Source organism: Oryctolagus cuniculus, chromosome X (genome assembly GCF_964237555.1).
Source record: "Oryctolagus cuniculus chromosome X, mOryCun1.1, whole genome shotgun sequence".
NCBI lineage: Eukaryota > Metazoa > Chordata > Mammalia > Lagomorpha > Leporidae > Oryctolagus > Oryctolagus cuniculus.
This window is the reverse complement of record NC_091453.1, coordinates 32,914,114-32,986,202: the sequence shown is the minus strand read 5'-3', so window position 1 is coordinate 32,986,202 and position 72,089 is coordinate 32,914,114. Positions and strand designations below refer to the sequence as shown.

At 43.0% G+C, this 72,089-nt stretch overlaps 1 protein-coding gene across 4 annotated transcripts; it reads left to right on the top strand.

Annotated features, from left to right (window-relative positions):
- Positions 1-16,166: 16,166 nt before the first annotated feature.
- Positions 16,167-61,202, top strand: ZNF41 (zinc finger protein 41). Of its 4 annotated transcripts, none has more exons than XM_070066986.1 (5): positions 16,167-16,297; positions 34,330-34,552; positions 54,815-54,941; positions 55,195-55,290; positions 58,788-61,202. In XM_070066986.1, the coding sequence occupies exons 2-5, from the start codon at positions 34,490-34,492 to the stop codon at positions 60,830-60,832; spliced, it is 2,331 nt and encodes a 776-aa protein (XP_069923087.1). In that variant the 5' UTR covers positions 16,167-16,297; positions 34,330-34,489; the 3' UTR covers positions 60,833-61,202. The 4 variants fall into 4 exon arrangements, with proteins under 4 accessions (XP_069923087.1, XP_051683012.1, XP_051683013.2 ...); XM_051827052.2 differs by having other exon boundaries at positions 54,799-54,941; XM_051827053.2 differs by having other exon boundaries at positions 16,196-16,373.
- Positions 61,203-72,089: the final 10,887 nt, after the last annotated feature.

The window sequence follows — 72,089 nt, the reverse complement described above, 5'->3', positions numbered from 1 at the left end:
GTTTCATTTTCAATTACCTTCATATACTGAAGATCAACTTAGTATATACTAAGCAAGGATTTCAACAGGCTGCACTCACACAACCGAACCAGGTATAGGGTATTGTTAGACTAGTAGTGTTGTTTTTAAGTTTCATAGTTAAACACATTAAGGGCAGAGATCCTACGTGGGAAGCATGTACCCAGTGACTCCCGTTGTTGATTTAACAATTGGCACTCTTATTTATGATGTCAGCAATCACCCGAGACTCTTGTTATGAGCTGTCTAGGCTATGGAAGCCCCTTGAGTTCAGCAACTCTGAACTTGTTTAGTCAAGGCCTTATCACAGTGGAGGTTCCTTCCTCCCTTCAGAGAAAGGCGCCTCTTTCCTTGATGGCCTGTTCCTTCTGCTGGGGTCTTGTTCACCAGGATCTTGCATTTAGATTGTTTTTTGCCACTGTGTCATGGTTTTCCATGCCTGTGAGACAAGAGAATGCATTTTGAGTGTTTTTTTACTGAAAATAATATGTGTTGGGGCCCAGAACTGTGGCATAGCAGGTAAAGCCTGTGCCTGCAGTGCCGACATCCCATATGGGCGCTGGTTCAACTCCCAGCAGCTCTACTTCCAATCCAGCACTCTGCTGTGGCCTGGAAAAGCAGTAGAAGATGGCCCAAGTCCTTGGGCCCCTGCACCCATGTGGGAGACCTGGAAGAAGCTCCTGGCTCCTGGCTTCAGATCGGCACAGCTCCAGCCATTGCAGACAATTGGGGAATGAAACAGCGGATGGAAGACCTCTCTCTCTCTCTCTCTCTCTCTCTCTCTCTGCCTCTCCTTCTCTCTGTGTGTAACTCTGACTTGCAAATAATTAAATAAATCTTTTAAAAAAGAAAATATATATGTGAGGTAATACAAATGTTAATGAGCTTGATTTAGTCAATCCACAACATATACCTATTTCAAAACATCGTGTTATTCACCTGCTATATGGTGATTTATAAGATATGAATGTGTGTGTGTGTGTGTGTTGACATCATTTTCTGACACAGAGCTCTTAAAATTGTAGGAATCGCCAGAATTACAAGACTGTCTTTTGTGACAAGTAGCTGCTGACCCCTTCATATCTTCACAATGAGGCCTGGTCACCTGAAAGACCAAGGAGTGATTAAAGACTTGGGATTTGCAGTCTCATCCCCCAACCTCTAGGAAAGGGAAAGAGCTCAAGGTTGAGTTGATCACAGCCTTAGTTCATTTTCTGTTGCTATAACCAAATACTACAGATGGGATAAGTTACAAAGAAATTTATTTCTTACAGTTTTGGAAGCTGGAGAGTCCAAGTTGAGGGGCTGTATGTATTAAGAACCTTCTTGCTGGTGGGGACTTTGCAGAGTCCCAACGTGGTACAGGGTATCCCATGGCAAGAGATAGCCAAGGCATCTTTTATTTTGTATTATTTTTAAAATGTATTTATTCATTTTTATTTATAAACAGCTTTATTTATAAAATTATTTATTTGAAAGGCAGAGAGAGAGAGAGAGAGAAACAGAGGGCCCCATCTTCTAGTCCACTTTCTAAATGACTGCAATAGTCAGGGCTGGGTTAAGTCAATGACAAGTGCCTGGAACTCAATCAAGGTCTCCCACATGGGTGACAGGGACCCATCCACTTGAACCATCACATGCTGTCTCCAGGGTACATATCAGCAGGAAGCTGGGATTGGGAACAGAGCCAGGACTCAACGCCAGGCACTCCAATATGGGATACAGATGCTCCAAGTGGTGTTTTAACAATTACACCACATGTCCACCTCTCATCTATCTTTTATTTATGTTTAAAAAGTATTTACTTATATGAAAATTATCAATTATCTAAATGTAATAAATATTAACCTCTTTGTATCTTATGAGAAAACAATGTAATCTCTACTGCTATGTCCTCCCAACAAAAAATATTCACTTGTCTTACTACTTCAAAGAAGTGATCAACACATTTTTTAAAAATTTATTTTATTTATTTGAAAGACAGAGTTACAAAGAAAGGTAGAGACAGAAAGAGAGGTCTTGCATCCGCTGGTTCACTCCCCAAATGGCCACAATGGCTGGAGCTAGGCTGATCCGAAGCCAGGACCAGGAGTTTCTTCCTGGTCTCCCACACCGGTGCAGGGGCCCAAGGACTTGGGCCATCTTCTACTGCTTTCCCAGGCCATAGCAGAGAGCTGGATCGGAAGTGGAGCAGCCAGGACTTGAACTGGCACCCATGTGGGATGCCGGTGCTTCAGACCAGGGCTTTAACATGCTGTGCCACAGCATCGACCCCTCAATACCTTTTTTTAAACTTTCATTTAATAAATATAAATTTCCAAAGTACAACTTTTGGATTATAGCGGCTTTTCCCCCCATAACCTCCCTCCCACCCGCAACCATCCCATCTCCCCCTCCCTCTTCCATCCCATTCTTCATCAAGATTAATTTTCAATTATCTTCATATACAGAAGATCAACTTGGTATATACTAAGATTTCAACAGTTTGCACCCACACAGATACACAAAGTATAAAGTACTGTTTGAGTAGTAGTTTTACCATTAATTCTCATAGTAAAACACATTAAGGACAGAGATCCTACATGGGGAGTAAGTGTACAGTGACTCCTGTTGTTGATTTAACAATTGACACTCTTGTTTATGGCGTCAGTAATCACCCTAGGCTCTTGTCATGAGTTGCCAAGGCTGTGGAAGCCTTTTGAGTTCTCCAACTCCAATCTTATTTAGACAAGGCCATAGTCAAAGTGGAAGTTCTCTCCTCCCTTCAGAGAAAGGTACCTCCTTCTTTGATGGCCCGTTCTTTCCACTGGGATCTCACTCACAGAGATCTTTCATTTGGGTCTTTTTTTCTTTTGGCCACAGTATCTTGGCTTTCCATGCCTGAGAAACTCTCATGGGCTTTTTAACTGGATCTGAATGCCTTAAAGGCTGATTCTGAGGCCAGAGTGCTGTTTAGGGCATCTGCCATTCTAAAAGTCTGCTGTGTATCCTGCTTCCCATGTTGGATCGTTCTCTCCTTTTTAATTCTATCAGTTATTATTAGCAGACACTAGTCTTGTTTATGTGATCCCTTTGACACTTAATTCTATCTTTATGATCAATTATGAACTGAAACTGATCACTTTGACTAGTAAGATGGCATTGGTACATGCCACCTTGATGGGATTGATTTGGAATCCCCTGGCACATTTCTAACTCTACCATAGGGGTAAGTCCGATTGAGCATGTGCCGAACTGTACATCTCCTCCTTCTCTTATTCCCACTCTTATGTTTAACAGGAATCACTTTTCAGTTAAATTTAAATACCTAAGAATAATTGTGTGTTAATTAAAGAGTTCAACCAATGGCATTAAATAGAACAAAAAAATGCTAAAGGGAATAAAATAGTAAGTTGTTCCTCGACAGTCAGGACAAGGGCTGATCAAGTCATTGTTTCTCATAGTATCCATTTCACTTCTACAGGTTTCCTTTTAGGCACTCAGTTAGTTGTCACAGATCGGGGAGAACATATATTTGTCCCTTTGGGACTGGCTTATTTCACTCAGCATGATGTTTTACAGATTCCTCCATTTTGTTGTAAATGGCAGGATTTCATTTTTTTTACTGCTGTATAGTATTCTATAGAGTACATATCCCATAATTTCTTTATCCAGTCTTCTGTTGATGGGCATTTAGGTTGATTCCATGTTTTAGCTATTGTGAATTGAGCTGCAATAAACATTGAGGTGCAGACAGTTCTTTTATTTGCCAATTTCCTTTGGGTAAATTCCAAGGAGTGGGATGCTGTCTTCCATGGTGGCTTTACCAGTTTGCATTCCCACCAACAGTGGGTTAGTGTGCCTTTTCTCCCACATCCTCTCCAGCATCTGTTGTTAGTTGATTTCTGTATGTAAGCCATTCTAACCGGGGTGAGGTGAAACCTCATTGTGGTTTTGATTTGCATTTCCCTAATGGCTAGTGATGCTGAACATTTTTTCATGTGTCTGTTGGCTGTTTGGATTTCCTCTTTTTTTTTTTTTTTTGACAGGCAGAGTTAGAGAGAGAGAGAGAGACAGAGAGAAAGGTCTTCCTTTTTCTGTTGGTTCACCCCCAAAATGGCCACTACAACTGGCGCGCAGTGCCAATCCGAAGCCAGGAGCCAGGTGCTTCCTCCTGGTCTCCCATGCGGGTGCAGGGCCTAAGCACTTGGGCCATCCTCCACTGCCTTCCCGGGCCACATCAGAGAGCTGGACCGGAAGAGGAGCAACTGGGACAGAATCCGGCGCCCCAACCAGGACTAGGACCTGGGGTGCCGGTGCAACAGGAGGAAGATTAGCCAAGTGAACTGTGGTGCTGGCCTGGATTTCCTCTTTTGAAAATTGTCTATTTAGGTCCTTGGCCCATCTCTTAAGTGGGTTGTTTGTTTTGCTGTTGTGGAGTTTCTTAATCTTTTTGTAGATTCTGGTTATTAATCCTTTATCAGTTATATAATTTCAAATATTTTCTCCCATTCTGTTGGTTGCCTCTTCATTTTCCTGACTGTTTCTTTTGCAGTACAGAAGCTTCTCAATTTGATGTAATTCCAATTGCTAATTCTGCTTTTGACTGCCTGTGCCTCTGGGGTCTTTTCCAAGAAATCTTTGCCTGTGCTTATATCTTGCAGGGTTTCTCCAATATTCTCTAATAATTTGAGGGTGTTGGGTCATAGATTTAGGTCTTTAATCTATGTTGAGTGGATTTTTGTGTAAGTTGTAAGGTAGGGGTCTCGCTTCATGCTTCTGCACGTGGAAATCCAGTTTTCCGAGCACCATGTATTGAATAGACTGTCCTTACTACAGGAATTGGTTTTAGATCCTTGATAGAATATAAGTTGGCTGTAGATGTTTGGATTGATTTCTGGTGTCTCTATTCTGTTCCATTGGTCTATCCATCTGTTTCTGTACCAATACCATGCTGTTCTGATTATAAATGCCCTGCAGTAAGTCTTGAAATCTTGTATTGTGATGCCTCCAGCTTTGTTTTTGTTGTACAAGATTGCTTTAGCTATTCGAGGTCTCCTGTGTCTCCATATGAATTTCAGTATCATTTTTTCCAGATCTGAGAAGAATGTCTTTGGTATTTTGATTGTTGTCACATTGAATCTATAAATTACTTTTGGGAGAATGGACATTTTGATGATATTGATTCTTCCAATCCACGAGCATGGAAGATTTTTCCATTTTTTGGTATCCTCTTCTATTTCTTCATTTAAGATTTTGTAATTCTCATCGTAGAGATCTTTAACATCCTTGGTTAAGTTTATTCCAAGGTATTTGATTGTTTTTGTAGCTATTGTGAATGGGATTGATCTTAGCAGTTCTTTCTCAGCCGTGGCATTGCTTGTGTATACAAAGGCTGTTGATTTTTGTGCATTGATTTTATATCCTGCTACTTTTCCAAACTCTTCTATGAGTTCCAATAGTCTCTTAGTAGAGTTCTTCGGATCCCCTTGAGAAAGAATCATATCATCTGCAAAGAGGGATAGTTTGACTTCTTCCTTCCCAATTTGTATCCTTTAATTTCTTTTTCTTGCCTAATGGCTCTGGCTAAAACTTCTAGTACTATCTTGAATAGCAATGGTGAGAGTGGGCATCCCTGTCTGGTACCTGATCTCAGTGGAAATGCTTCCAACTTTTCCCCATTCAATAGGATGCTGGCCATGGTTTTTTCATAAATTGCCTTGATTGTGTTGAGGAATATTCCTTCTATACCCAATTTGATTAGAGTTTTCATCATGAAAGGGTGTTGTATTTTATCAAATGCTTTCTCTGCATCTATTGAGATAATCATATGGTTTTTCTTCTGCAGTCTGTTAATGTGGTGAATCACATTGATTCATTTGCGAATGTTGAACCATTCCTGCATACCAGGGATAAATCCCACTTGGTCTGGGTGGATGATCCTTCTGATGTGTTGTTGCATTCTATTGGCCAGAATTTTATTGAGGATTTTTGCGTCTATGTTCATCAGGGAAATTGGTCTGTAATTCTCTTTCTCTGCTGCATCTTTTTCAGGCTTAGGAATTAAAGTGATGCTGGCTTCATAGAAAGAATTTGGTAGGATTCCCTCTCTTTCAATTGTTTTGAATAGTTTGATAAGAATTAGAGTTAGTTCTTCTTTCAATGTCTGCTAGAATTCAGCAGTGAATCCATCCAGTCCTGGGCTTTTCTTTGTTGGGAGGGCCTTTATTACTGATTCAATTTCTGACTCGGTTATGGATCTGTTTAGGTTTTCTATGTCTTCATGGTTCAATTTAGGTAGGTTGTATGTGTTTAGGAATCTATTCATTTCTAATAGATTTCCCAGTTTGCTGCCATACAACTCTTTGTAGTAATTTCTGATGACTCTTTTTATTTCTGTAGTGGCTGTTGGTACATTCCCTTTTTCATCTATGATTTTATTTTTTTTATTTTTTTTTTTTACAGGCAGAGTGGACAGTGAGAGAGAGAGACAGAGAGAAAGGTCTTCCTTTTGCCATTGGTTCACCCTCCAATGGCCGCCGCGGCTGGCGCGCTGCGGCCGGCACACCGCGCTGATCCGATGGCAGGATCCAGGAGCCAGGTGCTTTTCCTGGTCTCCCATGGGGTGCAGGGCCCAAGCACCTGGGCCATCCTCCACTGCACTCCCTGGCCACAGCAGAGAGCTGGCCTGGAAGAGGGGCAACCGGGACAGAATCCGGCACCCCGACCGGGACTAGAACCCAGTGTGCCGGTGCCGCTAGGCAGAGGATTAGCCTAGTGAGCCGCGGCGCCAGCCTCATCTATGATTTTATTGATTTGGGTCTTCTCTCTCCTTTTTTTAGTTAGTTGGGCCAACAGTATGTCAATTTTGTTTATTTTTTCAAAAAACCAGCTCTTTGTTTTATTGCTCTTTTGTAATTTTTTATTCAATTCTGTTTTAATTTTAATTATTTCTCTTCTACTAGTTTTGGGTTTGGTTTGCTGTCATTTTTCTGGATCCTTGAGATGCATTGATAGCTCATTTATTTGGTGCCTTTCCAATTTCCTGATGTAGGCACCTATTGCTATAAACTTTCCTCTTAACACTGCTTTTGCTGTATCCCATAAGTTTTGATATGTTGTGTTGCTATCTTCATTTGCTTCCAGAAAGTTTTTGATTTCTCTTTTGATTTCTTCCATGACCCACTGTTCATTCAGGAGCATGCTGTTTAGTTTCCATGTGTTCGCATATGCTCTAGGGATTCCTGAGTTGCTAATTTCTACCTTCATTCCATTGTGGTCTAAGAAGATGCATGATATGATTTCGATTCTTTTGAATTTGCTGAGACTTGCCTTATGGCCTAGTATGTGGTCAATCCTAGAGTAGGTTCCATGTACTGCTGAGAAGAATGTGTATTCTTCAAGTGTAGGATGAAAAGTTCTGTAGATATCTGTTAGATCCATTTGGGCTATAGTGTCGATTAAATGTGCTGTTTCCTTGTTGACTTTCTGTCTGGTTGATCTGTCTATTGCTGAAAGTAGAGTATTGAAGTCCCCCAATACTATTGTATTGGAGTCTAAGTCTCCCTTTTAGTTCCTTAACATATCTTTTAAATAACCCGGTGCCCTGTAATTAAGTGCATATATGTTTATAATAGTCACATCTTCTTGTTGAATTGATCCCTTAATCATTATATAGTGCCCCTCTTTTTCTCTCTTAACAGTTCTTGTGTTAAAGTTTATTTTGTCTGATATTAAGATGGCTACGCCAGCTCTTTTTTGGTTTCTGTTGGCATGGAATATCTTTTTCCAACCTTTCACTTTCAGCCTGCATGCATCTTTGTTGGAAAGATGTGTTTCTTGTAAGCAGCAAATAGATGGGTTTTGTTTTTTAATCCATTCAGCCAGTCTGTGTCTTTTAACTGGAGAGTTGAGGCCATTTACATTCAAAGTGACTATTGATAAGTAGTGACTTTACCCTGCCATTTTTCCAAAGATATTTCTAATATATACTTTGAACTTCTTGTGATCTTTTACTGGGAGATTTTCTTCCTTTACCTTCTTTCATATTGATGATCGTGTTTCTGTGTTTCTGTGTGTAACACATCTTTAAGCATCTTTTGCAGGGCTGGATGAGTGGTGACAAATTCTTTCAATTTCTGTTTGCTATGAAAGGTCTTTATTTCACCTTCATTCACAAATGAGAGCTTTGCAGGATATCATATTCTGGGATGGCAGTTTTTTCTCTTAGCACTTGGGCTATATCTCACCATTCCCTCCTAGCCTGTAGTGTCTGCTGTGAGTCTAATTGGAGATCCTCTGAGAATAATCTGGAATTTCTCTCTTGCACATTTTAGAATCTTTTCTTTATGTTTCACTGTGGTGAGTTTCATTACAATGTGTCATGGTGAGGATCTCTTCTGGTCATGTTTATTTGGTGTTCTGTGTGCTTCCTGTACTTGGATGTCTCTTTCTTTCTCCAAAACCTGGGAAGTTTTCTGCTAGTATCTCACCAAAAAGGCCTTCTAATCCTTTCTCTCTCTCCATGTCTTCAGAAACTCCTAGAACTTGAATGTTAGTTTTTTTTTTTAATAATATACTGTAGATTCCCAACAGTATTTATTAGATTTGTAATTTCCTCTTCTTGTCTTTGGTTTGACTGTATACTTTCCTGTGCTCTAAGTCTGATATTCTCTCTTCTGCCTCACTGATTCTGTTTTTAAGGCTGTCAACTGTGTTTTTATTTGTTCTATTAAATTCTTCATTTCATTTTTATTTCTCTTCAATATCTCAATTTCATGTTCTACTAAATTCTTCATTTCATTTTAATTCCTCCTTAAGATTTAATTTTCATGAGAGAGATTTTATTTGATGTCCTGCATGGATTTCAGTAGTTCATGCATTTGTTTTTTGGTTACTTCTAAATATTCTTATTACCCCTCAATACATTTTTAAAAGTTGGGTCTTTTGATATGGTGTAACTAGTTAAAAACGTATGTCAGCTGGAACCCTTCTATCCCTGCACAGTGATGCTCTCTCTTTAACTGTTAGTTTGATACACCCACCTCCCCAGGATGCAGTGGTTGCATCCAGGACCAAAGCATATGCTCAGAACCCATCCCAGTTGTATTTCTGATTGGGGTGCCACCTCCTGCCTTATAAAAAGAGGTGAAGGATGAGGAAGGATGGGAAAGAGCTTTTTTTTTTTTTAACAGCAGAATGCACTCAGGGCTACCACTCTTGTTTTTCTCTGCCATGGACTAGTCTCAGATGGACTGCTCCCATATTTGCTTGGAGGTACCATTTTTGGTACCACTTTCTTTTTCATTTACGGGTAACTCTTTGACCCACTCATGTTGAGTACTTCACTGTGTAGGGCTGCCCACATTTTCATGTGAATGTGTGTTTATTCCCTCACTGTTAAATAAATTCGGTTCCTGTTTTTACACAATACTAGTCCAGGCAGGAACCTGTATTGGAAATGAATATATTCATTGCTCACATCACTTTGACAGATTGCATTCTGTAGGATTCAATAAGTTAAAGTATTAACAAAATATCTGAACCAGTCGGAAATTAAGAAACGCTACCCTAAATAAATCTGGACTAAATGGGTTTATGGTATATAAACTATTCTCAATTTATTTGATAAAGAAAAACTTTAAGTGGCTGGCATTGTGGCATAGCAGGTTACGCCACTGTGTACATTGCAGACACCCCATATCAGAGTGCAAGCTCAAGCCTTGGCTGTTCCACTTCTGATCTAGCATAGATGATGGCTCAAGTGTTTGGGCCTCCGCCATCCATATAAGAGGTCAGGATGGAGTTCCACATTCCCGGCTTTGGCCTGGCCCAGATCTGGCTGTTGCAAGCCATTTGAGGTATGAGCCAGTTGATGGAAGAGATTATTCTATGTTTCTCCCTCTCTCCTCTGTCACTGTGCCTTTCAAAAAAATACTTTTTAAAAAGAATAACCTTAAAATCAAACTGAAAAACATTGCTTGAAAAATCAGATAACAATCATACACAAATATGAATTAAAAATTATAAATAAAATATTAGCAAATCAAACCTAGATGTAACTCAATCTAGCTCTCTGCTATGGCCTGGGAAAGCAGTAGAACATGGCCCAAGTCCTTGGACCCCTGCCCCTTGCATGGGAGACCCAGAAGAAGCTCCTGGCTCCAGGCTTCAAATGGGCCCAGCTCCAGCTGTTGCGGCCATTTGGGGAGTGAACCAGTGGATGGAAGATCTTTATCTCTCTATCTGCCTCTGCCTTTCTGCTACTCTGCCTTTTAAATAAATAAATAAATAAGTAGGAAACTTATTATTAAAGTTGACAACATTTAAAAAAAATGGCACAAAACCTGATACTAATGTGTACAATGTTTAAATCCTCCCCATTAACATTGACAACCAGAAAGGGATGTTTTCTGCTACATCTATTACTTGATGTTATGTCAAAGGCTCAATCTTTGCAATGTCCAATGCAAATTTCTGCAATGATGGAAATATTTTATATTTAGTACCAACCAATACAGTAACTACTAGGCATATGCAGCTTTTGAGCACTTGAAATATAACTAGGCAACTCAGAAAATGAATTTTAAATCTTATTTAGCTTAAATTTAAGCAGCATATAAGCCTAGAGGCTGCCATATTAAATGGCTAAGACAGTGAGAAAAGATGAACAAATAATCATATCAAATATCAGCTAAAGGGGCACCCATTTGGCCTAGCAGTTAAGATGTCAGTTAAAATGCCTGTTTCCCTAGGGGCCAGTGCTGTGGCTCACTTGGTTAATCCTCCGCCTGTGGTGCTAGCATCCCATATGGACACCAGTTCTAGTCCCGGTTGCTCCTCTTCCAGTCCAGCTCTCTGCTGTGGCCCGGGAATGCAGTGGAGGATGGCTCAAGTGCTTGGGCCCTGTACCCATGTGCCATAGCGGCCATTTGGGGAGTGAACCAGCGGAAGGAACACCTTTCTCTCTGTCTGTCTCTCTCACTGTCTATAAATGTCAAAAAAAATTTTTAATAAATACCTGTATCCCACAACAGAATATCTAGGTTCAATACCTGGCTCTGGCTCCTAATTCCAGCTTCCTGCTAATGCACAACCTGGATGCATCAGTGATTGTTCAAGTACATGGGTTCCTACCATTCATGTGGGATACCTGGATTGAGTTCCTGGCTCCTGGCTCCTGGCTTCTTGCTCCTGGTTCCTCGTCCCTGGATGCAGGCTCCTGGCTTCTGCCTTATGCCATCTCCGGCCATTGTGAACATTTCAGTGAACCAGTAGATGGGAGCTCTCTCTTTCTGTCTCTCTCTCTCTCAAATAAATACATTAAAAATTTTTTAAATATCAGATAAATACAGAATATTATCTATATCTAATATAATTGTATAATCAGAAAAATAATTAAGAAATATAACTAAGAAATATACTAAATAAGAAAAATATTATATAACTACAGTTATTTAGCACGATATATAGTATGAAAAATACTAAGTAGAATTGATAAAATGTTGATAAGGAGCTGAACACCAGATAAAATTATAAAATGAGTACTTGTTCCTATACTAGCAGTAAGCAGATGAGATTGGCAAAAATAAATCATAAGAAGCACAACAATATGTTAGCAATACCTAAAAAAATAGCCAAAATGTTGATTCATCCGGTTCTCCCATGTGGCTGCAGAGGCCTAAGGACTTGGGCCATCTTCTGCTGCTTTCCCAGGCGCATTAGTGGAGAGCTGGATCCGAAGTGGAGCAGCCAGGACGTGAACCGGCACTCATATTGGATGCCAGTATTGTAGGTGGCAACTTTACCCATTATGCCACAACACCAGCCTCAGTTTCGGCATTCTAGTAAACAGATAGATTTGGAAGGAAGGAAGGAAGGAAGGAAGGAAGGAAGGAAGGAAGGAAGGAAGGAAGGAAGGAAGGAAGGAAGGGGGAGGGAAGGAAGGAAGGAAGGAAGGAAGGAAGGAAGGAAGGAAGGAAGGAAGGAAGAGGGAAGGAAGGAAGGAAGGAAGGAAGGAAGGAAGGAAGAGGGAAGGAAGGAAGGAAGGAAGGAAGGAAGGAAGGAAGGAAGGAAGGAAGGAAGAGAGGGAGGGATTGAGGGAGGAATCGAGAGAGGAATGAATCCCCTTACTCTTTTTGTTCTGGAAAATGGCTTATTGAAAATAACTTATGGATGCCCCTCTTGTTTGCCAATGAGGCAGCCAGACAAACCCTCCAAATTCCCAGGTTTTGCCTCAAAAATTACTAGACGAGGTAGTTGTCCCCACTGATGAATTGGAACAAGATAACTGTTAGCCAAACTTGAGTCAGGCTTCTTTCTTTCCTGCAGGCTCCTGAACTCTGCTTGCCCCAAGCCCCAGCAAGCACCAAAAACAAACATGGTACAACAGCTTCTCGTGGGAATGCGCACTGGCAATCAGCTCCCACTGCTCATTTCCCCTTTCATGTGCAGCTTCCTCTCCACAGATTCTGCTTATCACCACTTGCTTCCTTCTCACTCTATAAAAGAAAAAGCCTTTTTCTGTTTGCTTTTGAGATGCCTGCAGACTTCTGAGATGCAAGAGGTCTCCCTGTAGCAACAATCTTTCCTCCTAAGGAAAGTCTCTCCCTAAGTCCAAAAACAAACTTGATCTGGATCTCACGCCATACACCAGGGTAAATTCCAAACAGGTTAAAGGTTTAAATAGAAACAATTAAAACAATAAAACATTGAAATAAATGTTAAGACTATCTTTCTGGAACTATCTGGAATAGGGCTGGGGAATCATGCAAGACAGGAAATACATAAATCATAAAAGATAGCTTAGACATTCCTGATCAGAGATTATATTTTTCTAACTATATTAAAGGACATCTATAATATGCAAAGGACAAATAGAGTTAGGGAAAAATATTACAATGTAACTGACAGCTAATATCCCTAATTACAAATAGCTTCTACAAATTGATTTTAAAAAGTCACCCAAAAGAAAACTGGACAAAGGATATGAAAACCTGGAGAAGATGAAATCTAAATGGCCAAAAATGGAAGAAAATGTTCCATTGCATAAGCATTCAGGAAAATGCAAATTAAATCAATTAAACAGTATTAGTTCTCAGAATGGCAAAAATTAAAGACAGCATCAATTTTAATGAACTCATATTTTGCTGGTGGGATTAGCAAATGTTACAGTCTTTTGCAGGAAGGACTTTGGCTGAATCTACTTACCAACCACAAATACTCTTACCTTAATTTAATACTACAACCTCAAAATACACAAAAAAATTGACTGGCACAATTAAAACTTGACTTGCAGAGAAGGAGAACATCCTCTCTTTAATTCCTCTCAGTAACTCATGGTTGATAGCAGGAGAAATTCATCAGGAAAGATATAAACAATTTAAATGGCCCAACTAAGAAGTTTGAACGAATAGATACACAGAACACAGTAAACCCAATGTTGTAATGTGTGTTTTGCCATCTCACGAGTCTTGTGATTTTTTAAAAAAGATTTTTTAATTTATTTGAAAGGCAAAGTTACAGAGAGAGAGAGAGTGAAAGAGAGAGAGAGAGAGAGGTTTTCCATCCACTGGTTCACTCTCCAAATGGCCACAACAGCCAGAGCTGTGCCGGTCCAAAGCCAGGAGTCAGGAGCTTCTTGCGGGTCTCCCACGTGGGTATAGGGGTCCAAGGACATGGGCCATCTTCCACTGTTTTCCCAGGCACATGAGCAGAGAGCTTGATGGGAACTGGAGCAGCTGGGATATGAACTGGCGCCCATATGTGATGGTAGCACTGCAGGCAGCACCTGAACCCATTACACCACAGCACTGGCCCCAGTATATTGATACTTTAATTATTATTAGTGTGTCCCTGCTTTGACAGCACTAATTCCATTTTGAGCTTTCTCTTGTAACACAAGCTATAACTGAGTCAAATGGCTGGCTGATAGTCATTTTGATGACTGGCATGACTGATGACCACAATGACAAATGTGTGGTGATATGCAAATGAGATAGTTGATGCCTGGGACTCTTCCTTTCCAAATTCACATCTGGGAGCTGAGACAATGCAACTTTTGAAACCATAAATACCAGTACCTTCAGACTGCCATTTTGAGACACATCCCATTGTGAGTCCATGGTCTTGGGGTATTCACTCTGACAAGGCATCAGCTGCTGGAGGGTTTGCACAAGTCAGTAGTCTTTTGACTTCATGATTGGCGGCACTCCAGACCAGTGTGAGCATGATCTTGAAAGACTGCTCTCCTAGACCATTCAGACAACTTCTTCCAATGCTATAAGATGGGTTCAAGTTGTGGTGCTGTGGGTTAAGTGCCGGCATCCCAAATGAGCAACAGCTTCCCATCCAGATCCTTGCTAACACATCTGTGAAAGCAGCAGAAGATGGCCTGCCCCTGCCACTCACGTGGGAGACCTGGATATAGATCCTGATGGAGCTCATGGCTTCTGCCAGAACTAGCCCTGGCCATTGTGCCTATTTGGGTAATGAACCATGGAACATTCTCTCTCTCTCTCTCTCTCTCTCTCTCTCTGTCTCTGTCACTCTGCCTTTTTTATAAATTGTTTATGTGAAAGAATGACAGACAGAGACAGACAGAGAGAGATCTTCCATCTGCTGGTTCACTCCCCAAATGGCTGCAATGGCTGGAGCTGAGCCAGGTTGAAGCCAGGAGCCTGGAACTCCATCCAGATCTCTCATGTGGGTAGCAGGGGCCGAAGTACTTGAGTTGTTTTCCACTACTTTCCCAGGTGGATTAGCAGCAAACTGCATCAGAGGTGAAGCAGCCAGGACTCAAACCACTGTTCATATTGGATGCCAGCACCACAGACAGCAGCCTAACCCGAGAACACCAGCCCTGCCTTTCAAATAAAAAATAAATAAATTTTCATTAAAAAGATGTTTGGGGCCTGAGGTATGGCAGTTAAGCTGCCACCTGCAGTGCCAACATCCCAAATGGGGGCTGGTTGATTCTGGCATGCTCCACTTCTGATCCAACTACCTGCTAATGCACCTGGGAAAATCAGCAAAAGATGGACTAAGTGCTTGGGCCCTGCACCCAGAGGGGAGACCTGGAAGAGGCTCCTGGCTTTGGCCTGGGACAGCTGTTGCAGCCAGCTGCAGAGTGAACCAACAGATAGATCTCTCTCTCTCTGCCTTTCTGTAACTTTGCCTTTCAAATAAAAAATAAATATTTTTTGAAAAAAAGATGTTCTGTTGGTTACTTGCACCATGTGCTTGAATATTTTTTGCTTACCTATTTTTGCCTAAATTTTTATATATTCCTTTTGCTTATTCTGTTGTTAAGCACATTGCAATAAATGGATTCAATCAGAATCTACCTCACTTAGTTTGTCATTTGATCAAAGAATAAAAAGACTTTGCCAGGGTAGTCCATGTTCCCAACGCCTGGTCCAGCGTGACACCCAATAACTGGAAGCTACATACAATCTTTGCAATCAAAACCTGCAACAGTTTTGAAAACTACCTCTGAACTTGAACCTCAAGGCAAATTTCTCCAAATTTGGACTGAACATCATTCAAAAAGCATTATCAGGCCACAATAGAACTAGTTTAAAAATCACTGATACCTGGATTAACTTTTTGTTTGTGTGGGTAGTACAAAATGGTGTCAGAGACTGACATATTTTCTACTCTCCCTCCAGATAGATACCTTCTTTGATTGGGAGAAGAGCGTTTCCACCCCTGCTGACCAGAGTCCAGCAAAGGGGCAACTGACAGTTCTAGAACAAAGCTGTTCAGCCCCAAGCGCCGGGAGACACCGCGTTTGGGTGCCCTCTCTAGTTCAACAGCCAAAAGTAGAAACGCACCCATTACCTGGCACTCAGTGCCCCAGAGGATTTTTGCAAGTCCAACAATGGACCTCCAAAGAACTTGAGTGTGAGCAGGGTGTGTGTATGTGGAAGTGAGGGATTGAGGAAGGCTGTTACAGGCTAGCACTTGAAACTGAAATGCTGACACTAAAACCAATCCAAAGAATTACAACTTGAAGCTTCAGAAACTTTAGCCTTCATGCTCATACCGGGAAATCCGAAAGGTGAAACGCTGGACTTTGAAAGTTGAGCTAAGATACCCCCACCGCAGTCACCACCACCCCTCAACCCCTACCCATGACTCCCCACCCCTACTCCCACCCCACCCCGCCCCAGAACTTCAGTCCCTGGCGCCGCATCCCTTCAGCCCCCTCCGCGCACAGAGGTTAAACTCTCGCTGCTGGCGACTTCCGCTTCCTGGCCTAAACCTGACGCGCGCGACTCCCCCCGCGGCGACTGCACAGGTTCGGTGACAGCCGAGACGCTGGGAGGGTCCCTTTCGCGGCCCAAGTCCGAGCTTCTGACTGAGGCGCCCGCCAGGTGGGCCCGGAACAGCGTGGGCGCCGGGGGCTGGGCTACTTAAGGGAGCAGCCGGGGCTGCCGCGGGGCTGCCGAGTCCCGCCGAGAAACGCAGCCGAGTGGGGGCCCCGGGCTGGTCCGCCTCCCGGCCCGCTCCGGGATAGGGACCCTGGGCGAGGTTTCAGGGAGCCGAGGCTCCTGTGGGAGATGGCCTGGGACGAGGTCCCCCGCTGAGGGCTGGGAAGGCGAAGCGCCCGGGCCGCTAGGGCTTTGGAGTTAACTAAGTCCCTGAGGCTGCTGCGGAGGGGGAGAAGCCGGGTGTTACAGCCCAGGACCTGGTGCCGCGGTCACCGGCAAGTGCCCCAAGGGGAAGATCGGGCGGCGGGCTCCTTGGCTCAAATGCCCAGCCTTCCAAGATGGCGGCTCCCGTAGAGACACTCCCAAGGGGACAGCCATGTTCTGGGCCCGACAAAGTCACTGAAGAAAAGTGGAAAGCCCGCCTCTCCCCTACACACACACACACACACACACACACACAGTGTAAGTGCACCAGGTGTAATTGTCGGCCGCACACTGAGCGTGTGCAGGTCACCTCCAGAAAGGTGAGGGTCCCTCCAAGCAGTGTCAGGACTTAACGCTCTGGGAGCAAGTGTAATAGAGGCCGATTTAAGGCCAGTGGAACTTTGAAATCATTATGGGGATGTTATGACGTGGATTTCGCACTCAATGATGTACTCAGTAGGGTGAATGATAGGGTTTCTCTGGGGTCATTTATAAGAAGCTGCACACGGAAGGACAGGGGTTTGTGGGTAAGTGGCAGGCTCAGTGGACAAAGTGGCCCGAGTGGTAAGCACGGTGGAGTTAGTGGTGAGGCTTTGTGTGGGGTGAGTCCTGGGGGGTGTGGGTGAGTGATGGCAGCCTGTGGGGTATGGGATGGAGTTTATTGTCTGGGTGGCCCAGGATTCTGTGTGGGGTGCGTGATGTTTATGGGGGAGGTATAGAATCACATATGTAGCTTCTTGAGGTCAGGTCTGAGACGAGGTTGTTTGAAAAACTACCTTTGACTTTGTTGATTCTCTTGTATCTTTGTTTTCTTTGTCATTAATTTCCTTCCTGACATCATTATTTCTTTTGTTCTTTAAATTCCTAAATGCTTGTCTTACTGATCATTTTCTTTTATGACATTAAGTTTGTGAATTTTCTTTAAGAACATTTTAGCTCCCTGTAACAAAATTTGATACTGTAACTTTCCCACTATAGTTTACTTTTAATGCTTTAATATTTTCTAATTTCTGTTGTGCTTTTTCCCTTAGATCCCTGAGTTGTTTAGATATGAGATTTTGATTTCCCAAAATGTTGATATTTTTGATATTTATTTCCAAAGTGTGTTTAGAGACTGATCTAATCTGTCTGATCAGTAGGTGCAGCAATGGATGTTTTAAAGTTCAATACATCCCACCAAATTATTTTCCAAAACTTTTGTAAAATTGGAACTCCTGCCAGCAGCATATAAAAGGGCTCATCTTAAGATCTGCCCTCACACACTGAATGTTGTTACTTTATTTTCCTCATCCTGAGAACCAAACCCAGTGCTATCTAGTTTGCTATGATGTGCATTTTCTTTTTTGCTTTTTTAAAAAAAGTTTTTATTTATTTATTTGAAAGACAGAATTACAGACAGAGAGAGAGGGAGGCAGAAAGTTCTTCCATCTGTTGGCTTACCTCCCAAATGGCCACAACACTCAGGGCTGGGCCAGGCCAATTCCAGGAACCTGGAACTCCATCCAAGTCTCCCACGTGGGTGGCAGGAACCCAAGTACATGGATCATCTTCAGCTGTTTTCTCAGGCACATTTGCAGGGAGCTGGATCAGAGGTGGAGCAGCTGCAACTTGAACCAGTGCTCATGTGGGATGCTGGTGTCACAGGCAGCAGCTTAACTCACTGTACCACAATGCTGGCCCCAGATGAGTGTTTTCATGACAACTAGTGATCATGTTTCTTGGCTATTGAAATTTATGCATACTTTAAAAATTTTTCATATCCATTGCCTTTTCTTTCCCTTAGGTGGTTTGTCTTTCTTTCTTTCTTTTTTTTTTTTTTTTTTGACAGGCAGAGTGGACAGTGAGAGAGAGACAGAGAGAAAGGTCTTCCTTTTGCCGTTGGTTCACCCTCCAATGGCCGCCGCGGCCAGTGCGCTGCGGCCGGCGCACCACGCTGATCTGATGGCAGGAGCCAGGAGCCAGGTGCTTTTCCTGGTCTCCCATGGGGTGCAGGGCCCAAGCACTTGGGCCATCCTCCACTGCACTCCCGGGCCACAGCAGAGAGCTGGCCTGGAAGAGGGGTAACCGGGACAGAATCCGGCGCCCCAACCGGGACTAGAACCCGGTGTGCAGGCGCCGCTAGGCGGAGGATTAGCCTAGTGAGCCGTGGCGCCGGCCTGGTTTGTCTTTCTTATTCATTTGTGAATATTATCCCTGTCATTTGTTTGAACTATATTTCCTTTATATCTTGATTTTTGAAGTGTCTTCAAATTTAATTAAGAAAAATCATATTATTAAATATATCAGATACACCTGATTTTTTTCCTTTACAGATTCTGTGTTTCTTGCCCAGTGAATTCACCCTATTTCATGCTTAAAATATGTCTTAAATTTATTTTAATACTTTTATTGTTTTAATTTTTAAAGTTAAACTTTAACCCAATTAAAATTTATTCTGGTGTGTGATAGGAGATGGGATCAGTTTATATTTTCCAACTGGATAGCCAACTTCCCAACATTAATCATTAAATCAATATACCCTTTTCCAACTCAAGGCCACTTTCATCCTATAAATCCCCAAACATTTATTTTTTTAAACTTCATTTATTTATTTATTTATTTAGGAGGCAAAATATCAGAGAGAGAGGGAGAGTGAAGGAGAAAGAAAGAGAGAGAAAGAGAGAATCTTTCAGCTGCTGATTCACTCCCCAAATGGCCGCAACAGCTAGGGCTGGGACAGGCCAAAGCCAGGAGCTAAGAACTCCATCTCTGTCTCCCACACGGGTGGCAGAGGCCCAAATACTTGGGCCATTGTCCACTGCCTTCTCAAATACATTACCAGATAACTGGATTGGAAGTGGAGCAGCCAGGATTCGAACTGGCACTCTGATATGGGATGCTAGCATTGCAAGCAGAGGCTTAGCCCGATGTGACACAATACCAGCCCCTATTGTTTGAATTCTGAATTCTTATTTTGTTCTTTATATACATGTATATACATATACATATATACATATATACATATATACATATATATATATACTCGCTTCACAAATACTACATTGACTTCAGAAATAGTTTGAACACCACCTAGTGCTAATCTTCCTCACTATTTTTGTTGTTTTCTTTAATATTTTTAAACATGTGTTCTCTCTTGTGAATGGTAAAATCATTTTATTTAGTTTCAAAAATAATTGTCAAGGAAGCAGGCAGGTTAGCCTAGCAGTTCGATTCCCAGTGCCTGGGTTTGATTCCCAGCCAGTGCAGACCCTGGGAAGTAGTTAATGATAGCTCAAGTAATTGGGTCCATGCCACTCACATGGGAGACCAGGACTGAGTTCCTAGCTCCCAGACCAGCCTGAGCTATTGAAGGCATTTCGGGAATGAATCAGCAGTTGGGAACCTTCTCTGTTTCTCTGCTTTTCACATACATTTTAAAAAATTTTAGTAACCATTGAAACTTAAATATTTTATAGTTTTCTTCTTATAAAGTCAACTCCTTTTCTGAAAGTTCATTCTTAGAAATTGTAACTTTTTTTTATTTGACAGATAGAGTTAGACAGTGAGAGAAAGAGACAGAGAGAAAGGTCTTCCTCCTGTTGGTTCGCCCCCCAAATGGCCGCTACGGCCGGAGCTATGCCAATCCGAAGCCAGGAGCCAGGTGCTTCCTCCTGGTCTCCCATGCGGGTACAGGGGCCCAAGCACCTGGGACATCCTCCACTGCCTTCCCGGGCCACAGCAGAGAGCTGGACTGGAAGAGGAGCAGTTGGGACTAGAACCCAGCGCCCATATGGGATGCTGGCACCGCAGGTGGAGGATTAGCCAAGTGAGCCATGGCACCAGCCCCAGATATTGTAACGTTTGATAACTTAGATATTGTAGCTTTTTTGTTATTGTGGCTAGCGTATTTTTTTCTATTTCCATAGAGAAAATCTATCAGTTTTTATAGTTTTCTTATCCAATCCAATTATCAAATTCTCATGAATTCTGGTTGATTTTCATAGTCTCTTACTTTTTTGAGATACGATATCATATCTAATTAAAAAGGATACTCTCTTCCTTTCAGATTCTTAACTCTGATGACCTTATCATCTATCACATTAGCTAGAGCTGTGAGAACAATGTTGAGTGACACATGGTGGAGGGTATCACTATCTTGTTGCTAATGTTAATGAAAATAACTGGGACATTTTTATTTGAAAGTGAAAAGTATTCATTCATTCAATAAATGTTTATTGAATAGCTATGCCTTGCAAGATACTGGATTAGAAACCCTGCTTTGCTTCTTCCTAGCTTTTGTTAAAAGCACTATTGACACAATTCACTTACCATAAAATTTACCAATTTAAAACTTACATATGGTTTGTTCTATGATTCTTGGTATTTTCACAAAAATGTGTGACCATCACCAAAATCTAATTTTAGAATAATTTGTCACCCCAAAAAGAAACATCATACCCATTAACAATCATTCCCCATTCCTACCTCTTACCCTCTGCCACAGAAAACCACTATCTCTTTAGTATATTCTAAAAATTTTATATGAATGGGATTATAAAATACATGGCATTTTGTGATTGTCTTCTATCACTTAGAATATTTTCAAGGTTCATCCATGTTATGCCGTATATCAGTACTTCATTCCTTTTATTTGTTTTCATTGTGGTAAGAACACTTAATATAATATCTACCCTCAACAGAATTTTCAGTGAATGATTCAGTTCACTGCATGCACAATATTGTACAGCAGTCTCTAGAACTTGGTCATCTTATATAACTGAAACTTTATACCTGCTGTTATGGTTGGGGTGTGATTTGAGTGTGTCCCCCAAAGGTTCACGGCCAGAAGCTGTGGCAGTATTGTGGTGGTAGAACCTAGAAGAGGTGGGGCCTAATGAAAGGTACTTATGTCTTTGGGGGTGCTGCTTTCAGAGGAATTAATGCAGTTCTCACTGAGCCCCAGTTAGTTCCCCTGAGAGTGAGTTGTTGTCAAAGAGCAACCCTGGCTCCTGACCCCCACTGACTTCCTATCTCACCATGTGGCCTCCTCTGCATGCACTCCTGCCATTTTGATGCCATCTACCCTGGGAGTGAGATGGAGCCACCCAATCCTGGACTTGCAGCTTCCACAACTGAGCTAAAGAAACCTTTTTTCATTATATGTTACCCAGCCTTAGGTATTTTGTTAACAGCAACAGAAAACATACTAGGGTACCTTTTGAATTGCAACTCTCCCTTTCCCCCTCCTTTTCGCCCCTGGTAACCACCATTCTACTCTCTATTTCTAGGAGTTGGACTATTTTAGAAGTACATTTGCTCCTTGCTATCTATGAGAAAGGGGTTCCAGGACATCCTGTAAATACCAGACTGCCCAGATGCCCAAGTTTCTTATCAAAAGTGATATAGTATTTACATACAACCTATGCATGCCCTTAGATATACATTAAACCATCTATAGATTACTTATAAAACCTCATATAATGTACCTAATAGGTAGATAGTCATTGTACTGTATCTGTATCATTTAGAGAATAATGACAAGAAAAAATACATTTTCAGATTTTCAAAAGATATTTCCAATGAATGATTGGTTGACTTTGCATATATAGAGAGAGGACAAAACTTTATTTTTTTAAAGATTTATTTTATTTATTTGAAGACAGAGTTACAAAGGGAGGTAGAGACAGAGAGAGAGAGGTCTTCCATCCCCAGATGGCTGCAACGGCTGAAGCTGCACCGATCCAAAATCAGGAGCCAGGAGCTTTCTCTAGGTCTCCCACGTGGGTACAGGGGTCCAAGGGGTTGGGCCATCTTTTACTGCTTTCCCAGGGCATAGCAGAGAGCTGGTTCGGAAGAGAAGCAGCCAGGACTAGAACCAACACCCATATGGGATGCTGGCGCTTCAGGCCAGGGCTTTAACCCGCTGTGCCACAGCATCAACCAGAGCTTTATTTTTATTACTGTATAGACATACTACTACATTTTATTTATCCATATATCACTTGTTGGACGTTGGGTTGTTTCCACTTTTTAGCTCTTACTAATAGTGCTATGAACTTTTGTGTACAAATATTTGCATAAACATATTTTTCTCTTGGATGGATACCCAAGGAATGGAATTGCCTGGTGTAGGGGAATGAGGCCACATTTGATCTCTTCCCTTTTAGGATTTCTTTTCAACTGGGCCTGAGAATTAAAATCACATAAGACAGAGCAGCATCAGAAAAGCATACAAATGTATTTAATATAGATGTTACATGGTGTGGGAGACTTCATAAAGAAATAAAAACCCAAAGATGCAGTTAGAATCAATCAGTTACATACTTGATAGAACAAAGAATAGTTAAATTTTGAAAAAGTATATTTTGTTGTGGGGGAAGCCTTGAAACAAGAGTTAGTTTAACAAAGTCTGTACAGAATTGTCTCCATCTCCACTTCCTACCCTTGATGATGACAGTGTTGCTCTCCTTCTAGTAGAGGGAGGGCATGGTTCACATAGGAATTTCATCTGCTTTGAAGAACCAGAAGGAAGGTCACAATGATCCTCTCGCACCTGCTGTTTTTCAAGTGCCTTTTAACTCAAAATAGTCAATATGCCAGGGTGATGTATTTTTAACTTCCTCACTAGATCATATGGTAGCTCTGTGTTTAAAATTTTGAAGAACTGCCCAACTGTTTTCTGAAATATTAGCACCACTTCATATCCCATCAGTGGGCCACGGCATGGTTCCAATTTGTCACATGCTTGCTAATGCTTGTCACTATCTTTTGCTCTTTTTTTCCCTCCCTCCTTCCTTCCTTCCCTCCCTGCCTCCCTCCCTTCCTTCCTCCTTCCTTTTTGTTTGTTAATTCAAGTAGAGCATGTAGCAGATATGGAGAAACAACTTGTTTTTCTTCTTCCTCCTCCTCCTTCTTTTTACTTTTTTATCTGAAAGGGAGAGAAAGATCTTCCATCTGATGATTCAGTCTCCAAATCCCCAAATGTCCACAACAGCCAAGACTTGGCCAGGTGGAAACCAGGAATCTGGAATTCAAACCAAGTATTCCACATGAGTGGCAGGGACCCATGGGTTACAACCTGATGCTTCCTCCCAGGGTACTCATTAACAGGAAGCTGGAATTGAGAGTGGAGACTGGACTCACACCCATGCACTTCCAATATGGGATGTGACTGCCCCAAGCAATGTCTTAACCACTGCACCAAACATCCACCTGTCTTTTTTTTCCAAAGAAATCCTTTATTTAATGAATACAAATTTCATAAGTACAACTTTAGGAAAATAGTGATTTTTCCCACCATACCCGCCCTCCCACCCATTCTCCCACCCCTTCTCCTCCTCTCTCTTCACTTCCCAGTCCCATTCTCTATTAAAATTCATTTTCAATTAACTTTGTACACAGAAGACCAACTCTATACTAAAGATTTCAATAATTTCCACACACACACACACAAACACACACAAACCTGAGAACAAATTTTACAGTTAGCTCTCATAATACAGCTCTTTAAGGACAAAGGTGCTGCATGGGAAGTTAGTGCACAGTGACTCCTGTTATTAATTTAACAATTAACACTCTTATGTATGATGTCAGTGACCACCCGAGGCTCTTGGCATGAGCTGCCTGGGCTATGGGAGCCTTTTGAATCCACAAACTCCGTCAGTATTTAGACAAGGCCATAATCCAAGTGGAAGTTCTCTCCTCCCTTCAGAGAAAAATACATCCTTCTTTTATCACCATCATAGTAAGCATGAAGTGGTATTTCATTGTGGTTTTGATATCCACTTCCCTAATGGTCACTGATGCTGAGCGTCTTTTCCTGTGTTGGCTATTTGTATGTTATCAGTGGAGAAGTATCTATTCATATCCTTTATCTATAGATTGGATTATTTGTGTTATTGAATTGTGTGTTCTTAATATTCTGGATACAAAGTGCTTGTCAGATGTGTGATTTGCATATATTTTCTCTCATCCTGTGGGTATCTTTTCATTTTCTTGAAGGTCTCCTTGTAGTTTTCATATATACATGTTCCTATTTTATTTTGTATTTTTATTAAGAATGGCTCCTGAACTATGTCAGATGCCTTTTTGATGTTCCTAGCCTTATGATGTTATTCTCCTTAATTGATTGTTGTAATGAATTACATTGATATATAATGTGGATGGACATCCTTGCCTTTGTGGAATTGTTCTGCTTGGTAAAGGGCAATTTTCCTTGAGAGTCATGGTTGGATTTGAGTTAGTAGTATATTTATTTAGAATTTTTGACACTATAGGAAAATTGTTTATTGTTCTCTTGATTTGTACTATATTTAACAAGTGTTGGTGTGAAGGTTATGCCAGTTTTTATAAGGAAACCGGGGAATGTATATCTTTTCATGGATGAAAATGGCATAGACATGATTTTCTTTTAAAGTTCTGCTATAAACACATTTAGAGCAGATGTCTTTTAAAAATGATAAATTTTAACTATTTTCTTTTCTCTAATTATTGATCTTTACAGATTTATACTTCTGTGTCGCTCCCCCTCTTCGTGGAGGAACGACACTGAACCCTGCCTAGGCTTCATATCCGAGTCACGGCACCATTATGTCGCTCCCCCTCTTCGTGGAGGAACGACACTAAACCTTGCCTAGGCTTCATATCCGAGTCACGGCACCATTATGTCGCTCCCCGTCTTCGTGGAGGAACGACACAGGACCCTGCGCTGTTCTTTCGTCTGCTCGGCCGTCCCCGGGTTTGCTGCTGGTCCTTCCCGGGTTGGCTACCGACCCTTCCACCTCCGTGGAAGGGCGGTCCCCCCTGCCACATTCCCCACTTCCGCGGGGGAGCGGCACACCGCCGGCCGGCTCTCTCGGGGGCTGCACAGGTGTTCCCCTTAGATGTTCCTCTTAGATGTTTCTGGTGCATGCCGTCTCTCTCCTCCTTTATAGTCCTCTTCCACCAATCCCAACTCTGCTACCCACACGCCGAGTACGCTGCTCTCCTCCAATCAGGAGCAGGTCCCACAGTTTATTGGTTGAACTGGAGGCAGCTGTGTAGAAGCTGTTTCCCTTCTCAGCGCCATATTGTGGGAAAGCAGATGCATAGAATAAGTCTTAATTCCAGTAACTTAGTCTAGTCCGAGTTGCTCCCAGTTGCTCCCCACACTTCTGGAGAGTGAATTTTTGGTAGTTTATGTTTGCTAGGCATTTTATGTTTTCCTGGACCTACACATATTTCATTCATTTATTTTGATTATTTCCACACCTGTGGAATTATGTGTGTATATGTATATATGTATATTTTTTTCTTTCTCTCATACCTTTATCAGGTTTCTCATGGATATTTTGTTGTCTTTTTCTAATCAGGTTTAACACACTTAATTCATTTATCTTGGGCTTTTGATTATTTAACGTTTGTTTATTTGAAACGCAGAGTTACAGAGAAAGAGAAACAGAGACAGAGAGATAGAGAATGAGATCTTCCATCTTCTGGTTCACTCCCCAGATGGCGGCGACAGCCGGGGCTTAGCCAGGCCAAAGCCAGAAGCTAAGCTTCTTCCCATGTGGGTGCAGTGGCCCAAGGACTTGGGCCATCCTGTGCTGTCTTCCCAGGCACATTAGCAGGGAGCTGGATGGGAAGTGGAACAACCAGGACTCAAACTGGCACCCATATGGGATGTTGGCACCGCAGCAGGCAGCTTAAACCATTATGCCACAGCGCTAGCCCCACATTTACTTATTTTTAGAAGTTTATTTGAAGAAGTGGGGAGACATCTTCCATCCACTGGTTCACTTCCCAAATGTCTGCAACAGCCAGGGTTGGGCCTAGCTGAAGCCGCAAGCCCAGAATTCAATCCAGATCTTGCATGCATGAAGTACATCAACAGGAAGCAGAATTGCAAATGGATACCTGGGTACTCTGTTATGGGATGCTGGCCTCCCAAGCAGCAACTTAATTGCTGCATGAAAAGCTCAACCCTGGAAATTTTTTAAAAAAAGTTTTGGTTCACTCTTGGTTAAATCTGCAGAGGCAAAACTCAAATATGGAGGACTGGCTGTATATTGGGCACAATATGTCTTAAATCTAGTTTCTTATCAATTTTTTAAAATTTTATTATTTATTTTTGTTTTATTTATTTATTTGAAAGGCAGAGACAGACAGACAGACAGATACAGAGAGACAGAGAGAGATTGTCCATTTGCTGGTTCACTCCCTAAATGGCTGAAGTAGCTGGAGCTGGGCCAGGCTGAAGTTAAGTGTTGGTGCCTGAACATGTTTTCCTGGCATCTTCAGCAAGGAAAAATATATAATCTAATGATTCATAAAATATTAAAATGCATCAATGCAAATCATATACACATTTTTCTATTTCTAGAATAATGCAAATTAAACACTTGCTATGTATTATGGTCATAACTATTTACATAAAACACTTCATTATTACATTCAGTAAATCTGTTCCACTCACTCATCTGCTCTCAAGTGCTGACATCACCCTAATGACTGCAGGAATCATTAAGAAAAGTAAAAAACACAGATCATGATTTTTCAACAAGTAACCACAAATAGCAGTGTTCAAGTTTTCAGGCAGCAGTGCAGTCCACTACGCAGTACTACAAAGTTTACATTGTCCCAGTGCCCTATTTATAAGACAACTGTCTCTGAGCATTGATAACTTGAAGTATAGGGCATTCCTTGACATAAAATGCAGCCTAGTTCCAGAAAATACTGTAGTGAGTGCATTTTTAAAGATTTATTTATTTATTTATTTGAGAGGAAGAGTTACAGAGGCAGAGAGAAACAGAGAGAAAGGTCTTCCACCCACTAGTTCACTCCCCAAATGGCTGCAAGGGCTGGAGCTGGGCGGATCCAAAGCCAGGAGCCAGGAGCTTCTTCCGGATCTCCCATGAGGGTGCAGGGGCCCAAGCACTTGGGATATCTTCTACTGCTTTCCCAGGCCATAGCAGAGAGCTGGATTGGAAGAGGAGCATCTGGGACCAGAACCAGCACCCATATGGGATGCCAGTGCCACAGGCGGAGGCTTAGCCCACTATGCCACAGTGTTGGCCCCAAATGCATTTCTTATATTAAAGATCAGTTATGTACGTAATCTTTTGTTCAACTGAATACTTAATAACTTCGGCAGTAAGTTTATGCAATTTTCACAATGAATTTAAGATATTTTAATGCTCTAATCATTCATCTAGTACTTTCTCAAAAGAATAGGACTCTAAAATATAGTATTTATTTCAGTTACCGTAAGTGCTATATTTATTGTTCAGTTTAAGTTTTCGTAGGTGACCTATATTAAGATGATGTGACACGATGAGTTAAGAGGGTAGAAACTTAGCCTGCTGTTTGGACTTTCAATATCCAGAATTGTGAGCCAAAATAAGCCTCTTTATAAAAAGTTAGATTACCTCAAGTACTTTTCCTGTTGTTTCAAGAAACCCAGTATATGAAAATCGGCCACCAAAGGTGGAAGGTGCCATGAGACCAACGAAAGAGCACAGATCCAAACTTACAGATAGTATAGTTTATTTGGGATGATTTAGGGACAGAAACTTGGTCTCAGGTGCCTGCACCACCACACTGGAGAAAAAGCGTTTTTAAAGACAATGGTGTCCTGTGCCTAATTCGAATGCACCTGGACTTTTTTTTATGAGACATTCCAGGCATCAGATAAAAGCTTCAGATGAGAGTAGCAGATTATCTTTACAGCTTTGTTTATCCGGTAAGGTTTGAAATGACCATCAGGGTTACCATCAGGGCAAGATAGTGTTTACTGGAACTGCTGCCGTCATGACAAGCTGGGTCCACACAGTTGTAGTAATGAAAAACTGACCTATATGATGACCCTGACATAGAAGAGATCTCCAAACTAAGACAAAACGAGTACCAACCGTAAAGAAAAGAACGATAATAATATAATGTATTTCTACCCAGTACTTCATTTCAAACATTTTTGTCTTTTTGTTGGATTCTAACACTCATACGCTAAATTTTATGCCTCCCATTATTTTATGTTTACTACTTATTTTGCTTAGTTGATGTTTGCTATCTTTCTCTTTTCGTAAGTTTACTGACTTGGCTCTCTCTACTTACTTATTTATTTATTTAAAAGGCAGAGTGATAGAGACAGGGAGAGACCTTTCCTCTGATGGTATGGCTACAAAAGCTGGGGCTGCGCCAGGCGGGAGGCAGGAGCCAGGAACTCCATCTGAGTCTCCCAGTGGGTGGCAGGAGCTCAAGTGCATCCCAGGCATGTTAGTAGTGAGCTGGACTGGAAATGGAGTAGCTGAGACACAAACTGGCACTTCGATATGGGATATGGGTGTCCCAGGCAGTAGCTTAAAGCTAGACCACAACAGCTGCCCCAAGCATGTCTCTCTTAATCCCCCTCTACATTACTGTAATTTTGAAATTGTGACAGTTTGGAATTTTAATTATTTTTATGAAGTTCTGCTAGTGGATGCCTTGACATTGCTTAAAAATATGATTGTTGCTTCTTCATCACTAGGTCCATTTTATATTGTCTCAATATATGCTCATGGAAATGCATTGCCTTCTCCCTCTCATTTCACTAGATATTTTCCCCAGGGTATTTTTTAATTGCAAAAGGTTAAGGTACATATCATGATTTTGTATATACATATCCTTAGTAAAATGCGTCCACATCCAGGAGCCCTGTAGGGAGCAGACATGGCAGGGAAACAGATCCTCCCGGAAAACTTCCAGGAAGCGGTAGCCCAGTGAACCCCTTGACTGTATCCCAGCGACACTGAGTGACACTGGCTTTGGAATTCTGACCTTCAGAACTTTGGTGGCCATGACACTAGGAACTGTAAACCTCAGGGTGTGCAGTCCTCAGACTTACACCTTGGTCCTGGGCTACATGATTCTTTGCCTGTTGGATGTTCCCTCCAGGGGGCAGCCTGAGTTCCTTGGATTATGATCCCCTTCTTCCTTGAAAGCAAGAGATGGCAGATGGAACACTTGTCATCTGACATATTTCTAATCGGTGCAGTTGGGGAAAGTTACAGAGTTTTCAGAGCCTATGCAAAGAGATTGAGCCCACGGTATAATTTAGGATGATTTCCCCTTTGCAGGTCCGTAACCTTAATCACATCTTCACAATCTCTTTGCTGTGTCTGATACATTCATTCATGTATTCCAGGGATTAGGGTGTGGGTATATTTCAGGGCTATTATTCCGCCTCCTACTTTGAAAAACTCTTTTTTTTCCAATCTTATTTTTTCACACCTTAATGATTGCAACATAAAATTTGACATGAAAAATTTGACATAGACTCAGATGTGGTTATAAGTTTTTGAGTACACAATTTTATAATGTCTAGCTTCAAAAATGAGTGAACCAAACCTTTTGTTTGGATCTGAATTGTAGTTTGCTTTCAGAATATAAACCTTGGCCTTGGGTGTACACATTGTTATGAAAAAAAGTGAAAGAAATTATAAAAATGCAATGGTAGTCCTGTGTCTGTAAAGTATCCCACCCAGACTAAATATGAATTTTCTCTTAAGGCCACAAAGTTTCCATTTCTGGGTCCCTCCAAGAAATCCTTAGTATGGGAACAACTCCTATTTTCCTCCTAAAACAAATCTTTTTGGTCTGTAACCAGGGTCTACAAGCTATATATACATCTTCTATATCAAGACATGAATTCCCAGCAAAAATCCTAACAAATCTGAATTTTAGGCATAAATTGGACATAATAATCTTTTTGAGTCATTGACTATAACACAAATAATAAAAACTGTTTGTATTTTTTATTCTGTTCAGCCAAACATTTGCCAAGCTTTCCATGATAAGCATATCAGAGTATTGGATTTGATATTTGTATAGAAGATAAATTGGTTAAAAAATGCTTACTACAAGTAAGAAGTTTAACATTCCTATCACCTTCCATCGTAGTGTGTGTGTGTGTGATTGCCTAAAATATACTCATTTAGCAATTTTTAATATACAAAAGGACTTTAAAAGGTTCATAGACAATTGTCATCTTTTAGTTCTTTGTACAATATGATATTCTTAATTCTAGTCCTCTTGCTATACATTAGATCTCTAGAATTCTGTATCTGACATAACTGTAAGTTCATACCCTTTCATCAACATCTCATTTCTTCTCCCTCTCTTCCCCTATCTTTGTACAACAGAGGAAACAATCAACACAGTGAAAAGATCATCCAAGGTTTGGGAGAAAAATTTTTTAAAGATTTATTTATTTATTTTTATGTCAGAGTTACACAGAGAGAGGAAAGGCAGAGAGAGAGAGAGAGAGGTCTTCCATCCAATGGTTCACTCCCCAGTTGACTGCAACGGCCAGAGCTGTGCCAATCCAAAGCCAGGAGCCAGGAGCTTCCTCCAGGTCTCCCACACGGGTGAGGAGCCCAAGGACCTGGGCCATCCTCCACTGCTATCCCAGGCCATAGCAGAGAGCTGGATTGGAAGTGAAGCAGCTGGGACACAAACCGGCACCCATATGGGATGCTGGCGCTTCAGGCCAGGGCATTAACCCTCTGTGCCACAGCGCCAGCCCCAGGGAGAAAATATTTTTGAATCATGTATTTGATAAGATGTTCATATCCAGAGTGTGGATCCCACATTCCGTATTGGAGTGCCTCGTTCAAGTCTCAAGTCTCAACCTCTCCGTTTCCACTGCAGCTTCCTGCTAATCGCTTCTCGGCCTTTTGGCTAAGATCAAGTGTAGCTTCCTGCTAATGGGTACCTCGAGACGCAGCAGATGATGGCTCAAGTGCTCGGGGCCTTACCACCCACATGAGAGACCTGGATTGGATTCCATTCTCCTGGCTTTGGCCTGGCCCAGCCCTGGCTATATTACAGGCATTTGGGGAGTGAAGAAGCAGATTAAAGATCTCTCTTCATCTAGTTCTCTCTCTCCCTTTCTCTCTGTGCCCCAAACTTTCAAGTCAAATGTAAAATAAAAAAAAAAAAATTAAATCTAAAAAATTGAACCAAGGACCCGAATAGACATTTTTTCAAAGAAGGCATAAAAACCGGGGGCTGGCATTGTGGCGTAGCAGGTAAAGCCGCTGCCTGTGATGCCAGCATCTGACATGAATGCTGATTCATGTCTTGGCTGCTCCACTTCCCATCTAGCTTCCTGCTAATCCACCTGTGAAGGCAGCAGAAGATGGCTCAAGTGTTTGGGCCCCTGCCATCCACATGAGAGACCTGGATGAAGTTCTTGGCTCCTGGCTTTGGCCATTGCAGCCATCTAGGGAGTGAACCACTGGATGGAAGACTTCTCGCTCTCACTCTCTCTCTCTCTTTCTCTCCCTCTCTCTTCTCCCTCTCTGGTAACTCTGACTTTCAAAATAAAGTAAATATTAAAAAAAGGCATTTAAACAGCCAAGACATGCCTTTGAAAAGGTGCTCAGCATCACTAATCATCAGAGAAATATGAGGGCACTTCAAAAAGTTCGTGGAAATCTGGAATGAAGATCTGTTTAGGTGCAAAAAATTGAAATCCATGCATAGTTTTTACATAATACGCATTTCCACAAACTTTTGAAGACTCCTCACATGCTAAGATTTCAAAATATACACAAAGGAAATGAAATCAGTACACTGGAGAAATACCAAGACATGGAAACAGCATAAATGTCCTTCACTGGACGAATGGATAAAGAAATTGTGTTATGTATGTACAAGGGAGTGTTACTGAGTCCTGAAAGGGGGAATATTGCCGTTTGTGACATTGTGGATGAACCTGGAGGACATTATGCTAAGTGGAATATCCCAGGGTTTTTTTTAAGTTCCTGCTTAATAATAGCTTTATTTACTCCAAAAGCCTAATTACGTTATCTTTCATTATTCAGATGTTATCATGTTATCAGTTGTAAGAATCACCTCTTAAAACTACTTTCTTCCTGCTTAAGGTTTTTGTTACTATTCAGTTTATAATTGTGTAGACTAGTCCCTTGACTGTTGTCCTGAGATAGGAATAATGGCATATTATGCTATGACTGGCTTGATGTCTGAAATTGACATTCTTTTGCTCTGATAAAAGAATGGCATCTAGCTAGGACAGGTTTAAAATTCTTGGATTTCAGTCCTTTTCTCTTGATAACTCTCAGATATTTTCTTCTTATACAACTTCTATCATTGCAAAGAAGAAGTCAGGTACCATTGTGATCCCTTTTCATTGTAAATAATTCGTTGTTTCTGCCTGAATGTACTTTTAGGTTTTCTTTTTATCCTTGAAGTGAAATGTCATACCAGATTCGGGTTTGATTGGATTCCTCTGGCAGTCAATGACTCAGGAAATTTCTGTGGGGAAGGATCAATGAGTTAGAGTCCAATAGGATTAGATAACCCAGAGCCTAGAGGAATCATTCACAAGGCAGCCAGGAGTGACACTTTCAGGAAATCCTTGAAGGCGGATAATTAGAGCTATGCATGTAAGTAAATGATTGAGAACTCTGTAGAAATCCTTGAGGTTTTGTAAGAGTTGTACATGTAAGTTCCTGCAGTGTTTGGTTCAGTCTCTGAGAGTTATTGATTTGGGGGCTGGGGTGGTGAATGTTTAAAATTTGGGAGGACTCAGCTTGGGGGCATCTTGTAGGAGTCATGGATTGGGGCCTGTGGACACTGGTTATTGCAGGACTGTGTGAGTTGGTATGTGCTACACCAGAATGGCTAGTCCTACAGGTGTTATAGGATTCACTGACTTTCTCATTGGGCTGTGCGTTATGAGGTCCTAAAGGTCAGATTTGGTGCTCAAGGTCTCAACATTTTCACCCCTTGAGCAGATCAACGTTAATTTTCTGTTGCTGGTATGTTGGTGACTGAGAAGCCTGTGGAAATGAGTCAATGGCATTATTTGGGACAGTTTTTGTCAGGAACTGTGGGCTAATGATCCAGGAGCTCGCACACACCTGCTGGTTTTCAGGACCCAGATGGGGATTGTGGGGGAGGAGAATTTCAGTTTTTATCTTCGACAGAAGATAGGTTTTATAAATCGCCCAGAATATACACCTAGTTGCACAGAAGCTCAGCTTATGTGCATGGGACACAGTTGCTCCTCAGCTAGAGCACTTTGAAGGTGGCAGGAAACAGAAATAATGTTTACTGTGACTCTGCCATGTATAGAAAACCAATACAGCTCAGCGCTTAAGAAAATGGACTTTAGAACCAGACACACCTTGGGTTTGAATTCTTGCCCCTAATCTGAGTGATCCTGGGGCAAATTTCTTAGCATTTCTGAACAACATTTTCTGATGATATATGAGAATAAGAGTAAAAAATAAAAATAATAACAATGCCTTGGCTACAGGATGAGTGGAAATAACATGAGGTACCTAATAAAATATGTCTTGCACCTTGCAGTAATAGCAACCCTGGTGATTGAGTGCGTGCCAGGTGCCAGGTGGGTGGGTGTGCTTTAGATGCATCATCTCATCTAACAACCCCATAAGATGGGTGTTTCCATCCTGTTTTAAAAAATGAAGAAACGGCCTAAAGTGACTCTGCTAGATTCCAGCTAGAACGGAGAAGAGCTGGACATCAAACCTTCGTTCATGTTGCAGCAGATCTCATTCATTTCCCCCGTATTCCATGCTACTACTTAATGTTGCTTTGACTAAACTTTCCCACAGTATCCAGCACAGCGAGCTGCCCCTAGGGACCCCCCAGGAAGCATTTGAGGGTGAATGTGGAGTGACTAACCACGTGGCCCCTGTCTTTGCAGGTTTCTTAGAGCCTCTGCAGTCTGGGGCCAGACCCCTAGTGGCAACGGCAGGCTCTTCCCTAGGTCACCAGCTCACCTCCCCCAGCAGCTCCAGTTGAACCCACAGGTGCCTGCCCTGCTCCAAGCTTCTGGGAAGAAGAGCGGAGTTGTCAGCGTGAACATGGTAGCCGATGAGGACTCCCCGCCATGGTCCCCTGCTGAGGCTGCAGCAGGTCACCCAGAGGTGAGGCGGGAACAGATCCAGCGGCAGGAAAGCACTCAGTGAGGGAGGTACCTCCGACCTGTGCCCAAGGTCTCGGGGTGGGGGCAGGGGAGTCACAAGAAGTGGCAGATTCCGGCCTTGCTGCCCAGACACAGATCAGGATCCTCCCGCGTGGCTTATGTCACCACATCCAGAGGCCTGGGTGAGACGCGGCTGCCGGGGAAGAGGGTAAAGTGGAGGGTCCAGCCCCCACGGCCTAGGGCAGAGGGAGACGGTGAAGCAGCTCCTTGTAGATGTCTGAGGGCAAGGTCCAGGCGGGAGCATCCAGCCCAGCCCAGGGACCCTTCAACAGCCGACCCCCACCTGAGCTGCCCATCCCCGCGGTCTCTGAGCAGCTGCTGATCACGCCTCTGTCCTGATTTCGGTGCTGGCAAATCCTTTCTCTTTGGAGCAGAGAGAGCAGCAGGCAGGGGAGCAGGGCGGCCGCAGTCTCCAGGGCGCTGGTGGCCCTCGCTTCTCCTTTCAGAGGTGACAGAAGCGGCCTGCAAAGGGGCAGGAGCTGTGCAGGCCTCTCGGGTGGGCGGTGACCGCGCTAGACTGGAGCCAGGTCTCTGACCCTGTCCGCCCCACTCCCCGCACTGCAGCTGAGACCAAGGCTCCCGCCCAGAGCCCCTTTGTAAGAGGAGGAAGAGGTGAGAGCCCAGTCCCGCCCACAGTCCCTCCGCTCCCAGCTTCTCACAGATGTTGTGGCCTCCTGGAAGGGCTGCTTGTCACAGGGCTCAGGCTCACGTGGTCATTAAGATAATATTAAACTCTTAACATTTATTTTGCTTTTTGTCATGACATAATTTCAGGATTAAGTGTTTTTAAAAAGCACAGACAGGGGCTGGCCCTGTGGCGCAGTGCCTGAATCCCATATGGGCGCCGGTTCGAGTCCCAGCTGCTCCACTTCCGATCCATCTCTCTGCTGTGGCCTGGGAAAGCAGTAGAAGATGGCCCAAGTCCTTGAACCCCTGCACCCACTTGGGAAACCCTGAAGAAGCTCCTGGCTTCTGGCTTCCAATTGTCCTAGCTCCAGCCATTGCGACCATTTGGGGAATGAACCAGCGGATGGAAAACCTCTCTGTCTCTCTCTGTCCCTCCTTCTCACTCTCTGTGTCTGTAACTCTACCTCTCAAATAAATAAATAATTTTTTAAAAAAAAATCACAGACACGTTCACAAATAAACAATAATTTAAAAAATTACTTGGAATCCCAGAATTACCCAAAGGTAACCATTTTTAACCTTTAGTTCTTTTTCCTTTTGGCTGTTTTTTTCCTATGTATGTGCATGTGTGCGTGTGTGTGGGCATTTGTGGGGGGCTGTGAGTTTCCGTGCATAGCATATAAAATATTTCAAAATACAAGGGTACTTCAAAGAGTGGAAAGTGGAGTTAAAATATAGTGTTGTTTTCGTGCAAAAAAGTGTGAAACCTTTGCAGTTTTATTTTAATAATATGCATTTTCCATGAACTTTTTGAAGAGTCTACATATGCATGGATTTCAAAGATTTTGGGTTTTTTTGGTAAGAGAAACCTATCTTTTAATTCCATTTCCCATGAGCTCTTTGAAATCCCCTCATAGCTAATAGAGCATAAGGGATTTTTAAAAAAAAAAGATTTATTTATTTGAGAGAGAAAGAGAGAGAGAGAGATCTTTTATCTGTTGGTTCACTCCCCAGATGGCCACAACAGCCAGTGCTGAGCCAGGCCAAAGGCAGGAGCCAAGAGCTTCATCCAGGTTTCTCATGTGGGTGGCAGGGGTCCAAATACTTGGGCCATCCTTTGCTGCCTACCCAGGTGCATTGGCAGGGAGCTGGATCAGAAGTGGAACAGCCGGTACTCGAACTGGTGCCCATATGGGATGCCGGCATTGCAGGCCGTAGGTTTACCTGCTATACCACAATATCAGCCCCATAGAGAGCATTTGAATGATCTTGACTCAAAGGAATGATAAGTCTGAGGTGATGAATATGCCAGTTACCCTCATCTGATCATTAAACATTGTATAGATATATTGAAATGTCACACTGTAGCCCAAACGTATGTACAATTACTACCTATCAATTAAATATATTTTTTTAATTTAAGTTTAAAAATGGAATGGTATTTTTGTTTATCACTTTTTTGTAAAGGACAGAACCCTCTCTTTATTTATTTACTTACCTATCTATCTATTTGAGAATGAGAGAGAGGAATAGAGAGAATGAGCAATCCAGAGAAATAGAGCTTCTGTGTCCTGGTTCATTCCCCAAATACCTATAAAGTCTAGGACTGGGCCAGGATGAAGGCACGACTCAGGAACTCAATCCGAGTCTCATAGCAGGGTGACAGGGACCCAACTACTTGAGCAATCACCTTTTGCCTCCCTGGGTGCACATTAGCAGGAAGCTGGAATCAGGAGTGGAGCTGGGACTGAAACCAGGCACTCCAATACGGGCTGCAGATGTCTCAGCTGATGTCTTACCTGCTAGGCCAAACTGCTACCCTGGTTACCTCCTTTTTAACCAGTAGTTTTCTAGACAGTAAATGTTTTCTTCATATACATATAATGTCCATAATTTAACTAGCTTTCTATTTTAAAAATTTTACTTTTAATTGAAAAGTGATAATTGTAGATACTTATGGGGTGCAATGAGATATTTTGATATATGTATAAATTGTAGGATGATGAAATCAAATTAATCTCTATCATGTTACATATTTACCATTTTGTGTGTGTGTCATGTGAATATTTGAAATCTGCTCTCTTAGCAACTTTTTTTTAAAAAAAGATTTATTCATTTATTTGAAAGAGTTACACAGAGAGAGAAGGAGAGGCAGAGAGAGAGAGAGAGAGAGAGAGAGGTCGTCCATCCACTGGTTCACTCCCCAAATGGCTGTAATGGCTGGAGCCGGGCTGATCTGAAGCCAGCAGCCAGTTGCTTCTTCACTTCTGGGTCTCCCAAGTGGGTGCAGGGGCCCAAGGACTTGGGCCATCTTCCACTGCTTTCCCAGGCCATAGCAGAGAGCTGGATTGGAAGTGGAGCAGCTGGGACTCGAACCGGCGCCAATATGGGATTCCAGCACTGCAGGTGGCAGCTTTACCCGCTACACCACAGTGTCGGCCCCTCTTAGCAACTTTGAATCCAAGTACAGTGGTCCTCTCTTATCCATGGGGAATATGTTGCAAGATTCCCAATGGATACCTGAAACTGAGGATAGTACCTATATATGCTATGATTTTTCCTATACATACATATATACATTATAAAGTTTAATTTATAAACTGGGCACAGTGAGAGTTTAACAATAGTAACTAACAATGAAAAAGATCAATTACAATAATAAAGATTATGCAAATGTGGTCTCTCAAAATATGGAAGTTTTCATTTAATATTTTTGGGCCGGCGCCACGGCTCACTAGGCTAATCCTCCGCCTTGCGGCGCCGGCACACCGGGTTCTAGTCCCGGTTGGGGCGCCGGATTCTGTCCCGGTTGCCCCTCTTCCAGGCCAGCTCTCTGCTGTGGCCAGGGAGTGCAGTGGAGGATGGCCCAGGTGCTTGGGCTCTGCACCCCATGGGAGACCAGGAAAAGCACCTGGCTCCTGGCTCCTGCCATCGGATCAGCGCGGTGCGCCAGCCGCAGCGCGCCGGCCGCGGCAGCCATTGTAGGGTGAACCAACGGCAAAGGAAGACCTTTCTCTCTGTCTTTCTCTCTCACTGTCCACTCTGCCTGTCAAAAAAAAAATATTTTTGGACTGTGGTTGCTTGGTCGCAAGTAACCGAGGCCTTGGAAAGCGAAACCAGAGAAGGGAGATTCCATTGCATTGTCATTCACTGGAGTCACCATGCTCTTCAACAGGCCCTAAAAGCTTATTCCTGCTGCCTAACCAAAACTTTGTATATTTTCACCAAATTCCCATCATCACCCCCCCCCCCCACCAAGTAGTCCTCTACTAAAATGCAGTTAGGGTATTCCAGGTTTTATGTTATGATTAAAACTGCAGTGGGTAAAATTCCTATATGTAAATCTCTTTCCTAAGTCAAAATTGCTTTTTGGAGTGAAAGGGATGGGGCATGAAGTGGTACATGAGTCAGTGCTTGATAGTGGCGTGCTTTCACTCGTCTAAGCTCTGCTCAGTAATCACCTTCACAACCACACACACGCTGGGGCTATGCCATTTGGTCCTCCCCAGTCCTGCAAATGGCCTTCTTGCGCATTATTGTGGGGATTTCTAGACAACTGATTCTGGGCTCTGCACGGCACATTTCTCCATTCATTGCTTCCTTACCAAGCACAGGCCTCGCCAGCCTTTCTCAACAAGAGACAGACATGACCAAGACCTTGGTGCATATGAGTTATTCGCATATTAGTTTGTGAGGTTCTTGGTTTTTTCATTAGCTCTCAGGGAGCAGGGTATAGACAAAGATACCAAGAACCAATAAAACTGTCCCTAAGGGATGGAGAGCAGCCACTTGGACCAAGAAGAACTAGTGGCTGAAGCTGAAAAACAAGCAGAGTGGTAAAGAAGAAAAATAAGGCCAGGAGACATCCACAGGGCATAGCAGCGAGATAAGGAACAGGGAACACCTGGAGGGAACAAGGTGCATTTAGCGGAGATGGAGAAGAGCCCAGGGGCCCAGAGGACACAGGGAACTCCAGTCAGCTGCTGAGTAGCAGCCAGAGACCAAGTACATTAGGTGGTCATCACTGGGGAGCAGGGAAGAGCCAGAGGTTAAAGAAAATCAGAAGACTTAGGAAATACAAGGATGAAACCAGAAAATAGAGGAACCAGGTAGCAGTCAGGGGGAGCAGGAAGCATCCAGAGCTGTGAGGAAGCAGAAGAATCCGATAAAATGGGGAAGAAAAACCAGAATATTCAAGGAACCAGATATGAGCCTGAGAGATAAGCAACCTCCCAAGGAATCAGGGACCATTTCCTTGGTGTAGAAGAGACTGTTATGGTATAGGGAAAAGGCAGGGATACTAGAGAACAAGAAACAGGAAATAGACTCCTGATAATGGATAGCAGCCAGAGGGACAGGGAGACACTTGCTGAGATTATAGAACAGGTAGAGAGATCAGCGAAGGGGTAGATCCCTGGAACCGGGGAAGGATGAGAGAAGAGCCTCTAAGGCTGCACAATGGCCTAGGGTACCAGGAAGCATGTGGCACAGGGAGCAGTCACCAAGGTTTAGGGAACAGCTTGAGGGAGCAGTGAACATGTGTTTGCAGCTGGATGTCCAGCAGGGGTCCTGGGTAATGACCAGAATGTTGACAGAAATAATCAGACTCTAGGGAAAGGCTTTTAGCACAGTGGTTAAGACACTGCTTGGGATGCCTGCATCCACGCTGGCGTGCCTCAGTTTAACTTTCAGTTCTACTTCTGATTCCAGCTTCCTATTGAGTCCCTGCCACCCACATAAGGGGACCTAGATAGAGTTTCTGGTCCCTTACTTCAGCCTGGGTCAGCTCTGGTTGTTGTGGGCATTTGGGGAATGAACCAGTAGATGGGAGATCTGTTCTCTCTCTCTGCCTTTTAAATAAATAAAATGTTAATGTAAGTTTATTCATGATAGAATATGAATGAACTAGGCCTGGGAAACATAAGCCAAATGACTTTTAAGGAGTCTTAGTAAGTGTTCCAAAATGGTCGAATTTTAGTGAGAATTTATATTTTCCAAAACAGTAAATTTTCCTTTATCATTATATGAGGAACATACATTGATTTGGTCCAAAAAAGGCAGGCTTTAGGTAAGTGAGGGTGAGTTTCTCACAGGCAATTGCTGTTTTTCTAGCATGATTCATTACCAGCATCTTCAGAGACAGGACATGCTGCAAACAAGGCTATTGATTCATCTGAAGAAGGATTTTATACACACACACACACACACACAAAGGGAATGTATAGATAAAGAACAAAAGGATTGTGCAAAGCTGCTGCAGATGGCTAAGATGAAATAGACCTTGTGCTGCACATGACCTGAGTCAAATTGACTGACAAGAATAGCTTTGTACACAACAGTGCTCGGATGGGTCCCAGCAGGTATATCTCTTGAATGCTTTGTAGGCTTTTTAGGGGCAGTTTGTTCTCAGCTGTCCCTGTTGGCCACATATGACTAGCTTGTGCATATGTAAGCCCAATCACAAGATGATCTCACAAAACTGGGAAGGCTCATTCCCAGGAGGTCTCTCAGTGGTGATACAGCAATGATTTGAGGCTGTATAGGTCTAGGATAGAGTTATGACTAAATAATATCTTGGATCACACCTAGTTGTTGTGCTGTCATTGAAACCGGAGGCTGACCCCCTAAAAATCCCATCTGGGGTGCCATATGATATTAGAATATGGGGTGCCAATTATGATATCACCATGTGCTTATTAATAAATTTACAATATTAATAAGCCTGTGTGGGTTCTTGCCTAATATTCAGAGAAGAATTCTGAATACCAGCATAAATGAACAAAGCAGCATGATAAGTTTGTAGGCTTTTTATTCAGTGGGAGAAATGCATAGGAGAGTGAGGGCCCTATCTGAGAGAGAGAGGGAAATCTGGATTCATACCGAGTACTAGGAGCCAGCCATGTGGAGGAGCATGTAGGCTAGGAAGCATGGAACGGGTGGCCCAGAGACCACGTGCCCTGGAGGCGCAGGGCAGCAAGGGCCCTCAATGGCAAAAGGCCAAAGAAAAAAGGGTGGGCCCACTGTGTCCCAGGCCTTTAATCCACTTCCAAAGGGGAGTGGTTAATTAGCCTGATTGGCCGGTGGGCAAACAGGTGTGGTCAGGTAGGGGTATAAGGTCACACTGGGGCATGGTGAAGGCGTGGCCTTCCAGCTCACAAACCTAATCAATTTTATCCTATATGCCTGCCTAGAGCATCATGATTTGGGTTTTCATTTGGGTCTGACCACATCTATGGCATGCAGACTAACATTTTCAAGCAAATATACATACAAAATCTATAACATATATAATAAACAACATCTGAAACAATTAGCAGTAAGAATGATTATATAAAGTACATGCTCCAAAAAGAGTATACTGAATCAGATGGTAATATACATCCTAACCAACCAAAAAATTCCCATGCAACCCTTGTTGTATTCCTTTAACCAACTCCAATGTGTGTTTGTCTTCTTTATTTACAGCCATTGGACCTTGTGGTAGACCTCATTAGAAGTTTGTAGTATCATTATTAAATCTTGGTTTTGTAATTTTAACTAATCCCATTTCCATTGGGATTACATCATGCAGAGGATGTAACTTTAATTCAAGAAAGAGCTGGTCTTCTGCATCTAAGTTGTTATAGGACTTACTGGAAGAGGATAGCTCTAACTTTCCAATTATCTTAGTATTACACCAAATACTGGTCTTATTGTGAATATATGAGGTTTTGTTGCAGCGAAGTCCTAAAGGTTGTATCATCCAGAAGTCCTTCCCAACAAAAACAGCCCTTTCCAATCTACCAAATTGGTAGGCCAGACCTGTGAGAAGTCTAGGTGCCAATTGGTCTGTGGATATACCTCTTTGGTTACCCATGGGAGGCAACCTAGTATTTTTTTTTTTTTTTGACAGGTAGAGTTATAGACAGTGAGAGAGAGAGACAGAGAGAAAGGTCTTCCTTCCATTGGTTCACTCCCCAAATGGCTGCCTTGTCCAGCGCTGCGCTGATCCAAAGCCAGGAGCCAGGTGCTTCTTCCTGCTCTCCCATGCGGGTACAGGGCCCCAAGCACTTGGGCCATCCTCCACTGCCCTCCTGGGCCACAGCAGAGAGCTGGACTGGAAGAGGAGCAACCAGGACTAGAACCAGTGCCCATATGGGACGCCAGCACCGCAGGCAGAGGATTAACCAAGTGAGCCATGGTGCTGGCCCTGCAACCTAATATTATTTATTATAGTTCTTAGGCCAACTAACTGGACAATGAAATATTTTATAACAATGCTTAGCCTGGGAACATGAGTTTTTAAAATACAATATCTTAGGTTACATTTCCCACCTAAATTTTCCATAAATCAAGGAATCCATAATTTTTCCCGAAGTTGCTGGACTGTGCTTCAGCATTAACTAAGGTAGGCCATTGTCTCAGTCCTACCACTGGCTCCATTTGCAACAAAATGGTTAAAAGTCATGTTACAAGCTGGTTCTTTTTTTTTCTTTTTTTTTAACTTTTATTTAATGAATATAAATTTCCAAAGTACGACTTATGGATTACAATGGCTTCCCCCCCATACCGTCCCTCCCACCTGCAACCCTCCCCTTTCCCACTCCCTCTCCCCTTCCATTCACATCAAGATTCATTTTCGATTCTCTTAATATACAGAAGATGAGCTTAGTATACATTAAGTAAAGATTTCAACAGTTTGCTCCCACACAGAAACATAAAGTGAAAAATAATAGATGATTTTTTAAATGATGATGAAATAAGATCAGACCTATTGTCATGTTTAATCCCAGTGAGAGTCAAGTTGGGAATTGATAATTTCTTTTTTTTTTTTTACAGAAGATCAGTTTAGTATACATTAAGTAAAGATTTCAACAGTTTGCACCCCCATAGAAACACAAAGTGAAATATACTGTTTGAGTACTCGTTATAGCATTAAATCTCAATGTACAGCACATTAAGGACAGAGATCCTACATGAGGAGTAAGTGCACAGTGACTCCTGTTGTTGACTTTACCAATTGACACTCCTGTCTATGGCATCAGTAATCTCCCTATGCTCCAGTCATGAGTTTCCAAGGCTATGGAAGCCCTCTGAGTTCTCCGATTCTTATCTTGTTTAGACAAGGTCATAGTCAAAGTGGAGGTTCTCTCCCCCTTCAGAGAAAGGTACCTCCTTCTTTGAAGACCTGTTCTTTCCACTGGGATCTCACTCACAGAGATCTTTCATTTAGGTGCTTGTTGTTTTTTTTGTTTTTTTTTTTTGTTTGTTTGTTTGTTTGTTTTGTTTGTTTTGTTTTGTTTTGCCAGAGTGTCTTGGCTTTCCATGCCTGAAATACTCTCATGGGCTTTTCAGCCAGATCCGAACGGACAAGCTGGTTCTCAGCAACAAGTCTGTGAATGGGTTTTCATAGTTTGCTGGGTCTCCTAACCATTGAAGTAGACAGCATTACCATTAAATAGATTTTCCATCCTTCTTTTTCCTGAAGGAGCATTTATGCTGTTTGCCTTAGTCTTTTACCAATGAATATCTTTCTTCATTGGCCAAAAATTCAGCCTGCCCAAGTATCCCTAGTCTCATTACCTATCTCAACAAAAAGGTCCCTCTTCTGCCTTTGGAGGGACTAGTTATGGTTTACTCTCCAGAAATGTTGTTTCAAGAGTGTTCTAACGATATTTGTGCAGTTTGAGTAAATTATCTCACCTAGAATTGTTGGGGGTCCCAGTTCAAGATTAAATGAATAGTTGTAACTCCAAGATGTGTAGTAGTTTGGGTGTGCCATAAGGCCTCGCCAAAACTCCCTGATCTATAAAAAGAGTTAATTCTATCTGGAATTTCAGCCTGCCAATTTATGCCTATAAATTGATCTGTGAGTGTGATTTTAATATTTTTGATCCATGAGTGGAGATAGTTTCCACAAATATTGAGTTTCCCCAGGATATCATCTTATTAGGGACCCAGTAGGTAATGAACAAATTGCAGCAGGAGCACTTGTGCTCCCACAGGAAGTATAGGTTGTCTATTTGGTCCTAGCCACAAACTTCTGTTGGAATCATATTTGCCTCCTTTTCACTGTCAGAGCTGGTGTTTAAGGGGAGAGGGAGGGTGGCTTTCTGTTAGTATTATAAAGAAAGTTAGAAGCCGGCGCCGCGGCTCACTAGGCTAATCCTCCGCCTAGCGGCGCCGGCACACCGGGTTCTAGTCCCGGTCGGGGCGCCGGATTCTGTCCCGGTTGCCCCTCTTCCAGGCCAGCCCTCTGCTGTGGCCCGGGAGTGCAGTGGAGGATGGCCCAGGTGCTTGGGCCCTGCACCCCATGGGAGACCAGGAAAAGCACCTGGCTCCTGGCTCCTGCCATCGGATCGGTGCGGTGCGCCGGCCGCAGCGCGCCGGCCGCGGCGGCCATTGGAGGGTGAACCAACGGCAAAGGAAGACCTTTCTCTCTGTCTCTCTCTCTCACTGTCCACTCTGCCTGTCAAAAAAAAAAAAAAAAGTTAGAAAGTTAGAGGGGTTTTGTTAGTGAAAGGACAGACTCAGGTAGGACAGACCGATTCCCTTAAAGCAGCATTTTTTTTTTTTGCTACTGATTCTGCAGGATTGTTTTCTTTTGTGCTCTTTGTATTAGCTTTAGGATGGCTAGAACTTTTTATAATAGTGAGCTGTTTTGGCGTTTGTGTTGCTTCTAACAGTTCCAAGGCGTATTGCCCATTATATTTGGGTTTACCTGATGAAGTAAGGAAATCTTATTACTTTCATAACATACCATAATCATGGGCTACCCCAAGGCATATATGCTATCAGTATATATATGGGTAATTTTGTCTTTAGTTATTTGGCATGCTCTGTTTAATGCTATTAGTTCAACTGTTTGGGCAGATTTAATCCTAATGAGAACTTTATTTCTCTTTCTAAAGAAAATTTGTGGGTGACACTTTAATTATCTATTTTATAGAAAGAGAGAGAGAGAGAAAGAGAGAGAGAATCTTCCATATCCTCAAATGCCTGCAACAGGCCAGGCCAAAGTCAAGAGCCTGGAACTCAATCAGTGTCTGCACATGGGTGGTCTCCTGTACTTGTGCATAAGCAGGAAGTTTGGATATGGACCTAGGCACTTTGATAAGGGATATAGTTGCCCCAAATGGCATCTGAACCACTGCAGCAAACACCTGCTACAAGTTAGGGACTTTCTGGAATATCTGTTAGAAAGTTAGCAGCATATCCAATCTGATGATGTGATTTTTTAAAAATATTTATTTATTTATTTATTTGAAAGTCTCGAGTTACACAGAGAGAAAAGGAGAGGCAGAAAAAGAGAGAGGTCTTTCATCCGCTGGTTCACTCCCCAATTGTCTGCAATGGCTGGAGCTGCACTGATCCAAAGCTAGGAGCCAGGAGCTTCTTCCAGGTCTTCCCACATAGGTTCAGGGGCCCAGGCACTTTGGGTCATGTTCCACTGCTTTCCCAGGCCACAGCAGAGAGCTGGATCAGAAGCGGAGCAGCTAGGAACTAGAACTGGCACCCATATGGGAAGCCGGCACTACAGGCAACGTCTTTACCTGCTATGCCACAATGCTGGCCCCTGATGATGTTTTCTTTAGAAGTTTATTGTATTTACTTGAAAGGCAATGAAGTGATGTAAGCCCAGCAAACACAAGCCAAATGACTACTTAGTATGTATGTATGTATGTATGTATGTATTTTATTTGAAAGGCGGAAAGACGGACAAAGAGAGTCAGAGACAGATAGACAAAGAGAGCTCTTCCATCCACTGGCTTACTCCTCAAATGCCTGCAACAGCCAGGGAGGATGAGGCCAGGCTGAAGTCTGGATCCCAGAACTCAATCTGTGTTTCCCACATGGATGGCAAGTATCCAAGTTCTTGAGCTACACCTTCTGCCTTCCAGAGCACACATTAGCAGGGAGCTGAGATCAGAACAAGGACATGGACCTGAACCCAGGCACTCTGCCATAGGATGCAAGCATCTTAAATGTTGAAGCCCAACAACTTTTAAGGAGTCTTGGGAAGTATTCCAAAGTGATCACATTGTGGTCAGAATTTGTGTATTCCATGACAGTAAGTTTTCCTTGATCAGCACATGGTGAATATATATTTGTTTGACTTGAAAAGGTGTTAAATTTTTCACAGGTTGCAGATTACTGCTTTTAGAGCATGACTGCTGGCAAGCTTATTTCAGAGACAGAATACGTTGAAAAGAAGGACGCCGATTAATTTGAAGAAGGACATTTCTGAGAATGGGTCACTCAAGGTTGCTCCAGATAGCTAAGATGAAACCATACTCTCTGCTGCACATTACCCAAGTCAACTTAACGTGGTCAAGCAAATTAATAACTCTATACATAACACCCCTCATATGTTTCTCTTGAATGCTTTGCAGGCTTCCAAGGGTGCAGTTTGCTGTCAAGAGGAACTAGGGAGCAAGCAAAGTGAGCATTACACGTGTATCGCATGTGAGGCAGCAGCCTGGTCAACTAGGGAGCAGCTAGGGATTCTACAGAAGAGCCAGCGAGAATCGCATAATTGACTGAGTTGACAGCCAGAGTCCATGAAGTGGGCAGTGAGGCTGAAGAAGCCAGGGAGAGGCTGGGGAACGGCTGGAGTTCCTGAGAATCAAGAATCGGGTGACAGAGCATCCTGGTTTGTCGTGACTGAAGGGACATGGGACTTTCAGTGCTAAAACAGGGAAATGCCTCAGCAAATTGGAACAGTTGCTGACCCTACCCAGAAAACAACCAGAAGACCCAGCCAATAATATGAGTAATGGAGACGTGGAAGTACAGACTCCAGCCATAGCCTAGGATACACGGAAGTAGTGAATGTCAGTGGTTGAGAGCCTAGGCTCAGAAGCAAGCTCAGTGTGTGGCCTGCGGACCAGATGCACGAGGATCATGGGCGAGCCTGTGTGAGAAATGTACTCCGGAGCGTCCGTTTGGTGCAGGAGTTAAGCTGCTGCCTGGCCCACATCCCATATCGGAGTGCCTGATTCAAGTCCTGGCTCTGCTTCCAGTCCAGGTTCCTGGAAGGCAGCAGGTGATGGCTCAAATGCTTGAGTCCCTGCCACCCACATGGGACACTTCGATGGAGTACCTAGCTCCTAGCTTCAGCCTGGCCCAGCCCAGGCTATTGCACATATTTGGGGAGTGAACCAGCTCTCTCTGTCTACCTGTCAACTGTCTCTGTCTCTCTGCCTTTCAAATAAAAATAAATAAATAAAGTTGACAATTTAAGGTTTCAAAAAACATGTGTATTTAAGGAACTGTCCAAGGGTACAGGGGAGAATCAAGAGACTAAGGAACGGAGGAATCCAACAGAAGTTTTTTTGTAAGTCAGAGACAGCTGGAAGGAACAAGAAAAGCCCTTAGGAACCAGGTCACAGTGAGGTAGATGGACCAGAGCACAATCAGAAGACTGATGCCACAGAGCAAGGGACAGCTGAGGAACACAAACGACCCAGGTAGAGCCAAAGGAAGCAATACAAGAATAAAGGGCACTCAAAACAGGAAGCATTTAGGAGGAATAGTAAGCACAAGGGCCAAGGAGGAGTCTGAAAGAACAACAAATGAGCAGATGGGGAACAGTGAGAAGAGGGAACGTGGAGATGTTGGGGGAGCAGAAAATGGACGCCTGGAGAGGAAGCGGCCAGGAGACGCGGAGAAAGGCAGAGAGGGCGAGGAGAGGCTGCCGGGCACAGAGAACAGCCTGAGGGGAGGTGCAGAGGGAGTCTTCTCGGAGTCGGATGAGAGCACATCCACGCGCACAAGGTACATGGAGCAGGTTTCTTGTTTGCAGACAGGCAGCAGAGCACAGCAGGGGCCCAGGGTTCCCTCAGGAACACTGCTGGAGGGGGCACAGTCTCATCTACACGTGTCCCACTTGCACCACTGCTGAGAGACCCCAGAAAGCCACCCACCCTGAGTTCAGACCCTGGAGCTGCCAAATTCACTAGGCGAACGCATTGAAGGACATGCTGTTTCTAGGGGTTCCTGGACCAGAGGCTGGGTTAGGCCAGCCGGTCCCCTCCACAGCTCAGGGCATTACATTTCCAGCCCATTCTACAGCTATTCTTGAGCATTACAAGCAAGAAATGGGGGAGGACTGGCTTGATTCAAGGCCACCTGCAGAACAGTCCTGCAAAAACCAGAGCACCCCCAGGCAAGGGGGAACCTGCAGAGCAGCTGGGTACCTAGCCTCAGGTGAAGGCAGGGCAGGCCAATCCCTCGCTGCACACTTGCTGCTACGCATCTTAGAGGCCTGGCAGCCCCTCTGATAGGTGAAGGGCAGCACCCCATCCAGGGAGGGGATGTAAGAAATGTGCTGGAGCAGGAGCAAGAGCAGACCTGAGACAGGAGGCCTGAGGTCCCAGCCAGCTGCCACATAGGACAAAGTGGATGGCCAAGGGATCAGGGGACAGAGTGGGCAGTCCGGCATGCCCTTAGGGGTGGGGGCAAAGAATGTGCTGGAACCAAGATGATCCTGAAGCTAATCGGTGTGTGATTAGCTGGAGCAGGGATGGGGGGGGGGGGGTGGGCTCACCTAGGATGGGGAAGTTCCTGTAGGGGGTCCCTGTGGTAGTAAGGACATCTGGCAGAAAAACTGAACCTTTTCATATGTGGCGAGAGAAGCTGGAATCTAGGGGAGGAGGGTCTGTTTTTCTCACTTTGTCTTTCTGAAGTCCTCTTCTCCTGCCTCATGTATGCCCTCCCAGCCATGCTGGGGTCCAAAGCTCCTCTTTGAGTGGACAAAGGGATAAAACAGAGGCATCGGTGGGCAGTGCACCTTGTCCATGTTCCCTGTGATGGCCGACATGGCCTTTGTGCATGTGGCTATAGTGACTTTGCAGGAGTGAGAAACAAGTGAGGGTGGCCTTTGGTTTACCAGCCATGGCTGTGGCTCCACAGGTAGGCAGAAGCACTTGTTAAAATGCTTAACACAGGCTGGCGCCGCGGCTCACTAGGCTAATCCTCCGCCTAGCGGCGCCGGCACACCGGGTTCTAGTCCCGGTCGGGGCTCCGGATTCTGTCCCGGTTGCCCCTCTTCCAGGCCAGCCCTCTGCTGGGGCCAGGGAGTGCAGTGGAGGATGGCCCAGGTGCTTGGGCCCTGCACCCCATGGGAGACCAGGAAAAGCACCTGGCTCCTGCCATCGGATCAGCGTGGTGCGCCGGCCGCAGCGCGCCAGCCGCAGCGCGCCAGCCGCGGCGGCCATTGGAGGGTGAACCAACGGCAAAAGGAAGACATTTCTCTCTGTCTCTCTCTCTCATTGTCCACTCTGCCTGTCAAAAAAACAAAATGCTTAACACAGTCAGATGTTAAGCTAAGTTAACACATCCACACCGATGGGCAGATAACCACTCCTCCCCCCACACCAGGTGGCTACTTCTCTTTAGCAGGGCTGAGAGCAACTGCACAGGCTGAGAGCCTCCTCCAGCCCTAAGCCCCAAGGTTCTCCCTGAATGACAGTCTTTGGGAGATGAAGGGGGCAAGCAGATGTGTTCTTTGGGATTCACGTGGAGGTCCTGCTCCCAGCAACCCTCAGGCTTGTGCAGGGCAGGGCCTCTGGTTGTTCCCTGCCTGCTCTGTGCCCCTGAGTCCTCACTGACAAGGGGACAGTCTGCAGGGCCCTGAAAGACTGAAGGCTCTTTCGAGAAACAAAAAATTCCTCATTTAATTGTTGTGCGATCATTAGAGCCTCTCTTGCTACTGTAGTACGTTTTCTGCCTTGTTGAGCAAATCCTCACCTTCTCCTGGGATTTCGTGGTTACTCACCTGTATTTTCCATTATGAGTTTTAAACCTTGGACGCTTTTGTAACTTTTTGTTTTGTAATAATCTCAAAATTAAAGTTTAGACTAATAAAGGATAACAAACTACATAAGCATGTGCCTTTCGTTACCACTTTCCCACATTTGCTTTTGTTCTCATCTCAATTTATGCGTGCCTGTGTATTGCTGTGTGCGTGTGTGGGTATCCACACCGAGATACTTGTATTTTTTTCTTTTCTGAACCACTTGAGAGTGACTCGCAGACAATTCCCCTTTACCCTGATATTAGTCAGCTGTTACTTACTTTAAAATACCCAAGAGGACCTTCTGAGGGAGGAAGAAGGTTTCTTCTGCAGTTTTGTTTTGAAGGTTCACATTCCAAGGACAGGCGACCTGGTTCGTCTGGCATCTGATGGAGGATTACATGGTGAGCCGGGAAGCCGAGAGAGACACAGGAAGAAATCACGCTCAGCTTATCTATCCAAGCTTCTCTCTCTCTCTCTCTTTTTTTTTTTTTTTTTTTTTGACAGGCAGAGTGGACAGTGAGAGAGAGAGAGACAGAGAGAAAGGTCTTCCTTTTCCATTGGTTTACCCCCCAATGGCCGCTGCGGCCAGCGCACAACGCTGATCGAAAGCCAGGAGCCAGGTGCTTCTCCTGGTCTCCCATGGGGTGCAGGGCCCAAGCACTTGGGCCATCCTCCACTGCACTCCCTGGCCCCAGCAGAGAGCTGGCCTGGAAGAGGGGCAACCGGGACAGAATGCAGCGCCCTGACCGGGACTAGAACCCGGTGTGCCGGTGCCGCAGGCGGAGGATTAGCCTATTGAGCCACGGCGCCGGCTCCAAGCTTCTCTTGAGTACTGCCTTCAGAGGGCACACCCACAATGACCTAAAACCTCCTGCTAGGACCACCTCCACACACTGTAATTAACTCAAGTCTCTATGAACTGTTAACAGAAGACTTTGGGGTTTAGACCTCTGCCAAATCCTGTTCAAACTGTAACAACCCCTAGATGCTTCAACGTGTATGTCTTAAGAATAAGGACATTCTCCTATGCAATGACAATACAGCTATCAAACCAGAAGTTTGACATTGATACGGTACTATCTAATATACAGAAGATATTATCTAATATTCAATATATAATACATTCACGCCCCAATTTTTGATGGGCTTTTGTCCTGATAAACCTATCATAAGTTAAAAATGTAGTTAAGCTGGGGCTGGTGCTGTGACTCAGCGTGTTAAAGCCCTGGCCTGACGCGCCAGCATCCCATATGGGCGCCGGTTCTAGTCCTGGCTGCTCCACTTCCGATCCAGCTCTCTGCTGTGGCCTGAGAGAGAAGAGGACGATGGCCCAAGTCCTTGGGCCTCTGTGCCCATATGGGGGACCCGAAGGAAGCTCCTGGCTCCTGGCTTTGGATCGGTGCAGCTCCAGCTGTTGCAGCCATCTGGGGAGTGAACCAACGGATGGAGGACCTCTCTCTGTGTCTCTACCTCTCTCTATAACTCTGTCTTTCAAATAAATAATAAATAAATAAATAAACCTTAAATATATATATATAGTTAAGTCTAAAATGCATTTAATCTACTCAACCTACTGAACATCAAAGGTTAGCTTAGCCCTACCTCAAATGTGTTCAGATCAGTTGCACTCTCTCTGTGCAACTCTGACCTTCAAATAAATAAATAAATCTTTAAAAATAAAAAAGATTTATTTATTTATTTGAAAGATAGAGTTACAGACAGGCAGAGGCAAAGGCAGAGGCAGACAGAGAGGTCTTCCATCCGCTGATTCACTCCCCAAATGGCAACAACGGCCAGAGCTGCGCTGATCCGAAGCCAGGAGCCAGGAGGTTCTTCCGGGTCTCCCACATGGGTGCAGGGGCCCAAAGGCTTGGGCCATCTTCCACTGCTCTCCCAGGTCACAGCAGAGAGCTGGATCAGAGTGGAGCACCCTGGACTGAAACGGGTGCCCATATGGGATGCCAGCACTGAAAGTGGCAGCTTTACCCACCATGCCACAGTGCCAGCCCTCGTGTTTTCATCTTTTGAGGAACTGGTAGACTATTTTCCAAGGCAGCTGTATCATTTTGTATTTCCCCCAGCAGTGTAGGAAGTTCCCAATTTGTTTACATCCTCAGCAACACTTTATTATCTAACTTTTTGGTTCTAGCCATCCTGCTGGGTATGAAGTGGTATGTCGCTGTAGTTTCTATTTGCATTTCCTAATAATGATGTTTCTACTAAGTGGCCTTGCTATCCGTAACGGTTTGTAATGGTTCATAATATCCACTAGCTCAAGGCCTTTGTTGCTAATGTGTGCTACAGATAGCTCCTCTTACTCTTTCATTTTTTCTTCCCCTTTAAATGAATGGAATCTATGCCATCCTCTCCTTACTTTAAATTGTATCTAGATGATTTATAATGCATAATATAAGGTAAATGCTATGTGAATAATTGTCTACTGTATTATTTAGAGAATATGACAAAAAAAATCCTGTGCATGTTCAGCATAGATGCATTTTTTCCCAAAATATTCTCAATCTGTATTAAGTAGAATCCATGGATGCAGAAGGCCAACTGTATCTTCTGCTATTTTGAACTGTGTTTTTTACTTTAAAATTACAGTTCTTGGGGTACCTGCATAGCCTAGTAGTTAAGACAACCATGTCTCATATTAGAATACCTGGTTCAGTTCCTGGCTCCAACTCCTGACTCCAGCTTCCTGGAACTACTGGGAAGACAGCCATGATGGCTCGAGGAATTGGGCTTCTGCCACCCATGTGAGAGTCCTGGATTGCGTTCCCAGCTCCTGGCTTCAGTCCCAGCCCAGTCCTCGCCGTTGCAGGCATTTGGAGAGTGAACCAGCAGATGGGAGCTCTGTCTATCTATCTCTTTCTCTCTCAAAAATAAATTGAAAAAAAGGTAAATGGATTCAACGTATAAATTTTAAAAATACATAAAATGATGGTGTGGGGAGCAACCCGGACTAGACTAAGTTACTGGAATTAAGACTTATTCTATGCATCTGCTCTCCCACAATATGGCACTGAGAAGGGAGAAACAACTTCTACACAGCTGCCTCTCGCCAATTTGATTGACTGAGCTGCAGGAGCTGATCTTGCTCCTGATTGGAGGAGAGCAGCGTACTCGGCGTGTGGGTAGCAGAGTTGGGATTGGTGGAAGAGGACTATAAGGGAGGAGAGAGACAACATGCACCAGGAACATCTAAGGGGAACATCTATCTGAAGGAACACCTGTGCAGCCCCCGAGAGAGCCGGCCGGCGGTGTGCCACTCCCCCGCGGAAGTGGGGAAAGTGGCTAGGGGGAACCGCCCTTCCACGGAGGTAGAAGGGACGGCAGCCAACCCGGGAAGAACCAGCAGCAAACCCGGGGAGGGCCGAGCGGACAAAAGAACAGCGCAGGGTCCTGTGTCGTTCCCCCACGAAGACGGGGAGCGACATAATGGTGCCGTGACTCGGATATGAAGCCTAGGCAGGGTTCAGTGTCGCTCCTCCACAAAGAGGGGGAGTGACAGATGGTTCTTGAGATGTTCCTGTTTATTACTGATATCTGACTCAACTGCATTGTGTTTAGAGATGGTCTACAAAATAAGGTTCCTGTATCTTCTGCAGCTTCTATAGCTTCTATATCTTATGCCCTTCCTTGAGCAGTCTCTTCAGTTTCTCAGCTTTATACTGAGAACTCCCAAACTTTGCCTCCACCCTTGCCCAGCAACCTACTGTATAACTCTCTCTGTTTTACCACCTTCATTTCAGCATGGACAAAGTATAACATGTGTCCTCCTCTTCTTCCCCCTCCACCCCATCCTACTGTACTAACCCCTGTCTCAGGATATATAGCACCATGTTCTACATTGGCTGGATAAAATCAATGGCTGAGAATTAAGACTTCATTTTTCTCACCTCTTCAATCTAGCCTTCTACAAACCTAGCATCAACACCTTCCTCAACATCCTCATTACCACTACTACCTTGAGTCCACATTGTTTTATTCTCTCACATAAAGACCCTAGTGCATCTCCAGACTGGTCATCTAGTCCCACCCATTAGAAACTTTCCCCGTGGTGTATTTTGAATATTGTTCTAAAACACACAATTAGGATGGTATCTTTTCCTGTATATAAATGGCAGTCCATTCTCTATTAGAAAACAAAAAAAGACTCATTCATTGTTCTGACCCCAATATATTGCTACCAAATTTTCTTCATAACCACTGTCAATGTACTCATACCATGGACATTCGTCTCCTTTATGTAGAACTATTTGCAATTTCCTGAATCCACCATGTATTTTTCTGTCTTCCTTCCTCCACATTTTTGCTCATTCTTCTCCCTTCCAGATAACTCTTATCCCATCATCTCTATATAGCATAACCTTATGCCTCCCGTTCTTTTCTTCCTTTGTGTCTTTCTATGTTGATTATCCGAGTATTTAAATTGTTCTATATTTTATTCAACTCTATACTGCTGTTGGCTAGCATAACATCTGGCACATAGCTAATCAATAAATGTATTATATCTGGTTCTTAAGTTTCATGGAGGACTTAAAGAGAGCTTATCTAAATCCTCATTTTTGAAAAAAAAAACAGTGACTGATTAAATAAATAAGTGGATGAAGAGAATGTCAAGATACTTTAATAAGTTTTTTCCTATCATAAAATAAGAAAAAAGATTAAGAATTTAGCTAAAATCTTACATTGCACATTAGGATTTTTAAAAAGCATTCAAAACAACTTCCCATCTGTGTTCCATCCGCCAGTGCTGACCGTGTCACCTTCACCAGGATTGTGTTGTTACAGGTATCAGTGTCATTCAAGGATGTGACTGTGGACTTCAGCAGGGAGGAGTGGCAGCACTTGGACCCTGCTCAGAGGCGGCTGTACCGGGATGTGACACTGGAGAACTACAGTCACCTGCTCTCAGTGGGTAAGGACAGCTGCCTATGTGTCTGCCAGGACCTCAGAGAGAGCATTTTGTTCTCAGCTGCCGAGTGCTTTGGCTTCTCAGAAATGGGTGATGATGTCACCCTTGATTTCTCTGAGATTCCTCAGTCCATTTTCACCTCTGTGATAATTACTCTGTTCCCAGTGAAATGTGGTTACTTCTCTGAAGAGCAAACAGAAAGTGTCATTGAAAGTCAATAAGCTGGACCCAATCCTGTCTTCTGTCCTATGAACAGGGTACCAAGTTCCCAAACCAGATGCCATCTTAAAGTTGAAGCAAGGAGAGGGGCCATGGACTTTGGAGACGGAAGCTCCACATCAGAGCTGTTCAGGTGAGTGAGTGTGACCCAGATAGATGGAGGACACAGAAACAGGCTCACTGTTTCCGGGAGAGGCTGATGCCTTTGAAAGGCCATGAAGATAACTGATCTTGAAAGGTTTACACTTTTGAAGCTGATTGGAGAAAGTTGACAATAGCCCTCAGATACCTAAACACCATCTCCATGTATGACCCTTGCCACATCACCTGTCTTCTTTTTTGCTTGGCTTCGTGCCAATAGAGCTGTCTCTAATATATCTACCATTGGTTGTTTGCCACTCCATCTTATTTAGAACCTTTTTATTCTCCTACTGTAGTCCTACCCCCAATCTTAGATTCTTTCCTTGTACTTTCATTTTTTAAAATTTATTCTTTTATTCCAATTCCCATGCTGATTTGTTATGCTTTCTTCCATGAGCATCTGGTCGAATATATCTGATCCTTGAAGTTGTGCAGTATTCTCTTAAATCCCAAAGCATTGATTTATGAGTGTATATTTTAGTAAATGTAAATTACATCATGCTATATATCTTAACTCTGTTCCTTTTTTTCATTTATCCCTAAGGCTTCTCTCTATTACAGTATGTTTAACTGTCTTTGTTCTTCAAATTGCTCCATAGAATGCTACTGCCTCCTCCTCACTCCAGTATGAGATTTCTGATATATATCGAGGTGTGACTTCCAGGTGAAGGTTTTTCCACAGTCACATCCTACTTGACCATTGACCCACTCATGGATACTGAGGGTTTCGTCTAACTCCCAGCTGATACAAACAATTGTGCAATACATTGACATAAGCTTTTCTCTTACGAGGCATGAGAATTTCTAGAGGTACTAATCATTGGTGCTTTCATTCTAAATTTAACTGAGTCCCACCATATTGCTCTCAGATTGGCTGCCCTAATCTGTATTCCTAGCCACATCACACAAGGGTTCTTGCTGTCTCTCTCAGATTCTCTGCCAGCAAACACTACTCCCAAAGTTTCTCATTTTTTAATCTCACCTGCCCCATGAAATGACTCCTAATTATTTTAGCACATACAGCACTTTCCTTTTACTCATGCCCCATTGGAATCATAAGGGATTAGCCATGAAGAGGAAAGAGACCTCTAAAAACTAAATAGCAGATACAGACATAGCTAATTCCTCTAGGACTGTGATAGAGTTCTTAAGGACGAGGCCCCAGTGTTTCCCAGGGATAAGATCCCGGCTGTGGCTTACAGCATGGCCAACAAGTGGCTATGGTACCACAGTGGAATGTTCTAGATGTCTGCCCTGTCAAGTTCCAGAGAAAGCTATTCACGGAGAAATGTCTCACTGGAAGTATTCTACTACCAATCAGGTGCGAGGCGTGCCAGAGTAAGGTGTCGGGTGCTGCACGCTGCTGACTGCAGTGCACTGCAGCAACCTGGAGCTGCAAGAGTTACTAGCACTGCCTGAGCTGGGTGCTTGATAGCCACAGGAGCTGCAGAAGCTGAGCTCCAGAGAAGCCTTCTGGATTCTGGAGATGCTGTATGTGCCTCAGGAGCCAGATGCTGGCAAAGCCACTGGGCTGCAGGGGCCTGGTGCTAGACAGGCTGCCTTTGCTGCAGGAGCCTGCAGAGGAAGCTCCACAGAACCCAGAAACAAAGCCCCCTTGTCCTGCAGTAGCTCTCCAGAGCCCTCCACTGACAATGCTTAAGATTGTGCCAGATGGCAAAGTGAAAACAAAAACCAAAACACAGACCTGGACCCATTTCAGTGGAGCAGGCAAGGAAGGGTGAATTTGGAGCTGAGAGGCAATCAGCTGACAGCTGGCACACTATCTCTTCAGTTTTCTGAAGCAAAGCATGTAGGAGATATAAATTTAAATGAATTAATTGGGAGATAGGGAGAGGAGGATGTTTTGTTCTCTTTCAAACATCTATCCAGAGGAATTCCAAGGACTGTAAGAAAGACCTTCAAAAAGTTCATGGAAATGCATATTGTGAAAAACTGTGCAAGGATTCAAATGTTTTGTACCAAAACAAACTTACCTTTTAATTTCATTTGTCCATGAACTTTTCAAAACACCCATGTACATTATATTTGGAAAGGGAAGATAACCGCATGAAATGTTAACACTCTTATCCTCTAGATATTAATTCTTTCTATGTCAGTATTAAACTGTGCCAAATTGGGTATTGATATGAGTGATCATAGTGTCTTCTTTATAAATTCATAGCAATACGACCTTCCTAAAAGTGTGCTGAAGTTAGAGGTAATATTTACAAAGACACTGCATTTTCAGTATGTACAGAGGGGCGAATCAATGAGCCAAATAAAGGGGGAGATCCTTTCTTTTTATAAGAATTCTGAAATGAAATGGGTCCAGTTCAACAGCTCATCTCTGCTCCTGACAGATCAGGGACCATGTTTCAAGTCATTGCTCTGCTAACTGCTAGGACAGCTGCAAGTTTAATAGAGAATAGAGATTTGCCCGCTGTCTTAAAACCTGCCTTGGAAGCGGCACATATCACTTCACAAAGTGAAGCTGATGAATGGGAGGTTCGGCTACATTCTGTCACTGTAAAAGAAGGAGTAAGGTGTGAGCATTATGGTGTAGCAGGTTAAGATGGCCCATCTCAGAGTATGCGTTTGAGTCTTGGCTACTCTGCTTCAGATTCAACTTCCTGCTAATGTGCCTGGGAAAACAGTGAATGATGGTCTAAGTACTTGAATCCCTGCCAACCCATGTGGGAAATCCAGTTGGAGTTCTGGGCTCCTGGCTTCAACTTAGCCCAGCTCCAGTTTGTGCGGGCATTTGGGGAGCAAACCAGCAGATGGAATATCTCTCTCTTTCTCTGTCTGTCCCTCTCTTGCTGTCACTCTGCCTTTTAAATAAATAAATAAATCTTAAAAAAAAAGAAGGGGCAATGGGATTCTGGCAGATGGCTTCCCCTGTCCTATTTTACACTTCTTGTTATAAGACTGTATTGCTGGGACCAAGAAAAGTTTACAGCTGGCAATTTGAAGGGACTTCGAAAAGTTCATGTAAAATAGAATTAAGACCAAAAGCAATAAATTCCTTATTACATATAAAGAAATATTTCTTCCGTGTCAGGCTTCACCTCAGTAGGCTTTAATTTCTTCTGATGACTCACTACACAGACCTCTTCCATAGTGGAGCTGGATTCCAGAGGGTTCAAAACCCATCTATCCCACTTATATAAATAACTATTTGATCTTCAGTAAGATACATAACTTCCCTATGCCATAATTGTAAAATAATTGATAATGGTAGCTACCTCATAGTTTTTAATGAGAATTACATGAGCTGTTAGAACAGTGCCTGGTGCATCATAAGTGGTATATAATAATTTTGCATCAATTAAGTAATTGTAAAAATTTTGTATTACTACATTATTGGTATTATTATTATTATATGGAACCTTCCATTTCTCTGTGTTCATCCTGTCCCAACTACATATACCTTCTATCCTCTGAAAATTGTTCTTTGTGTCATTTTCATCCCTTCTTTTTTCCTTTTAGAAAAGAATGTTGTTAAAATTCAACAACAGAGGTTTTCTGGAGAAGTTTCATTCCACCATGAGAAACTTGATCCACCAATAAGAGAAGATGTGTTGTGCTCCATTTTAGAAGAACTGTGGCAAGAGAATGACCAACTGGAACACTATCAGGAAAACCAAAAGAACCCTTTAAGTAATGTAAAAATACTGATCAAGGAGAAGGGATATGAATTTGAAAAACTAATTCATGTGACTACCAAGCTTGTTCCTTCAATTAAAAAACTCCATAACGGTGACACAATTGGAAAGAATTTGAAGCACTCTTTAAACTTACATAATCATAATGAAAGCAATGCAACAAATAACTTTGATAAGGTTTTCGGAAATGGCAACAATTTTACCCATAGCTTTTCCTCCACTAAGAATGAGACTACGAATACAGTAGCAAAAGCTATTGAACACAATCAATGTGAAAACCATCTGGGCCACAAGCAAGCTCTCATCCACCACCGGAACACTCATACTGGGGAGAAACTTTATGTATGCACCGAATGCGTAAAGGGCTTCACCCAGAAGTCACATCTCTTTGAACATCAGAGAGTCCATGCTGGGGAAAAATCCCATGAATGCAACCAAAGCGAGAAAGTCCTCACTCAGAAGCCACAACTTGACGTAGCTCAGAGTATTTACCCAGGAGCAAAACCTCACCTATGTACTCAGTGTGGGAAGGCTTTCACCCTCAAGTCAAATCTCATTACACATCAGAAAATTCATACTGGGCAGAAACCCTATAAATGCAGTGAATGTGGAAAAGCCTTTTTCCGGAAATCCAATCTCTTTAGACATCTGAGAATCCATACGGGAGAAAAACCTTATGAATGCAATGAATGTGGAAAGGGCTTCTCCCAGAATTCAGACCTCAGTATACATCAGAAAATCCACACTGGAGAGAAACACTATGAATGCAGTGACTGTGGGAAAGCTTTCAGAAGAAAATCAGCACTGAGGATGCATCACAGAATCCACACGGGAGAGAAACCTTATGTGTGCACCGAGTGTGGGAAGGCCTTCATCCAGAAATCACACTTCAATACACATCAGAGGATTCACACTGGAGAAAAACCTTATGAATGCAGTGACTGTAGGAAATCATTCACCAAGAAGTCACAACTCCATGTGCATCAAAGAATTCACACAGGAGAGAAACCCTATATATGTGCAGAATGTGGAAAGGTCTTCAATCATAGGACAAATCTCACAACACATCAGAAGACTCATACCGGAGAGAAGCCCTATATGTGTGCTCAGTGTGGAAAGGCTTTTACTGACCAGTCAAATCTCATTAAACACCAGAAAACTCACACTGGAGAGAAGCCTTATAAATGCAATGGTTGTGGAAAGGCCTTCATATGGAAGTCACGCCTCAAAATACATCAGAAATCTCATATTGGAGAGAGACACTTTGAATGCAAGGAATGTGGGAAAGCCTTTATCCAGAAATCCACACTAAGTGTGCATCAGAGAATCCATACAGGAGAGAAACCCTTCGTCTGTCCCGAATGTGGGAAGGCCTTCATCCAGAAGTCACACTTCATTGCACATCATAGAATTCATACTGGAGAGAAGCCTTATGAATGCAGTGACTGTGGGAAGCGTTTCACTAAGAAGTCACAACTCCGTGTGCATCAGAAGATTCACACAGGGGAAAAACCCAATATATGTGCTGACTGTGGAAAGGCGTTCACTGACCGGTCAAATCTCATAACACACCAGAAAATCCATACTAGGGAGAAACCCTACAAATGCACTGACTGTGGGAAAGCGTTCACCTGGAAGTCACGCCTCAATATACATCAGAAATCTCATACTGGAGAGAGACACTATGAATGCAACAAGTGTGGGAAAGCTTTCATCCAGAAAGCAACACTAAGTATGCATCAGATAATTCATACAGGAAAGAAACCTTATGCTTGCACAGAATGTCAGAAGGCCTTCACTGACAGGTCAAATCTCATTAAACACCAGAAAACACACAGTGGAGAAAAACACTATACAGACAGTGACTGAAAAAGCTTTCGCCTGGAAATCACCATTGGGTCTGCATTGGCTGTTTCATGATTATGAAGAGGAATGCCTTGTGCCACAATCATTGTGCAGGGGGAAGTGAAGATAGACTGTAGCTTGAGTGAACAGAAGGCAAACAAAGCCCAGCGCATCTTTGGTTGTCTGGAGTAAGGAGTCCCTGCATCATCACGGTTGATGTGCAGTTATATGCACAGGGAAACCCTTTAGATAAAGCATCTGAGTGGTAGTCATGTTTGGTTATCTGAATGATACGGGGATTCTCGAGTTCCTGCAAATGGTAGAACTAAAGATGGAGGAGGTGATTTGTCATCTCTTAAATCTCACTTTTTGAATAAAGGACTTTTACAATTCAGCACTCATTAGTTCTTTATATGCTGGGACATAAAAATACCTAATATTGGCCACTATTTTTTTTTTCAGACTTCTAGGGTAGAATGAAGAGTTTTCATTGTCCAAACACTTGCAGTGCACTGAAGTCAAGGGGAAAGCTCATTTGGGAATTCAGATCTAGGAGTAGAAGCTAGAAGTTTCTGTGGTCAATGACATTTAGGACACTGAAAAGATTCCCTTGAAGAGCTGTTCTTTCTGTTTCCTTTTGGAAGTCACCTTGGTATACTTTTAAAAGTGAAACAGAATTTCTAAACTGAAATTTTGACTTTGTGCATTGGAAACTTAGACATAGCCCTAGTGTGTCTTACAGGAATATATAGTGAGTCATTAAATGTTACAGACCTCTAAAAGTGGCAGTTGATCCCTTATTAATTCCTGCTGTGGCATCAGGTGATTCACACCCTACGAAAGTTATGCATGCCTTCTGACCTGTGCCCTCAAAGTCATTATTTATGGAAGCTACGCACTGTGGACTCTTTATTCCCTTAGTAACTGAACCCTAAAACAACGGAATGGAGCCACGGCACTCTGAATTTTCAGTCTTGTCCACTGATGCCTCTGTTTTCCTTAGGATTCCTGTTTGGAAAAGAATGATTGAAAAATTGAGTTTCAGTACATAAAATTTGATTTTTCTTCCAATTTGCTTGAGCTATTTTCTACATATGCGTTAAGGGTAGTTTTGTGTAGATTGCTGTGGGGTAAAGTCGTGTTGCATTGCAATTGGTTATTCTAAAATTTTATTATAGTTAAGTCACTGGAAGATCTCTCTAGAAAAAAATTCTGCTATTTGAAAAGATGATAGATATCATCTCATTTTCCTTTAAACATTTTTTACAGTTCTCATAAGAAAAAAGTCTTTCTGGAATAAAATTTTATTTAAAAATCATTTTATTGAATTGTGCTGCATACAGAAAATGTGTATGTTGTAAGTATACAGCTCAATTCGTTCTTACAGATGCAACACAGATCAAGAAACAGAAAGTACGGGCCGGCGCCGTGGCTCACTTGGTTAATCCTCCACCTGCAGTGCCGGCACCCCATATGGGTGCCTGGTTCTATTCCTGGTTGCTCCTCTTCCAGTCCAGCTCTCTGCTGTTGCCCAGGAAGGCAGTGGAGGATGGCCCAAGTGCTTGGGCCCCTGCACCCACATGGGAGACCAGGAGGAAGCACTTGGCTCCTGGCTTTGGATCGGCACAGCGCTGGCCGCAGTGGCCATTTGGGGAATGAACCAACGGAAGGAAGACCTGTCTCTCTCTCTCACTAACTCTGTCAAATAAATATATTTTAAAAAAATTTAAAAAGAAACCAAAAGTATCAGCACCCTAAAAGCCTTCCTAGCCCTCCCTTTCAATGCCCCAAAGGGTAAAAACTATCCTGACTTTTAACAGCATAGATTAATGTTGCCTGTCATGTATTTTACATAAATTAACTCAATCTACATTTCACATAAGGGGTGGTATTTTTATTGTTTATCTTCTGTCACATTATAAATGTGAGAGTCATCCATATGGCTGCATACAGTAGATATTAATTCTTATTGTTATGTTTTTTTCTGTTGTGTGAATATCCTGCAATATATTTACCCATTTTACTGTTGGTAAACTTTGAGTTGTTTGCAACTTGGGGCTATTAGGAATAGTGCTGCTAATTATTGGTGAATATGTGTATGAATTTTTGTTAGGTATATAGCTGGGAGTTGAACTGCCAGGTCCTAGGTTAGCCAGATATTCAGTTTTAGTTTATAAAATCAGGTTTTCAAAGTGGCTGTAATAATATGAACTCCCATCAACACAAGTATGTGAGTTCTAGGTGCTTTGTACCCTTGCCAATTTTAAATATTTTTTACCATGCTCATTATGGTGGGTATACAATTATGATGATATCTCAGTGTGGTTTTAGTCTTTATTTCCTTGTTCTTAAAACCACTGTAGTATCTTCCCAGGATAAACAGATCAGTGATGTGTGAGACCTAAGATCCAGGCCTGTCCTTTACATGGCTGTACCATTTTACATTACCACAATCAAACTATGAGGGTTCCAGTGTCTTCACTTCCTTACCAACTCTTGTTATTATTGGTCTTTTTCATTATAGCTGCTTTAGTACATATGAGGTGATATTCTGATGTTAATTAACATTGCCCTAATGATTAAATAATAACTACAAAGCTTTTAAAAAATTTGTTAAAAACAAGAATTTTAGAACACTGGGAATACACAAAAGGCATGTGTCAAATTGCAAACTGTTGATTGATGGACAAATCAGGAAACCTTTGTAAGAACAGTTGAGTCTGTGGGATTTATACTTGGAACTTCTCCCATTCCTAGCTGTACGGGCATGGTAGACAGGAAGATGGAAGTCTCACTGCAACTGGAGGGACCTTACTGGCTTGGAGCTCCACAGAAAATCTCCATGCACAGGGATATTGTCAAAAACAATAATAATGTTTATACCCAGTAACTGGGAAAGGCCAATATCACAGTTTCCTGAGTCTGCAACATTGTTTGGGTAAGTGACAGACTAGACAAAAAACAGGAAGATACAGAAAATGAGATAGCAACAGTGGTCATTGGTAATCTCCTCCATATCCTGAGGATATAGAAGGCTATATATGCATATATATATATATGCATAACCATAAAATATTGGAGATGGCTTATTATTGACTCATTATTAGATGAATGTGAGACTCTACGAGCAGAAATTCAGAAAACAGCCTGAATTTAAAATGTGTGTCCAAAGTCACGTATTTACTGTCTTTGTGGAAGTCATACTGATTTGAGCTGTAACCAGAACTCCCGACAATCATTGGTTGACACTAAACTAAGGAAGCCAGGTATACAAAACAAAAGAATTCTTCAAAAACTGGGAACAGGGACAAGGAGGTGGTCCAGTGGCTATAATGCCAGTGGAGACACCCACATCTCGTATCAGAGTGCCTGGGTTTGAGTCCCAGATGCACTCCTGATTTCAGCTTCCTCATAATGTGCACCCTGGGAAGCAGTAGGAGATGGCTCAAGTACTTGGATTCCTGCCACCTCCATGGGAGGCCTAGATTGAGTTTCCAGTTCCTGGCTTTGGCCTGGCCATTCCCAGACATTGTGGGCATTCAGGTAGTGAAAGGGTGGTTGGAAGTTATCTCCCCTCCCCCTTCCTTCCTCTCCATCTCACTCTCCATCTCCCTCTTCTTCTCCCTCTCAAATAAAAAAATTTCAAAAATTTGAGCAGACAATTCAGTAGCTGCACACTTAAGGGATGTTAAACCCTACAAAATTAGTCCCTACAGGTCCCTAAACAAACAAATACAGAGACACAAAGCAACAAGAACAATAATAACCATGGAAATGAGGATCATAATCCAGAGTTGCTAAAATATACTATTTACAATATGAAGCTTCTAACAGTTATGAGACATGCAAAACCGAGCACACACAGAGAAAGTTGTGTTCCTTACAGGGGAAAGGAGTAGGCACTAGAAACTATTTCTCAAGACAGCCGTGTACTGCATTTAATATATATATATATACTTCAAGCCAGAAATTACAAACATGTTCACAGAACTGAAGGAAATCATGCTTAAAGAATTAAAAGAGAATGATAACAACAAATCATCAAATAGATAATATAAATAAATGGATTGAACCTATCTTTCTGTAAAAAAACTAAATAGTGATTCTGCAGTTGAAAGTACAATAAATTAAATGAAAAATTCACAAGAAGTAGATTTGAGTTAGCAGGAGAAGGCATCAACAAACAAACCTAGATCAATAGAGATTATCCAGGCTAAAGGACAGAAAAAAAAAAAGAATGAAAAAAGAACTTCAGAGACCTGAGAACACCATTAGGCGTACTAACATACATGTAATGGGAGTCCCAACTAGAAGATGAGAGGAAAAGAAAGGGAGCAGGAAAAAATTGGAGAATTAATAACCAAAAATTGTATAAAAACATGAATGCACATATCCTGGAAACTCAGTAAATTCCCAGGATGAATACAGCAAGACACATCACAGTAAAACTGCGAAAAGATAAAGACAAATCCTAATAGCAGAAAGAGGAAAATTACTCATACTGTACAAGGGGCCTTAGTAAACAAGAAAGATTGACAGCCAACTTTCATTGAAACTATGAAGGCTAGAATGCATGGGAATAATGTATTTAAAGTACTGAATAAAAAAAAAAACCCCTCTCACTTAGTAATTATCTCTCCAGAAAAACCCTCAATGATGAAGACAAAATAAAGACATCCCCAGATAAACAAACATAGATAATTCGGGGCCAGCGCTGTGGCTCAGCAGGTTAATGCCCTGGCCTGAAGCACCGGCATCCCATATGGGTGCTGGTTCAAAACCCGGCTGCTCCACTTCTGATCCAGCTCTCTGTTGTGACCTGGGAGAGCAGCGGAAGATGGCCCAAGGCCTTGGGCCCCTGCACCCATGTGGGAGACCCAGAAGAAGCTCCTGGCTCCTGGCTTCAGATCAGCGCAGCCATCTGGGGAGTGAACCAGCAGATGGAAGACCTCTCTCTCTCTCTCTCTCTCTCTCTCTGCCTCTCCTCTCTCTGTGTAACTCTAACTTTCAAATAATAAATAAAATAAGTCTTAAAAAAACATAGATAATTCATTGCTATCACATCTGCCTTTCCAGAAAAACTAAAGACTAAAAGGAAATGACACTAGAAGGTAACTCAGATTCACACGAAGACATAAAAAACATTGATAAAAGTAATTACATACATAATTTAAAAGACAATAAAATCAATTTTTTTCTCAATTGATTTAATAGAACTGCAGGGGCTGGCATTGTGGCATAGTGAGTAAAGCCACGGCCTGTGATGACCGCATCCTGTATGGGTGCCAGTTTGTGTCCTGGCTGCTCCACCTCAAATTCAAGTCCCCACTAATGTACCTGGGAAAGCAGTGGAAAATGGCCCAAGTGCTTGGGCCCCTGCCACCCATGTCAGAGACCTGGAAGAAGCTCCTGGCTTCAGCAAAGCTCAATTAGCCATTGTGGCCATTTGGAGAGTGATCCAGCAGATGGAAGATCTCTCTGTCTCTGTCTCTGTAATTCTGACTTTCAAATAAATAAATATTTAAAAAAGAGAGAGAAAACTGCATAATATAACTATGAACTGATTGTTGGCTTATAGTTTATAAAGATAAAATATAAATGACAAAGGAAGGAGGGAGAATGAAGCAATAGCAGACGTTTCTATATACTACTAGAATTTAGTTAGTATTGATCTGAAGTAATGTTTCAAGTTATGATACATATTATAAACCCTAGTGCAATCACTAGACGTGTCTGTGTGTGTGTGTGTGTGTGTGTTTCAGGACAATCCGATATACAAGATCTGACCGTTGAATGCAGAAGGTGTGGAGAAACCAAAGAGAGAGGAAGACAAATTCAAGATTACACAGTGTAATTTATTAGGGAGACTTATGAACAGACATGTGGTCTTGAGTGACCCTGAGACATATAAATCTCCATACCATGAGGCAAGAGAGAAGGGGTTTTATAAACAAAAGTGGCCCATGAGTAATCAGAATTCCCATGTGCTTTTTCAAGAAATTTTAGCATTTGTAAGAGATATCCCAGGTGTGACGTAAAAGCAGCAGGTTGGGACCAGCGCTGTGGTACAGCAGGTTAAGCTGCCACCTGCAACGCCAGCATGCCATATGAGCACTGGTTCGAGTCCTGGCTGCTCCACTTCTGATCCAGCTCTCTGCTAATGTGCCTGGGAAAGCAGCGGAGGATGTCCCAAGGACTTGGATCCTTACCACCTACCTGGAAGACCAAAATGGAGTTCTGGGCTCCTGACTTTGGCCTGGTCCAGCTTGGGCCATTGTGGCCATTTGGGGAGTGAACTAGCAGATGGAAGATCTTTCTCTCTGTCTCTCCCTCTCTGTGTCTATGTCACTCTGCCTTTCAAGTAAATAAATCTTTTAAAAAATAAAATTGAATGGATGCAACCAAATGAGTGCATGAAGAGAAATTTATACCTTTAAGTACTTCTATTAGAAAATGTGAAAGATTTAAAATCAATTATGTAAGCTGCCAACTTAAGAATGGGCAAATAGAACAGTTGCCTACACGTAAAGCAAGTATAAGTAAAGAAATGATAAACAGTAGAATGAAAATCATTACTATGGAAAATTGTTAAACAATCAAGAAAATTAGTGAAATAGAGGAATAATTAACACTCCCATTGTATGACATGAGGTCAGTATTATCCTGAGACTTCAAACATATAAACATTTCACAATATAAAAACTATAGGCCAATATTCTTCGTGACTATAGATGTAAAAAATCTTCAACAAAATATTAGCAAATTGAATCTAGCAACACACAAAATGATCACTCACTCATCACGACCATGTGGGGCTTCCTGCAGGTGTATAAAGCTGCCCCAGCATTCAGACATCAATGTAGCTTTTCCTAGTGTGATTCCATCCTGCACGGCCATTCACTGAAACAGTGGTCGTTTATTTACGCACACCTTCTCTGCCACCTAAGTGCATACTACCCCCCCCATGAAAGATGTGAAGGACATGGACAGGAGCCCCCTGAAACCACAAAACTAGCTTGTCAGTCATAAACTCATGCTGACAAAGAGTATCTCTTCAAGGTGGGTACTGATGAAAATGAACACCAGTTATCTTTAAGAATGGTCTGCTCATGGGCTGGTGCAACGCAGGAATTGTACATTGTGGAAGTGGAAAGGACGAATTACAAAGGCAGCTCAATAAAATTAGCCCCAGAAACTTTGAAAATGTACAGCCAATTGTTTTCCTTGGGGGCTTTGAAATAGCACCGCCTGTGGTCTTACCGTTGCAGTGTGTAACGGGTCAAGGCCTGTGTGTGTTAGTGGAGAGCATTCAACAGCCATGGAAGGAGATACAGAGGCAGAAGATAAAGAGGAAGGTGTGTTAACTCTAACGTGTATGTGGAGAGCAATGTGGCCCTGGAAGTGGTAGCAATTTTCAACAGAAAAATGTAAAACCTGCTGCTAAAGGTGCTGCTTCTAATAATGAAGATGAAGATAATGAGCAAACTGAAGAAAAAAATTCCAGTGAAGAAATCTATACAAGATACTCCAGCCGCGATGCAAACAACTATAGATAAAGTTGGTTCTCTTCTCAAAGTGAAATCTGGGTGTGTCTGTTACGTGAAGAATTTCTTCCAGGTAACTGACAAGGAAGCTCCTTAAAATCTCTAGCAGAGGAGGAAATAAATCTCTTTAACAAAATAGCTTTGAACATGAGCTGCCACAGCTATGGAAGCGTTTGAATCCACAAACTGTCAATGTTTAGACAAGGCCATAAGCAAAGTGGAAGTTCTCTCCTCCCTTCAGAGAGATCCTTCTTTGATCTTTCTTTGATTACCACTTCTTTCCACTTGGGTGGTCACTGACGTCATACATGAGAGTGTTACTTGTTAAATTAACAACAGGAATCACTGTGCACTAACTTCCCATGCAGGACCTCTGTCCTCAAAGTGTTATATTAGGAAAGTTAATAGTGAAACTTGTTCTCAAAGATTTACTTCGTTTTAGTGTATTAAGTGGAGGATATTCTTACGTCTCATGAGTTTTAGGTTAAGCTTGTTTCCTTAGGTGCTTCTTTAATTGATGATAAAACTTGTTCTCAAATTTAAAAAAGTATATTATCACAAAAATTAAAAGAAAAATAAGAAAGGAAGTAGGAGGAAGGGTGGGAGTGAGGGAGGATGGGATGGGAAGTGTCATTTTTTTTTTGACAGGCAGAGTTAGACAGTGAGAGAGAGAGACAGGGAGAAAGGTCTTCCTTCCGTTGGTTCACCCCCCAAATGGCCGCTAAGGCCGGCGCTGCGCAGATCTGAAGGCAGGAGCCAGGTGCTTCCTCCTGGTCTCCCATGCAGGTGCAGGGCCCAAGCACTTGGGCCATCCTCCACTGCCTTCCCGGGCCACAGCAGAGAGCTGGACTGGAAGAGGAACAACCGGGACAGAATCCGGTGCCCCAACCAGGACTAGAACCCGGGGTGCCGACGCCTCAGGCAGAGGATTAGCCTAGTGAGCCACAGCGCCGCCATCATTATGTTCTTGAAACTGTATGTATGAGATACATGAAATTTGTTCCATTTATATAAATAAAAAATTTGGAAAATTAAAAAAAACGAAAATAGGTTTTCATATGTGTTCAGGGACCGGCGCTGTGGCAAAGCAGGTAAAGCCTCCGCCTGCAGTGCTTACATCCCATATGGGCACCGGTTCGAGTCCCGGCTACTCCACTTCCAATCCCGCTCTCTGCTATGGCCTGGGAAAGCAGTAGAAGATGGCCCAAGTCCTTGGGCACCTGCACCTGTGTGGGAGACCTGGAAGAAGGTCTGGCTCCTGGCTTTGGATCAGCCCAGCTCTGGCAGTTACGGCCACTTGGGGAGTTGTTCTCTCTCTCTATTTTTTCTCTCTCTCTGCCTCTGCCTCTCTGTAACTTTGCCTTTCAAATAAATAAATCTTAAAAAAAATATTGTGAAACAACAAATTAGTATTGTTTTAAGCTGCTAAATTTGCAGTAATTTGTTGTACATCTACACAAAAGTAATACTGAAGTATTTGGCAGTTGGGCATCTGTGAAAGGGGTCTTATAATTTGGGTATAGTTTGTTCCCTACATAGCTCAGGCTGAAATTTAACCCCATTATAAGATATTAAGAGGTGAAACCAGGTGGAATCTTTAAAAAAGAAGTTCTGGGAAAGCAGTAGAAGATGGCCCAAGGCCCGGCTGCTCCACTTGTGATCCAGCTCTCTGCTATGGCCTGGGAAAGCAGTAAAAGATGGCCCAAGTCCTTGGACCCCTGCCCCCATGTGGGAGACCCAGAAGAAGCTCCTGGCTCCTGGATTCAGATTGGTGCAGCTCCGGCCCTTGCGGCCAACTGGGGAGTGAACCAGCGGATGGAGTACCCCTCCCCCACCCCGCCTCTCCTCTCTCTGCTTAACTCTTTCAAATAAATAAATCTATTTTTAAAAAGAAGTTAATGTTTTAACCTTATGAATGGATTAATTCATTCATGCAATTAATGGATGAATGAGTTATCTCAACAGTGAGTCTGTTATAAAAGCCAGTTTGGCCAGGTCTCAACATAAATACTTTGTGCCACCTCAGAACTCTGCCAGCAAGAAGTCCCTCATCAGATGTGGCCTCCTGACCTTGCCCCAGAACTGTGAACCAAAATAAACATCTTTTCTTTATAACTGACCCTGTTTATGGTTTCAGTTATAGCAACAGAAAATGGACTCAGACCTAGGGAATGTACTACACTGAAGAGAAGGGAGTTTTGGGGCTGGCACCGTGGCTCACTTGGTTAATCCTCTGCCTGCAGCACCGACATCCCATATGGGCCCCAGGTTCTAGTCCCGGTTGCTCCTCTTCCAGTCCAGCTCTCTGTTGTGGCCCAGGAGTGCAGTGGAGGATGGCCCAAGTGCTTGGGCCCCTGCACCTGCATGGGAGACCAGGAGGAGGCACCTGGCTCCTGGCTTCGGATCAGCACAGCGCCAGCTGTGGTGGCCATTTGGGGAGTGAACCAATGGAAAAGGAAGACCTTTCTCTCTGTCTCTCACTGTCTATAACTCTACCTGTCAAGTAAGAGAGAGAGAGAGAGAGAGAGAAGGGAGTTTTCATTTTTTTAAAAGATTTATTTACTTGAAAGTCAGAATTACACAGAAAGAGAAAGAGAGGCAGAGACAGAGAGAGAGAGAGGTCTTCCATCCGCTGGTTTACTTTCCAGATGGCTGCAATGGCCAAAGCTGCACCAATCCGAATCCAGGAGCCAGGAGATTCTTCCGGGTCTCCCACGTGGCTGCAGCGGTCCAAGAACTTGGGCCATCTTCTACTGCTTTCCAAGGCCATAGCAGAGAGCTGGATTGGAAGTGGAGTACCTGAGACTCGAACCGGTAACCACATGGGATGCTGGTGCTGCAGACAGTGGCTTTACCTGCAGCGCCACAGCGCTGGCCCCAGGAACTGTTAAAAGTTGAATTGTAGAGGGCCAGCGCTGTGGCGCTGCAGGTTAAAGCCCCAGCCTGCTGCACTGGCATCCCATATGGGTTGGAGTCCCAGCTGCTCCACTTCCAACCCAGCTCCCTCCTAATGCACCTGGGAATGCAGTGGAGGATGGCTCAAGTGCTTGGGCCCCTGCCACCCTGGATGAAGGTGTATATATATATATATATATATATATATTTCAAATAAATAGAATAAATCTTTTTTAAATGTTGAATTGTGTCCCCCCATGCCCCCCACCACAGCTTGAAGTCCTAACCCCAAAATTAAAATGTGACATTACTTTTGAAATAGGAACAAGAGCATTTTCACTGGGGGATGATGATCCTCAGAAGTCTTTGCCAATGGGGAGACTTACACGCTAGAAAATAGTGTACAAGCATCAGAATGAGAAGAAAAACATCTAAGTGAGCATACTGTACTTGTAATGTCTCTGGGAGAGATCACCAGAATCATGAATTAAAGTTGCCAGGTACACAAAGTATTGCTATCAATGTTAGATAGTTTCCAATGCTATAAGTTATCATTCCTAATATTAAGCATTATTTTATATATTTTTTTATTTTTTTGTTTTTACAGGCAGAGTGGACAGTGAGAGAGAGAGACAGAGAGAAAGGTCTTCCTTTGCCGTTGGTTCACCCTCCAATGGCTGCCACGGCTGGCGCACCACGCTGATCCAAAGACAGGAGCCAGGTACTTCTCCTGGTCTCCCATGGGGTGCAGGGCCCAAGCACCTGGGCCATCCTCCACTGCACTCCTGGGCCACAGCAGAGAGCTGGCCTGGAAGAGGGGCAACCAGGACAGAATCCGGCGC

Coding starts and splice junctions, on each gene's coding strand:
- ZNF41 (XM_051827052.2), top strand. CDS start 34,500: ATGAGGACTCCCCGCCATGGTCCCCTGCTGAGGCTGCAGCAGGTCACC. Junction 34,553..54,798: donor CTGCAGCAGGTCACCCAGAG/GTGAGGCGGGAA, acceptor CACCTTCACCAG/GATTGTGTTGTTACAGGTAT. Junction 55,291..58,787: donor TCCACATCAGAGCTGTTCAG/GTGAGTGAGTGT, acceptor TTTTCCTTTTAG/AAAAGAATGTTGTTAAAATT.